General features: G+C 40.0%; 1 protein-coding gene and 1 pseudogene across 1 annotated transcript; both read left to right on the forward strand.

The window, feature by feature from the left end:
• Positions 1-7,912: 7,912 nt before the first annotated feature.
• Ervw-1 (endogenous retrovirus group W member 1, envelope) lies at positions 7,913-14,879 on the forward strand. Its single transcript, XM_085840881.1, has 3 exons — positions 7,913-8,562; positions 12,139-12,429; positions 13,115-14,879. Exons 1-3 carry the CDS (start codon positions 7,913-7,915, stop codon positions 14,877-14,879), a joined length of 2,706 nt encoding a protein of 901 aa, XP_085697007.1.
• A 16,776-nt stretch (positions 14,880-31,655) lies between these two features.
• LOC110297101 (peptidyl-prolyl cis-trans isomerase NIMA-interacting 4 pseudogene) lies at positions 31,656-32,075 on the forward strand (annotated as a pseudogene).
• Positions 32,076-72,089: the final 40,014 nt, after the last annotated feature.

Consider the following 72,089-nt stretch of genomic DNA (forward strand, 5'->3'; position numbering starts at 1 on the left):
CCCAGAAGCTGTTAGCTTCTGTAGTACACACTCTCACCTGCACAGACTAGTCTCTGAGGTGTCTAGTAACCAAGATGGCTCTCCAAGGTGCTCTGGCAAAGCCCTCGCAAGCGGGGTAGACACCTCTACTCTGGCAGGAAAGGTGCCTGGATGTATGGAGCCTGAGACAGGGTCTGCCCCAGAAGCTGTGTGGTTTCTGCCTGTCCCAGAAGCTGTTAGCTTCTGTAGTCCACTCTCTCACCTGCATAGACTAGTCTCTGAGGAGTCCAGGAACCAAGATGGCTTCCCCAGGTGCTCCAGGAAAGCCCTCCCAGGCGGGCCACTTAGATCTATTTAAAGTTTTGGTTCTTCATTTTTTTCCCCATTTTTATTAGGTATTTAGCTCATTTACATTTCCAATGCTATACCAAAAGTCCCCCATACCCCACCCACTCCCCTACCCACCCACTCCCCCTTTTTGGCCCTGGCGTTCCCCTGTGCAAGTCCAGTGGGCCTCTCTTTCAAGTGATGGCCTATTAGGCCATCTTTTGATACATATGAATCTAGAGACAAGAGCTCCGGGGTACTGGTTAGTTCATATTGTTGTTCCACCTATAGGGTTGCAGTTCCCTTTAGTTCCTTGGGTGCTTTCTCTAGCTCCTCCATTGGGGACCCTGTGATCCATTCAATAGCTGAATGTGAGCATCCACTTCTGTGTTTGCTAGGCCCTGGCATAGTCTCACAAGAGACAGCTATATCTGGGTCCTTTCAGCAAAATTTTGCTAGTGTATGCAATGGTGCCAGCGTTTGGAAGTTGATCATGGGATGGATCTCTGGATATGGCAGTCTCTAGATGGTCCATCCTTTCATCACACTTCCAAATTTTGTCTCTGTAACTCCTTCCATGGGTGTTTTGTTCCCTATTCTAAGAAGGGGCAAAGTGTCCACACTTTGGTCTTTGTTCTCTTGAGTTTAATGTGTTTAGCAAATTGTATCTTATATCTTGCGTATCCTAAGTTTCTGGGCTAATATCCACTTATCAGTGAGTACATATTGTGAGAGTTCCTTTGTGATTTGGTTACCTCACTCAGGATGATGCCCTCCAGGTCCATCCATTTGCCTAGGAATTTCATAAATTCATTCTTTTTAATAGCTGAGTAGTACTCCATTGTGTAAATGTACCACATTTTCTGTATCCATTCCTCTGTTGAGGGGCATCTGGGTTCTTTCCAGCTTCTGGCTATTATAAATAAGGCTGCTATGAACATAGTGGAGCATGTGTCCTTCTTACCGGATGGGACATCTTTGGATATATGCCCAGGAGAGGTATTGCTGGATCCTCCAGTAGTACTATGTCCAATTTTCTGAGGAACCACCAGACTGATTTCCAGAGTGGTTGTACCAGCTTGCAATCCCACCAGAAATGGAGGAGTGTTTCTCTTTCTCCACATCCTCGCTAGCATCTGCTGTCACCTGAATTTTTGATCTTAGCCATTCTGACTGGTGTGAGGTGGAATCTCAGGGTTGTTTTGATTTGCATTTCCCTGATGATTAAGGATGTTGAACTTTTTTCAGGTACTTCTCTGCCATTCGGTATTCCTTGGGTGAGAATTCTTTGTTCAGTTCTGAGCCCCATTTTTTAATGGGGTTATTTGCTTTTATGGAGTCCACCCTCTTGAGTTCTTTATATATATTGGATATTAGTCCCCTATCTGATTTGGGATAGGTAAAGATCCTTTCCCAATCTGTTGGTGGTCTTTTTGTCTTATTGACGGTGTCTTTTGCCTTGCAGAAGCTTTGCAATTTTATGAGGTCCCATTTATCGATTCTCGATCTTACAGCACAAGCCATTGATGTTCTATTCAGGAATTTTCCCCCTGTACCCATATCTTCAAGGCGATTCTACTTTCTCCTCTTTAAGTTTCAGTGTCTCTGGTTTTATGTGGAGTTTCTTAATCCACTTAAATTTGACCTTAGTACAAGGAGATAGTAGGCACAGTGGTGATAGGTCAGCTTTTATTAAAAAGAATAATGCTTAATAATGAATGAATAGTTGGTTAGTAAGTGAACCAAACCAGTATAACTTTCAAAGAAGACTAAAAGCATACGTAATGTGTTACAAGTTAAATAATGAGTTATATTATTTATGAAAAAGTCATCAAGAAAATATCTCTGTGAGCTGTGACTAATTTAATATTGAATTGGTAACTTTTCAACAAGTATGTTACTAATTTTTAGAGAATTAAAACTTATCTTGGGCATGGAGAAAACTTGATGCCTAAATCTCACTATATACAAAATTAAACCAAACACGTTAATGAAAGACTTGAAACTTTGACTCTACTAGGAATAAGTCTAGAACTCAGTGTTGGCAAGGAGCTTTGAAAAGGTGCTATAAGCTCGAGATATAATCCTAGAAACTAGCAAATATGATAGAATCAACCTAAAGGCCTTTTACATCGCACAGGAAGCAGTAATGATATAGCCTTCAGAGCAGTACAAAATCATTTCTAACTATTCATCCAACTTTGTGTTAATGTCAAAAATACACAAATAGCTTAAAAACTTTACCATCAATAGGACAAATAATCAAATCAATAAGTAGAAAACAGAAAAGACACTTTGAATGAAGAAATACAATGTCCAATGACTGCATGGAGAAAATGTTCAGTATTTTTAGGCCCTGGGGAAATGTAAATCAATATTACATTGAGACTGAATAGCATTCTGGTCAGAATGATTATAATAATGAAGGCAAACAAATGCTGACAGGGATGCAGGGGTGAGGTGAAGGAAGCAGTTACTAAGCACAGGTGGTGGGAACATAAATTTATGCAACCACTTTTGTAGTTCTTCAAAATACAAACAAACAAAAAACCAAATGTCATATGATTGTCCAGGTATAACTCTTCTGAGTATGTGCCTGAAGTAATAGAAATTACTGTAGTTATATATGCATACAAATGTTTATTACAGGGACATTTTTAGTAACCAGTTTATAAATTCAGAATACTTGTTTACTGTCACAGTTTATCCTGCTTGTCAACTTGAAGGGGCATAGCATCACCTTGGAAAGAAACACCTGAGCACATCTGTAAAGGAGATTCTAGATTAGATTTGGTGAGATAGGGATATCCACCCCTCAAAATAAATGGTGCCATTCTGTGTACTATGATACAGACTAAATGAAAGGGAAGAGAGAGATAAGCATGAGCTCTTACATCTCTGCTTCCCAACTATGGGTTCAATGTAAGTAATGCACCATATCCCTGCCACACATCCTATGCCTCTCAGTATATTCATTGCTGTGATGGGGTTGCCTTCAATGTATGTACCCTCAAACTGTGACCCAGTATAATTGTGCCTTAAGTTGTATTTAATAATTTTATTTATTTACAATTTAATGTGGATGAATGCATTGCCTCTGTGTTTGTATCTATGTGTTGAGTATGCATGTTGGTGCCTATTGGAGGCCAAAAAGGCTTCAGATCCCCTGAGAATTGGAGTTAAGACAGTTGTAAGCTGCCATGAAAGTGCTTGGAATTGAACCCAGGTCCTTTGGAAGAGTAATCAGCATTCTTAACCACCAAGTAGTTACTCCAGCTATCCTTAAGGTACTTTGTTAGGGAAAGACATACCTTTCTTAGTCATAGTGACAAGAAAAATAAGTAATACAGAAATTTCATATCAAGAAATGGGGCAATGGTTTTCATAAACCTGAGTATGTGTTTCATAGTCATTAGAATCAGTTTTGTGTGGAGAATATGAAAGACTTTAAAATTTGAGTAAGAAAATCTGCTACACACACTCCAGTGAAGTCCACTTGGCAGGCCCAAAGGCCTGGAAGCACTCACAAGGCAAAGAGTTTCAAGGAAACTCAACCTCCTGGAACCTTGGTATTCTCATAACTTGTATACTCATACCCAATCCCCATGTTAGTCTGGTGTATGGATCCATGTGCTCTCTTTTAGTATTATTTTCTTATAAGTGCCTTTTAATATTGAATTCTGACATAAGTAAGCCTCCACCAGTGTTCCAACATCCTAGAAAATCCTCGAAGCTGGAAAAACTTGGAATTCAGTAAGCTTATCTATTCAGTAACTTTCAAATTTACTTCTAGTAGAGACTGTGAAGCTAATTAGGCATTACAAAGAACGGAGCTGGGATAGCTCAGGGCTCATCTGCAGTTTACTTGTGACAATAGCTAGTCTTACCCAGACAAGGGAATTAACAATGGCCTAGTGAATAGGTGGGTTTACCATGAAAGAATTAGGGAATCCCCCTGAGACAAGTTTCTTCACTAGGCCCAAAGAAACAGTATAAACCAGGCATTTACTAAGAACCCCTGGTGGTGGTCTTAACAATAGACTAGCATTACACCTGGCTCCCTTCTTAGTGGCAGTGGTGTTGTATGCCAGCCCGGGTACACCTGGGAGGCAGGCTGGGGCTGAAAGAGACTTAGACTTCGAGAGAAATTAATGGAGACCAAAACACGTTTTCTGTTCAAGGCCCTCCAGTTTACTAAGAGACCATGCTTATAAGGGGAAAGGACCATCTCCCCCCTACCCCCCCCCCCACCCCGCCACCGCGGCCAGTCCACACTCTTGGTGCCTGGAGCCATTCTGTCAGCACTTGGTCACCAGGCTGGTTGCTTATTCAGAAATCTCTCAGGAAGACAGGTTTAGTCTCTCAGCAGGTAGCAGAATCTCAGGGCAGTCTTCACTTCAAAAAGGAGCCAGCCAAGTCAGAAAGCTGCACCGCAGGTGCCCCACCTCAGTGGCGACAAGGTTTGTACCAGCCCGCTTCAGGCTGGAGGAGGCTACAATTCCTCCCTAAATATATAATGAAAATAGCTGGACTGAGACTTAAGATTTATTTATGCTCCATAGTCCTGCCTGGGAGTTATGGTGGCTGGTGGCCACGCCTATTTTAGGATCTCAGATTTTTCCAAGGCATTCTTATCCATCAAGGAGAATATATGCAGCTTGTTTGTGTTTATTTTGCACAAACATGGCTCTGTGGTGTATTATTAACAAACCACAGCACCTCAGCATATACCTCTGTCTTAGATTGATATGACTCTGAAATCTGGTTGCCATCATTGACAAACCAGCCCTCATAGCACACCTTATTCCCAAATCAGACCAAAGCCACAATATATACTGAATATGCTTCTTCATAATGATGAATTTCTGCCACCCATGCTTGCAGTAGTTGAGGCTGCACACTTGCTGGAATCAGACTGTAAGGTGCTGACTGACCTGCTTGAAAAACAAAGCCTAGACAGTGAAAAGCAACAGGATAAAAGTTTCTTTGTGGAAGCCCAGGTACTTTATTCAGTTGCAAATTAGCAACGATCAAGCTCAGACTCTGACCTCCCAGTGTGGGAAAGCTGGCTTTGAGAATTAGCAGAAAGGCCAGAGATTCTCTGAAAGTGGAGGCTGTGCTCCAAATTAACTTTGCTAGGTAATTAAGATTTTTAGCTATCTTCAATAGGAATCTCTAATATTGGAATTATTACTAGACCAGTCCAAGATTGAGTTAGAATAACTGGTCACATTGAAGGAAAGAGAAGAATCATTATAATTCTTTCTTATGACTAATCTTTCTAAGTCAGATTCCACAGTCTCTAATGTTCTATGTTCCATAAGATTAAAAAGCTTGAAGCAAAGCACCTTAGCTTGTCCAATCTGGGACAAAGGCAAACAAAGGTGGGTCAAAAAATATATACTCAATTCAGCTTTCTTGTCACCACAGTCAGAGCACTCAGCGAACTCACAAGTCAGCTTGTCACATGAATCATTCTGACAGTTGTCATGCTTCTGCAGCATTCTGTGGAGAGAACCTAAGCTTACCACTTTCCCCAATAGGGTAGCTGTTCAGGATCAAGCCATATGCCAATAAGTAGATCCTTTTCATCTCACCTAGACATGATTATGTATAGTTTTAATATACTATAATGCATTTATTAAGTTCTTTGACATCCAAATTTCAAAATTCTTAAAATAAAAATATGATTTAAATAATGTGCATGGGGAAATGATTTCTCCCCTTCTTTGTTTTTTAAGAAGCTATAGTTTAATACCTTGTCTCTGAGAATTATCAAGTTGTTGACAAAGCATCTCAAATATTTTACTGTTACAGTCAGTTTTAATATAACATGGGCAGTGACTAATTACACTTTTAGTTGTTTCTCTTGAAGAGTGGTTGTAACTAGAAGGCTTGAAAGGTTATTAATAGTCAAATGTGCATAATTTATTTATTTATTAATCAGAAATAAGAGCATTCATTTGCAGAAATTGATTAAGTATAAGTCCTCAAGAATTAATACCATTATGTGGACACAGGTAGAATCTGAGGACACGAAGAACAAATTATTTTCAATTTGACATGCACATTCTCTAAAAATACCAAAATATTATCTTAAGCTATTATTGTTTTGATTATATAAAGAACGAGATTATTCTTATGTAAGGCCTGTAATCTGCCCGAGATATAAATCTAGCATGGCATTGCCTTAAGGGGTCTTGTCCAGGCAATCCAGGACAAATTCTTAAATGTCCAAAAACAGCCTTCTTAAAAGAACAGCATTTTTTCTTATGAGTTGTATATGCATAAACCATTGCAAATTTGAGAATTTATATTATCTAAGGAATGAACAATTTTAAGCAATTGCATATTGATAAATATAGAGATTAAAGCTTGATTAGTCAACATTTTAAAACACAATCTATAGCACACAATTTAATTATCTCTGCTGAAGCAGGAGGAAACTCAAAAGAATGTGATCCAATTCACATATACTTTTCTCCCATAGAAGGGCTATTTTTAAACCCAGTAAATGGGATGCATGCATGAATGAACTTATAGAAGATAGAAAAGCATACATAAAAACAATTTTTAACTTATCTTTAAGATAATGATTATCAATTTTATTTTAAAATGATGGTATGCAATAGGCCAAATATCAATATTCTGCAATAGCCAAATTAATTTTCATTTGGAACAAGGAACAGACACTTTGTCAGGTTCTTAAGACACAATTTTTTGTTTTAAGTTTTCTAAAATATATTGAAGAATGGAAAATTCCTGGTAACCTGCTAAGGTCATAAACACTTGAGTCATAGGCATCTGGTCCCCAGGCCTCAGCCACTCCCGGGACATACCTTACCTTTCCTGGAACAATCATAATGTTCCAACGACCTCTGTAGAATGTCTCAACGCCCCAGAGGCATTGCCTAAGGTAGCGCATGATCGATGATCTAATTGTTGAAAATATTTATGATTTCCCCTCCCTTCCCCTGGTTTGTGGTTTTTTCCTTTAAAAGCTCTGCATGAGTCTCGACCCCAGCATGCTGGCCTGAGCTCTCGTCCTGTCTTGTTCTGTCTCACTTTCAATAAACTTCCTCGTGTGATCACAAGAACCGGTCTCAGTGTCCTACTGGGTGCGCGGCGGTCCCGAGACTTGAGTGAGGGTCTCCCTACGGGGGTCTTTCATTTGGGGGCTCGTCCGGGATTTGCGCGACCACCCAGGGGTCCTAGACCCACTTAGAGGTAAGATTCTCTGTTTTTGTCACAGTGCTGTGTCTGTATTCTGTGCGATCGCGGTTTCGGTTTTTGCGGACGCTCAGTGAGACTACGCTCTGGGAGAGAGAGTGGTGTGGATAGAGGGTAGACGTACCCAGGTGTCCACCGTCCGTTCGCCCTGGGAGACGTCCCAGGAGGACAGGGGGAGGACCAGGGACGCTTGGTGGACCCCCGTGGGAAAAGTCAGGAGATAGTCCTTCTCCTTGACGATCTGTGTCAGCGTTCTGATTCTAGGCCGACTGACTCTTTTCAGTGCCTTTGGTCGACACAAGGTCGACGTCGGTTTTGGTTTCTCTTTCCTCTTGTGTTTGTGTCTGCTTTTATTGTGTGTGTTGTCGAGCTCGAAATGGGACAGACAGTGACGACCCCTTTGACTTTGACTCTTGATCACTGGACTGAAGTAAGGACTAGGGCCCACAATCTGTCAGTAGAAGTTAAGAAGGGACCTTGGCAGACTTTTTGTTCCTCCGAATGGCCGACCTTCGGAGTAGGTTGGCCACCGGAGGGAGCCTTTAACTTACCTCTTATTTTTGCTGTCAGGCGCATTGTTTTCCAGGAAGTAGGAGGACATCCTGACCAAGTCCCCTATGTCATCGTCTGGCAGGACCTGGTCCACAATCCACCACCTTGGGTTAAGCCTTGGGCCGTGGGGCCCTCCGGAATGACGGTGGCAGTCGCAGAAACTAAACCCAAGCAGGCCCGACCCTCGGCTGGTCCTCCGACACCCCCGAAGATCTACCCTGAGATCGAGGACCTTCCGTGGGCAGAATCGCAGCCGCCCCCTTACCCTCTGCCACGGCCGTCTGCACCCCCTGCCCAGGCCCCGCCACAGGCCCCTATTGAGAGAGACGGAGCGGTAGGGCCTGCGGCTGGGACACGGAGCCGGAGAGGTCGTAGTCCGGAGGGGGGACATGGACCTGATTCCACTGTCACTTTACCCCTCCGTGCCTATGTTGGTGGCCCCCCACCAGGCCCCGACGAACTTGCCCCATTGCAGTACTGGCCTTTTTCATCAGCTGATCTGTACAACTGGAAAACTAATCACCCTTCCTTTTCAGAGAATCCCTCGGGCTTGACTGGGCTTCTCGAGTCCCTCATGTTTTCCCACCAGCCCACTTGGGATGATTGCCAGCAACTTTTGCAGGTTCTCTTCACCACGGAGGAGAGAGAAAGGATCCTGCTGGAAGCCAGGAAGAATGTCCCAGGACAAGATGGGACCCCCACTAATCTCCCCAATCTTATAAATGAAGCCTTCCCCTTGACCCGTCCTAACTGGGATTACAACACTGCGGAAGGTAGGGAGCGTCTCACGGTCTACCGCCGGACTCTAGTGGCGGGGCTCAAAGGGGCCGCACGGCGACCCACCAATTTGGCCAAGGTAAGAGAGGTTCTTCAGGGTCCAGTGGAGCCGCCCTCTGTTTTCTTAGAACGACTAATGGAGGCTTACAGGAGGTATACACCGTTTGATCCCTCCTCAGAGGGACAACAAGCAGCCGTGGCTATGGCTTTCATTGGTCAATCAGCCTCTGATATCAAGAAAAAATTACAAAGATTGGAGGGGCTCCAAGATTATACTTTACAGGATTTAGTGAAGGAAGCTGAGAAGGTGTATCACAAGAGAGAGACAGAGGAAGAGAAACAAGAGAGGGAGAAGAAAGAGATAGAAGAGAGAGAGAATCGGCGTGATCGCCGCCAGGAGAGAAACTTAACTAGGATTTTGGCCGCAGTAGTAGGTGAAAGAAAGTCAGAGAAAGGACAGTCAGGGTACCTGGGCAACAGGGCAAGAAGACCTCCAGGAGAACGGAGACTTCCACTTGAAAAAGACCAGTGTGCTTACTGTAAAGAGAAAGGACATTGGGCCAGAGATTGCCCCAAAAAGAAGCCAAGAGGACCCAAGGTGTTGACTTTGGGAGAAGACTAGGGGAGTCGGGGCTCGGGTCCCCTCCCCGAGCCTAGGGTAACACTCTCTGTGGAGGGGACTCCCGTTAATTTTTTAATAGACACAGGAGCAGAACATTCAGTCTTGACTAAACCGTTAGGACAATTAGGAAATAAGAAGACTATGGTAATAGGAGCTACTGGCAGTAAATTTTACCCCTGGACCACTAAGAGAGTTTTGGAAATAGGAAAAAATCAAGTAACTCATTCTTTTCTCGTGATTCCTGAGTGCCCTGCGCCCCTTCTGGGACGGGACTTGTTAACCAAACTAAAGGCTCAGGTTCAGTTCACCTCAAAGGGGCCAGAAGTCACCTGGGGAGAGACCCCTATAGCGTGTTTAGTTTTAAATTTAGAAGAAGAGTATCGCCTCCATGAACCGGGTCCTAAGCAATTGCCAGACCCTGAATGGCTATCTGCTTTTTCTGGAGTCTGGGCTGAGCAAGCAGGAATGGGATTAGCTAAGCAAGTACCACCGGTCGTGGTAGAGTTAAAAGCCGATGCCTCCCCCGTCTCGGTCAGACAATACCCTATGAGTAGGGAAGCCAAAGAAGGCATCCGGCCGCATATTCAGAGACTGATAGAGCAAGGAATTCTAGTGCCTTGCCAATCCCCTTGGAACACTCCTCTCCTGCCAGTGCGAAAGCCTGGGACTAATGATTACCGACCAGTGCAAGATTTGAGAGAAGTTAACAAGAGGGTGCAGGACATTCACCCTACCGTCCCAAATCCTTACAACCTACTAAGTTCCCTCCCGCCAGAGCGGACTTGGTACACTGTTCTAGACTTAAAAGATGCCTTTTTCTGCCTTCGATTACACCCTAACAGTCAGCCATTGTTCGCTTTTGAGTGGAGGGACCCAGAAGGAGGACACACGGGCCAGCTAACCTGGACAAGGTTGCCCCAAGGATTCAAGAACTCCCCTACTCTTTTTGATGAAGCACTCCACCGTGATCTTGCGCCTTTTAGGGCGCAGAACCCTCAGATTTCTCTCTTACAGTATGTAGATGACTTACTGGTTGCAGCCTCAACTCAGGAACTGTGCCTTGATGGAACCAAGAAGCTCCTGAATGAATTGGGTGAGTTGGGGTACCGGGTATCGGCTAAGAAAGCTCAGCTATGTCGCACCGAGGTGACCTACCTAGGATACACCCTCCGAGAAGGAAAGCGATGGCTCACCGAGGCCCGGAAAAAGACTGTGATGCTGATCCCAACCCCCACCACCCCGCGCCAAGTACGTGAGTTTCTGGGGACGGCAGGCTTTTGCAGACTCTGGATACCGGGGTTCGCAACACTGGCAGCCCCTCTATATCCACTTACTAAAGAGAAAGTCCCATTCACCTGGACTGAGGAACACCAAAAAGCCTTTGACAGCATAAAGGCAGCCTTACTTGCAGCCCCCGCTTTGGCCTTGCCAGATCTGACTAAGCCTTTTACCCTATATGTTGATGAGCGGGCTGGAGTAGCCCGCGGGGTTTTGACTCAGACTCTGGGGCCCTGGAAGCGGCCAGTGGCCTACCTATCTAAAAAGCTCGACCCAGTTGCCAGCGGCTGGCCCTCCTGCCTGAAAGCCATCGCGGCAGTAGCCCTGCTTGTCAAAGACGCTGACAAGCTTACTCTGGGTCAGCATGTGACTGTAATCGCACCCCATACTCTGGAGAGTATTGTACGACAGCCCCCTGACCGGTGGATGACTAATGCCCGGATGACCCACTACCAGAGCTTGTTGCTAAATGATCGAGTGACTTTTGCTCCACCTGCCATCCTCAATCCTGCCACCCTCCTCCCCTTGGTGGATGACTCTGTTCCTGTACATCGGTGTGCCGATGTGTTGGCTGAAGAAGCTGGAACAAGAAAAGATCTGACTGACCAACCATGGCCGGGTGTGCCAAATTGGTACACAGATGGCAGCAGCTTCGTGGTGGAGGGAAAAAGGAGAGCAGGAGCGGCAGTGGTAGACGGAAAGAAGGTAATTTGGGCAAGTAGCCTTCCGGAAGGGACTTCAGCTCAGAAGGCTGAGCTTCTGGCGTTGACCCAGGCACTGCAGATGGCTGAAGGTAAGGCAATCAATATTTACACTGACAGCCGCTATGCATTTGCCACAGCCCACATTCATGGGGCCATCTACAAGCAAAGGGGACTGCTCACCTCAGCTGGTAAAGATATTAAAAACAAAGAGGAAATCCTAGCCTTGCTAGAGGCTATCCACCTGCCAAAAAAGGTGGCTATTATCCATTGTCCAGGCCACCAAAAAGGGCAGGACCCTGTGGCCCAAGGAAATCAGATGGCTGATATAGCAGCAAAGCAGGCAGCCCAGGGGGTGATGGCTTTGGCAGGAAAGAGTGGGCCCTCATCAGGACCCTCACCAGTGACTCACCCTAATTGTATATTCTGCCAAAAGGAAGCAGTCTTGGTGGGGGGAGGCGAGCCCCAGCCCGGACCTCATCAAGCAGCTCGCCAGGACCAAAAAGAAGAATATGATATCAGGGAGCTCATCTGGACTGCGGACCGGCTTCCTTATTTTTCTCAAGAGCATATCGAGCTGTCTGCCAAACAAGGGAGAGAGTTTGTCCAGAAACTGCATCAATTCACCCATCTAGGGGTTGACAAACTCTTGAAACTTATTAAAAATTCCAGGTATCAGATCCAAGGATTAAATGCGGTGGTACAACAGGTAGTGGAGTCCTGTCGGGCTTGTACGCTCACTAACGCTGCCCGACCTTATAAAGAACAAGGAAAAAGGCAACGAGGAAACCGTCCTGGAGCTTACTGGGAAGTTGATTTTACTGAGATCAGGCCAGGAAAATATGGTAATAAATATTTGCTAGTATTTATAGACACTTTCTCAGGATGGGTTGAAGCGTTCCCTACAAAATCTGAGACGGCGCAGGTGGTTGCCAAGAAGATTCTGGAAGAGATTCTGCCTCGGTTTGGGATTCCCAAGGTAATTGGCTCGGACAACGGGCCCGCATTTGTTGCCCAGGTAAGTCAGGGATTGGCCTCACAGTTGGGGACTGATTGGAAGTTACATTGTGCTTATAGACCCCAGAGCTCAGGACAGGTAGAAAGAATGAATAGGACTCTAAAAGAGACCCTAACTAAATTAGCCATTGAGACCGGTGGTAAAGACTGGGTGACCCTCCTTCCCTTTGCGCTCCTTAGAGTCCGAAACACACCTGGACGTTTCGGCCTCACCCCTTATGAAATCCTGCATGGGGGACCGCCCCCCTTGACCGAGTCTGGCGGGATATTGGATCCCTGTGCTGACTCTTCCTCACCCTCTGCTCTGTTTACTCATTTAAAGGCCTTAGAAGTTGTCAGGACACAGATCTGGGACCAGATCAAAGAAGCATATGCACCAGGGACTACAGCAGTACCCCACGGGTTCCAGGTTGGAGATTTGGTCCTTGTCAGACGACATCGAGCCGGTACTCTTGAGCCTCGGTGGAAAGGACCATACCTGGTGCTGTTAACAACCCCCACGGCAGTAAAAGTAGACGGAATCGCCGCCTGGATTCACGCCTCCCACGTCAAGAAGGCTCCTAGCCAGGATGAAGACAGCTGGACGGTGGCAGCTACTGACAATCCTCTTAAGCTTCGCTTGCGTCGCAAGGATCACCCTAGGCCTGAAGGACCACAACCCACACCAGTCTCTGACCTTAACTTGGCAGGTTCTCGGTCCTGATTCGGATCAGGTCTTGTATACCGCTTCCAAACCGGCACCCCCAGGGACGTGGTGGCCAGACCTAGCCTTTTGCCTCAAACAGATTATTCCAGCTGCTAGAAGCACTCCCCATAATTTAGTAAGAAGTTATGGGTTCTATTGCTGCCCAGAGCACGGTAAGCGGTCCGAGTGTGGAGGGCTAGCCTCCTCTTATTGTGGCCAATGGAGTTGTGTTACTTCCAATGACGGTGATTGGAAATGGGCTAGTAGTCATGCCCCTGATAAGGCTGAGTTCTCTTTCCAGAACACAGGGCCTGGACCGCATGCCATAATGGAACTGTATGGAAGAACTGACTGTCGCTCTGATGATCTAGATAGAATACTGATCAAATTTACAGACACAGGGAAAAATCAGGACTCCAAGGCATGGATAAGGGGCATGCGATGGGGAGTAGTTTTTTATGACTATAACGGGGAGCCTGGATCGTCAGTCATAGTTCGTTTGAGCATCAGTAGCCCCCCAGCCCAACCAGTAGGACCTAACTCTGTTCTAGCTGAAAAGCCCTCAGTACCACTTCCTAAACCTACTCCACCAGACAATTTGGCCAAGACTCACACTCCTTCCTTAGATCGGGTTACTCCCAGGCCCCCAGACACTGAGAATCGCTTGTTTAGCCTAGTACAGGGGGCATTCCTGGTCCTCAATCGCACTAATCCCAACATTACTCGGTCTTGCTGGTTGTGCTATGCCTCAAGCCCCCCTTATTATGAAGGAATTGCTCAGATCAGGACTTATAATAAAACTTCAGACCACTCTCTATGCCCTTGGGGGGAGAACAGAAAGTTGACTCTGGCAGCAGTCTCAGGAAGTGGACTTTGTTTAGGTCAGGTACCTCGTAACAGACGGCACCTCTGTAACCAGACCCAGGACGTCCAGTCTAGTGAAGGTGGTCAATATCTAGTGCCCCCCAGGGACACAGTATGGGCTTGCAACACAGGTCTCACTCCTTGTGTGTCTACTTCTGTTTTTGATGGTTCCAAAGATTTCTGCATTCTGGTTCAACTTGTTCCTAGACTCCTGTATCATGATGACCGCTCCTTTGTAGATGAGTTTGATCACCGAGTCCGCTGGAAGAGGGAACCTATCACCTTAACCTTGGCCGTACTTTTTGGACTAGGAATAGCCGCTGGAGTAGGTACAGGTACCGCTGCCTTAATTCAGACCCCCCAGTATTATGAAGAATTACGTGCGGCTATGGATATTGATCTTGGAGCTATAGAACAGTCTATAACCAAATTAGAAGAATCTTTAACTTCCCTGTCCGAAGTAGTTTTACAGAACAGGAGGGGACTGGACTTGTTATTCCTTAAAGAAGGAGGACTCTGTGCTGCCCTAAAAGAAGAATGTTGCTTTTATGTTGATCATTCAGGAGTAATCAGGGATTCTATGGCCAAGCTCAGAGAACGCTTAGATATGCGTAGAAGAGAAAGAGAAGACAGACAAGGATGGTTTGAAAGTTGGTTTAATAGGTCTCCATGGTTCGCTACCCTTCTCTCTACTATAGCTGGGCCCTTAATAATTCTTATGCTCTTACTTACTTTTGGACCGTGTATTCTCAACAGACTAGTGACCTTTGTAAAGGAAAGAGTAAGTGCTGTTCAGGTAATGGTCCTGCGGCAGCAATACCAGTTTTGGCAAGAAGATAGCATCTAGCTCTAAGATTAGAGCTTTTCACAAAAAGGAGTGGGGAATGAAGAATGGAAAATTCCTGGTAACCTGCTAAGGTCATAAACACTTGAGTCATAGGCATCTGGTCCCCAGGCCTCAGCCACTCCCGGGACATACCTTACCTTTCCTGGAACAATCATAATGTTCCAACGACCTCTGTAGAATGTCTCAACGCCCCAGAGGCATTGCCTAAGGTAGCGCATGATCGATGATCTAATTGTTGAAAATATTTATGATTTCCCCTCCCTTCCCCTGGTTTGTGGTTTTTTCCTTTAAAAGCTCTGTAAAACTTCAGGCCGGGGTCGAAACTCCTCTACTCCCGCCTGGAGCATGAGTCTCGACCCCAGCATGCTGGCCTGAGCTCTCGTCCTGTCTTGTTCTGTCTCACTTTCAATAAACTTCCTCGTGTGATCACAAGAACCGGTCTCAGTGTCCTACTGGGTGCGCGGCGGTCCCGAGACTTGAGTGAGGGTCTCCCTACGGGGGTCTTTCAATATGAATTTATCTTACAATTCTTTATTAGCACCACAGCAGCCTTAATAGGATGTCAAAACTTTGCTTTGAGGTGAACGCCACCTCGACCTCGCCTGCCTCCGGCCCGCTGCCCAGGCCGAAGAGGCTGAAGCAGCCAGCTAAGAAGCGTGGGTAATGGTGGAGCACCCCGAGCCCCAGCAGGAAAAATACGGCCACCCTCAGTGGGGACAGGTGGATGCCAATGGGGGCCACAGGTGCTTCAGGCCCAATCACAAAAGAACTCACATGATATGTACTCACTGCTAAGTGGATATTAGCCCAGAAACTTAGAATACCCAAGATACAAGATACAATTTGCAAAACACATGAAACTCAAGAAGAATGAAGACCAACGTGTGGACACTTTGCCCCTTCTTAGAATTGGGAACAAAACACCCATGGAAGGAGTTAAAGAGACAAAGTTTGGAGCTGAGACAAAAGGATGGACCATCTAGAGACTGCCATACCCAGGGATCCATCCCATAATCAGCCTCCAAACGCTGACACCATTGCATACACTAGCAAGTGTTTGCTGAAAGGACCATGATATAGCTGTCTCTTGTGAAACAATGCCGGGGCCTAGCAAACACAGAAGTGGATGCTTACAGTCAGCTATTGGATGGATCACAGGGCCCCCAATGGAGGAGCTAGAGAAAGTACTCAAGGAGCTAAAGGGATCTGCAACCCTATAGGTGGAACAACATTCTGAACTAACCAGTACCCTGGAGCTCGTGTCTCTAGCTACATATGTATCAAAAGATACATATGTCAGCCATCAGTGGAAAAAGAGGCCCATTGGTCTTGCAAACTTTATATGCCTCAGCACAGGGGAATGCCAGGGCCAAGCAGTGTGAATGGGTGGTTAGGGGAGTGGGGGGGAGGGTATGGGGGACTTTTGGGGTAGCATTGGAAATGTAAATGAAGAAAATAACTAACTAAAATAAAAAAGAATATAAAACAACAACAACAACAAAAACCATGACCTCTTCACTCCAATGTCTGTCTATCAGACACATTGACTTACTGTGGACTTCTCCAATTCTAGTTTAGGTCTCAAACTGGCCTTATATTCTTCATCTTCTTTCAGACAAATAGTTTCTCAGAAATAGTAGTAAGAACAATATGTACAGTAAAACACAAACAAGATAGAGATAAAGAGAGAGAGAGAGAGAGAGAGAGAGAGAGAGAGAGAGAGAGAGAGAGGCAGATAGATGATTGAGAGACAAACAGGCAGTTAGTAAATAGATAGGTTTTTCCTTCACAAGTATTAAAATAATTAAACCATTTAAGAAAGAAAGCACTGGGAGTTAAAAGAAAAAAATCTTACTGTGTGGGTATGAGAGAGAGGGAGGGAGAGAAAGACAGATAGACAGGCAGACAGACAAAGTTTGGAATGTAAGAACTGGGGTGGAAAGGAGGAGAAGGAGGGCAGCAAGTTTGGAATAGGAAGCTAATATCAACCCTACTGAGAAGAGCATTACACTCCCCATGAAGGACAGTTCCCCTTTCTTTAGTGAGACAGAAAATTTCTGTATGAAGCAAGATATGCACTTGTATGTCTACTTCCTGTATCAGGAAAACTAAAGCATCAAGAGGATAAACATTGTATTCTTTTGGTTTATAACTACTATTATAAGAATTTTAAATTGTACTTATAGAACCCAAAAGATAGATTTTGAAATACATTCATTCTTTAAAACAAAGGCATAACTTTAAGAATACTTGATGAATTAATTGGAAATATCTTATGGAGATCTGTATATACATATACTTTTTACATTGCAGAGCTACTTAAAGCCTAGGAGAAACAATAAATTCCTCTAACCACATTTCCTTAAACCAGAGCTGTTATGCTTACAATCATATTTGAACAAGTCTATTTTCAAATAAGGCATGACACAAAACACTGCTTTTCAAATAAGTGATTGCTTTGAATTCTGTAACCTGCCAGTACATTCTCTTCACGGTAGAAAGTGAACTACTTATATAATTAATTTAGTTGGTGTTTTTACTGACAGCCTAGTACTTGGCTCATTAAACACATATTCACTGCATATCTATTGTTCTTGTCACTAGGGAGATATAGATGGATGGGGTAGATGCCGGAGTTATGGCCTCTGTGAATTTTACAATCACAACAATGGTTACAAGAAAAAAAAAATAGCAACTGTGGGATTTGTGATGAACAAATTAGATCAGGGATTGGATATCAGAAAATAAATTACATCCACAGGGAAATGATCTTTAGGCAAAGACAAAGACTAAACAAAATTTATGTAGGCTTTGCACAAAAGGTTGGGGGACACCTGGGAAAAAGCAACAAAAAAAGAGGTTGTAAATAGAAGTAAGGAGAGCTATACAGAGAAGCCCTGTCTCGAAAAACCAAAAAGAAGAAGAAGGAGAAGGAGGAGGAAGAGGAGGAGGAGGAGGAGGAGGAATTATTGAGAATTTAGGGAATTTAAGTATGATAAGCTTTATATATCAGAAGTACAAAATATTGACTAATGCAGGAAGTTATAGAACAAGATAAATATTTAGAAATGTAGAAGAATGGCATGTGATGTTTCAGGAGGATGGTACCATGATGAACTATTAGTGTTGGTTACTTTATATTTGAGTGGTGGTGACTATGGTTTCATGCCCTATTTGCTGTATGGAGACTGTATCAGAGGAAAAGAATTCATTGATCCAGGGATGAGAGGATGGCCATTTATGTTTAAATGATGACAAGTAATTGGAAAGTGTGAACAGATTCTAAACACACTTAAGAGATAGAATTCTAATATAGTATGTAATTGGATATAGAAGAAACTGGAAAGCAAATATGTGGTCTGGATATTTAAAAAGTAGATGGGAAAAGGGAAGTTTTGAAATTGTACATATCAGTGTGGCAGTGAAACATGGGAAGGGAGGTGTGGGAGACTGCGAACACATCAGGCATTTGGCTTTCTTAAGGAGAAATAATTCCTCCAGTAGGCAAGTAGAGAGGAATAAGGCCTCAGTGGAAATAGAAGAAAGTAGACAGCTTCAGCATTGAGAAGTTTCATTTGTCCTGTATGGGATTCCCATCAGCTCTTTCTCTGCAACTTGTAAACTGAAGAAAAAGCATGCATACACAAAAAGGATGTCAAGGTTTCAGTTGGAACTAAGAATTGTGTAAATGCTTTGTGTGGGAATTGAGAGATGAGTGAGCAGAACACATTGTTTTGCCAAGTGTTCAAATATCTGTTTAAATTGGAAAACCGAAGTTCAAAATAGCATAATTTTCAAGAAACAGAAGAGCAAGAACCCTAAATGCTCAGGTTTTTGGAAATACTGCACAATTATTTTTTGAATATCAAGTACACAGGGTTGTGAAGAGAAGATTTGCATGCATTTATTTATATACATATGTGTATGCAATGCATATCTCTTAGAAATTTTGATCCAAGTAATTGTTACCAACTGGAACAGTGATGCTGGCTGGCCACTGGACATCTTATTTCACAAGAACAAGTGGTGGTTTAACTCTAGTTTACCTTGAAATCTCAAATAAGGGAAAGAGTTCTGGCCTTTTCTCAACATCATAAACAGCATTCTTAGATGTTTTGGGAGTGATCACTATGGCATAGAATTATGTTGTGATGAAAACACCTAATTCTCCTCTGGGCCACTTATTCTGAGTTGTAGGAATGACTAATAAATGAGAGTGTGGAAGAAATGACTATTTGATGAGGGTGGGTGAACTCTAGCATGCCTCTCCTTACAAGCATAGCATGAAGCCCTTGTTGTATGTGTCATTTTGTCATCTCTTGAAAATAAGAATGAGGATGGTTATCTTCCAGGAGCCACAGGATTTTCAGTTATTTACTGGGAGTTCTCGTTCCTTTGAACTTTTCAAATATATGATTTTAAACTCTGTTTAAATAAGCTGCATTGTCATTAAATTGGTTCTTTATGTGAGAGTCCTCTGTCACACTCAAAATTGGTTCTTTACTTATGAATCCTCTGGTACACTTCTATATAGAATAACAACTTCTATATATTATATTTTCAATATAAAATAGTGCCACATTTAGTAACAAAGTTTAAATGATTCATTAAACAATTGTTATTGATGATTTATTGTTCACCAAATACTGTGTTACACTGACTTCACAGAGTTGAGAAAAACAGAGAGAATGTGTAGGTTAGTGGAGGAAATGAGCATCAACAAATAGATACAGAACTGCATTAATAACTGAAAGTTTAAATGATATTCCAAGGGAAAATAGAGGGTGGTGACAGAGAGAGGAATTCATTTGATGTTAATAAAAACTTTGGGATAATAAGAAATAATCAAAGTTTCAATCCCAGGATTGTTGTTACCATTGGGTGGACAGTTCTTGACCTCAGGCAGATATCTTAGTATCGGTGAATGTTTGACCATCTCCTGATTTCTACCTTTTATATATCAGGTGCCTAATTCCTGTTTAAAACCCACTAATTTATAAAATATTTTCAAATCATCCTTGCTGAAATAACTCTAATTTAAATTGAGATAGAATGTTTCAGAAAGACCTAGACAGGAGAAAAGTAACAGCAGAAGACTATGATCTCAGAAAGATAAACTTCATCAGAGAAGTTTATGGGGAAAAATAGTGTTTGAACAAAAGAAGAGCAACATTAAACACAAGTAGTGAGGGAGCAGGCAGTGCCAGAATGTAAGGCCAGAAACAAGGTCCAAGGAACTTTAAAGACAGTGTTGTAATTATTGCCAAGAACAAAGAATGTCTCTGAAGTGGGAACGTACAAGATAGTTACCAGTGGGTATGTGGCAAGATCAAAGATGCAAATATTGCTTGAAGCTGGCGGATTACTCCGAAAACAGTGGATAGGAGAGAATATGAGCAAACAGAGAGGCAATGCTGAGGGGCTAGTGGAATTTTCCAACTACTGTCTTGAGCTAGGATGCAGGATAAAGAGAGAGTAATAACTAGAAAGAAAAAGCTTAATTTTTGGAAAAATAAAAAAATTGGAATTAGCAGAGGAATATTGTTCAATGAAAAAGATAAGAAGTAACTGGCCTACCCATACCACCAAATGGTTTTTAAATCCTTAGACTGGATTTGGGTTCACTTCATTTGTTTAATAAAATTTTTAGCTGTTCTTAATCCTATATGATATTTAAAAGAAACTAAATTTCACAACCTTTCATATGAGCATCCTAAAAATAAAACATTATACATCATTTGGACCACTATAATCTCTAGACAAAGAAGCTCGCCTAATCTCTAGACAAAATTAAAAAAAACCATTTTAAATAGTTCACTTCATGGCATAACTTGCTATTTTCCTAGACTATGCCACGTGACTTTTAAGTAGTATACAAATTAGAAAGGTTTTCACCAGGTGCTTCTGCTTAGAAGAATAGTCAAAGGTAAGTATATTTCTAATAAATACTTTACACTATTCATCTCAAATTTATTTTTAAAAAAATGGTTTATTCAAATATATTGTTAAGCTGTGTCTTTCTCAGCATACACACTTCTAATTGTAACACTTCATACTTACCATCTTTATAATATATTTTATCTGTCAGGGTTTAATTAGCTAAGACGAGATCAGTCTCTGTATCCTAAGAATAAGTCCCCGTGGTAAAGAGAATTATTGATGTATCAAAATTAGAGGGTTGAAAGGTGAGAAAAGTCACGACAAACAAGCCACTCTATAGCTTGCCCTCTAGAGGAAAAAATGGAATTGCATCACTATGCCTACCTAATTAGAGCATCCTCTGAATTAGAGGATGTCAGGGAACATGCACATTAAACTCGCTATTTCATAACCTGTTTGTCCTGAGAAGGCTGCTTACAGAATTGATAGAGAATCTAGGCACGTACCTAGATTAGCATCTCTAACATAGCCAACATTTGCCTACATTCTTGATCATGCTTCTCCCAATTTCTTCCTTGTAAGAAATGTCCTAAAAGTCAGTATAGAGTCTCATCTACAATTTCTTTACTGTTACACAATGTAATGAATGAAGGGACTTAGTCGGCCTGTTTTGTAAATGTCCTTTTGCCCAACTCCTTTAAGTCAACTGCTAGATGTTGTCATGTTGAATGTCTCAACTGCTCTGGTTGCACTACTATACATGTGAGTTTTATAGTCAAGTCTGCTTTCTTCTTTCCTTCTAACCTGTTACAAACCCACACACTGTTTTACTCTTGTTATAAATGTCACCAACCTAGATGCACATTAAAATATAAGAAAAATATAGCCTTACTTATGCACTTGTCATTTACTACAATTTCAGACCTTTTTAGAGACCCACATCTGTCTGCTCAAAACCTTGCTCTAAACTTAATCATGATGTGAGCTTGCTGCTTATGGATGGATCTAAATATGTCTTCATTTTATTGTTCTCTTTGAAAGTTGTTTGTTGGGTGTAGAGTTTGGGGAGGGCCAATTTTATTTCATTACTTTAAAGATGTTATGCTGAATTCAGAGCTTCATAGGTACAGATGTCTCATGATATGCCTGGGAAATCTCTTGACCGCATTGGCTCAACTGAGCTATAATGTTAATCAGATATACTGGCAAATGACCATTCCTTTCTCCAAACATGATTTCTCTCCTCCCTTCTTTCAGCTTGACTTTTGATATTCTGGGTCTATATGCATTAAAGCCATTTACAGTTGAACACTTGGACATTTTGAATATTCCTTCTGTGTGTTTTATTTTCCGATAAATCTTTTCACTAGTTCTTTAAATTTACCAAGCTTTCTTTTCCCACATCACATTCAACATGGGCAGCTTTCACCTTGAACATTTGAGTTTTGATCTTTGAACACTGAGTATCTGTAGTATCCCTGTGGCTATGTAATACACCTTGTGTTTTATGCAGGATTTTGGACATATGAGACATAGTTAAAGTAGTTGTGTTAATATCTTTGTGTGCTTTATCTGACCCCATGTCAATTCTTGTTTGCTTGCAGTTAATGACTATTTTTCCTCATTATGGATTGTGTTTTCCTGTTCCTTGGTATTCCTGGCAATGTTTTAGTGGGAATATGGATGGAAAGACCAATCCCTAAAGCGGTTCACATGTCAAAGCTGCACCCCGAGTAGTACTGTTAGAAGAAGCAGTAAACTTAAGAAGCTAGACTTTATAGGAAGCCCTTAGGCTTTGGGGAATTTGTCCTCAAATAGACACAGCAATTCCAACTGTCATGTTCTCCTTTCCACTTCCTGGTTTGTAATGCAACCACTTGCTTTGACTGGCATCAGCACCGCTGCAATCCACCACACACATCAGAGGTTGAATCGATGGGCTGACAAGTCCTGGGTGTGAAATTCCAAACAGTTAAATAAATTTTCTCTTTGCAGGTCACTTTACCCAGGAAATTTATTATAGTAACATGAAGTTGACTAATATAGATGTTAATGCACATTAAATATTTATTGCTTGCTGAGTATATTTCTATTCTGTAATTGACCTTTGTTCTGGAATTATAGTTATTGGAAATTTTTCAATAACAAACGCTTACGTTTGTTAGGAAGAATCTGAGCCCATCTAGGGTTTCTTGCTTTTTTTTTTTTTTTTTTTTTTTGTGAAGTTGCGTATTTTCTTTTTCTTTTTTTTTATATTTTTATTACATATTTTCCTCAATTACATTTCCAATGCTATCCCAAAAGTCCCCCATAGCGCCCCCCACTTCCCTACCCACCCATTCCCATTCTTTTGGCCCTGGCATTCCCCTATATTGGGGCATATAAAGTTTGCAAGTCCAATGGGCCTCTCTTTCCATTCATGGCCGACTAGGCCATCGTTCGATACATATGCAGCTAGAGACAAGAGCTCCGGGGTTCTGGTTAGTACATCATGTTGTTCCAACAATAGGGTTGCAGATCCCTTTAGCTCCTTGGGTACTTTCTCTAGCTTCTCCATTGGGAGCCCTGTGATACATCCAATAGCTGTCTGTGAACATCCACTCCTGTGTTTGCTAGGCCCCGGCATCATCTCACAAGAGACAGCTATATTTGGGTCCTTTCAGCAAAATCTTGCTAGTGTATGCAATGGTGTCAGCGTTTAGAAGCTGATTATGGGACGGATCCCTGGATACAGCAGTCTCTAAATGGTCCATCCTTTCATCACAGCTACGAACTTTGTCTCTGTAACTCCTTCCCTGGGTGTTTTGTTCCCAATTCTAAGAAGGTGCACAGTGTCCACACTTTGGTCTTCATTCTTCTTGAGTTTCATGCGTTTAGCAAATTGTATCTTATATCTTGGGTATCCTAAGTTTTGGGCTAATATCCACTTATCAATGAATACATATTGTGTGAGTTCTTTTGTGATTGTGTTACTTCACTCAAGATGATGCCCTCCAGGTCCATCCATTTGGCTAGGAATTTCATAAATTCATTCTTTTTAATAGCTGAGTAGTACTCCATTGTGTAAATGTACCATAATTTCTGTATCCATTCCTCTGTTGAGGGACATCTGGGTTCTTTCCAGCTTCTGGCTATTATAAATAGGGCTGCTATGAACATAGTGGAGCATGTGTCCTTTTTACCGGTTGGGACATCTTCTGGATATATGCCCAGGAGAGGTATTGCTGGATCCTCCGGTAGTACTATGTCCAATTTTCTGAGAAACCGACAGACTGATTTCCAGAGTGGTTGTACAAGCTTGCAATCCCACCAACAATGGAGGAGTGTTCCTCTTTCTCCACATCCTCGCCAGCATCTGCTGTCACCTGAATTTTTGATCTTAGCCATTCTGACTGGTGTGAGGTGGAATCTCAGGGTTGTTTTGATTTGCATTTCCCTGATGATTAAGGATGTTGAACATTTTTTCAGGTGTTTCTCTGCCATTCGGTATTCCTCAGGTGAGAATTCTTTGTTCAGTTCTGAGCCCCATTTTTTAATGGGGTTATTTGACTTTCTGGAGTCCACCTTCTTGAGTTCTTTTTATATATTGGATATTAGTCCCTTATCTGATTTAGGATAGGTGAAGATCCTTTCCCAGTCTGTTGGTAGTTTTTTTGTCTTATTGATGGTGTCTTTAGCCTTGCAGAAGCTTTGTAGTTTCATGAGGTCCCACTTGTCAATACAAGATCTTACAGCACAGGCCATTACTGTTCTATTCAGGAATTTTTCCCCTGTGCCCATATCTTCAAGGCTTTTCCCCACTTTCTCCTCTATAAGTTTCAGTGTCTCTGGTTTTATGTGAAGTTCCTTGATCCACTTAGACTTGACCTTAGTACAAGGAGATAGGAATGGATCGATTCGCATTCTTCTACATGTTAACAACCAGTTGTGCCAGCACCATTTGTTGAAAATGCTGTCTTTCTTCCACTGGATGTTTTTAGCTCCCTTGTCGAAGATCAAGTGACCACAGGTGTGTGGGTTCATTTCTGGGTCTTCAATTCTATTCCATTGGTCTATTAGTCTGTCACTATACCAGTACCATGCAGTTTTTATCACAATTGCTCTGTAGTAGAGCTTTAGGTCCGGCATGGTGATTCCACCAGAGGTTCTTTTATCCTTGAGAAGAGTTTTTGCTATCCTAGGGTTTTTGTTATTCCAGATGAATTTGCAGATTGCACTTTCTAATTCGTTGAAGAATTGATTTGGAATTTTGATGGGGATTGCATTGAATCTGTAGATTGCTTTTGGCAAGATAGCCATTTTTACAATGTTGATCCTGCCAATCCATGAGCATGGGAGATCTTTCCATCTTCTGAGATCTTCTATAATTTCTTTCTTCAGAGACTTGAAGTTTTTATTATACAGATCTTTCACTTCCTTAGTTAGAGACACGCCAAGATATTTTATATTATTTGTGACTATTGAGAAGGGTGTTGTTTCCCTAATTTCTTTCTCAGCCTGTTTATTCTTTGTGTAGAGAAAGGCCATTGATTTGTTTGAGTTAATTTTATATCCAGCTACTTCACCGAAGCTGTTTATCAGGCTTAGGAGTTCTCTGGTGGAATTTTTAGGGTCACTTATATATACTATCATATCATCTGCAAAAAGTGATATTTTGACTTCATCTTTTCCAATTTGTATCCCTTTGATCTCCTTTTGTTGTCGAATTGCTCTGGCTAGGACTTCAAGTACAATGTTGAATAGGTATGGAGAAAGAGGACAGCCTTGTCTAGTCCCTGATTTTAGAGGGATTGCTTCAAGCTTCTCACCATTTACTTTGATGTTGGCTACTGGTTTGCTGTAGATTGCTTTTATCATGTTTAGGTATGGGCCTTGAATTCCTGATCTTTCCAAGACTTTTATCATGAATGGGTGTTGGATCTTGTCAAATGCTTTTTCCGCATCTAACGAGATGACCATGTGGTTTTTGTCTTTGAGTTTGTTTATATACTGGATTACGTTGATGGATTTCCTTATATTGAACCATCCCTGCATCCCTGGGATGAAACCTACTTGGTCAGGATGGATGATTGTTTTGATGTGTTCTTGGATTTGGTTAGCAAGAACTTTATTGAGGATTTTTGCATCAATATTCATAAGGGATATTGGTCTGAAGTTTTCTATCTTTGTTGGGTCTTTTTGTGGTTTAGGTATCAGAGTAATTGTGGCTTCACAGAATGAGTTGGGTAGAGTACCTTCTGTTTCTATTTTGTGGAATAGTTTGTGAAGAACTGGGATTAGATCTTCTTTGAAGGTCTGATAGAACTCTGCACTAAACCCATCTGGTCCTGGGCTTTTTTTAGTTGGGAGACTATTAATGACTGCTTCTATTTCTTTGGGGGATATAGGGCTGTTTAGATCATTAACCTGATCTTGATTCAACTTTGGTACCTGGTATCTGTCTAGGAACTTCTCCATTTCATCCAGGTTCTACAGTTTTGTTGAGTATAGCCTTTGGTAGAAGGATCTGATGGTGTTTTGGATGTCTTCAGGATCTGTTGTTACGTCTCCTTTTTCATTTCTGATTTTGTTAATTAGGATGCTTTCCCTGTGCCCTCTAGTGAGTCTGGCTAAGGGTTTATCTATCTTGTTGATTTTCTCAAAGAACCAGCTCCTTGATTGGTTGATTCTTTGAATAGTTTTTCTTGTTTCCACTTGGTTGATTTCACCCCTGAGTTTGATTATTTCCTGCCGTCTACTCCTCTTGGGTGAATTTGCTTCCTTTTGTTCTAGTGCTTTTAGGTGTGTTGTCAAGCTGCTAATGTGTGCTCTCTCTAGTTTCCTTTTGGAGGCACTCAGAGCTATGAGTTTTCCTCTTAGAAATGCTTTCATTGCGTCCCATAAGTTTGGGTATGTTGTGGCTTCATTTTCATTGAACTCTAAAAAGTCCTTAATTTCTTTCTTTATTCCTTCCTTGACCAAGGTATCATTGAGAAGAGTGTTGTTCAGTTTCCACGTAAAGGTTGGCTTTCTATTATTTATTTTGTTATTGAAGATCAGCCTTAGTCCATGGTGATCTGATAGGATGCATGGGACAATTTCAATATTTTTGTATCTGTTGAGGCCTGCTTTGTGACCAATTATGTGGTCAATTTTGGAGAAGGTACCATGAGGTGCTGAGAAGAAGGTATATCCTTTTGCTTTAGGATAGAATGTTCTGTAGATATCTGCCAGATCCATTTGATTCATAATTTCTCTTAGTTTCACTGTGTCCCTGTTTAGTTTCTGTTTCCATGATCTGTCCATTGGTGAAAGTGGTGTGTTGAAGTCTCCCACTATTATTGTATGAGGTGCAATGTGTACTTTGAGCTTTACTAAAGTTTCTTTAATGAATGTGGCTGCCTTTGTATTTGGAGCATAGATATTCAGGATTGATAGTTCCTCTTGGAGGATTTTACCTTTGATGAGTATGGTGTCCCTCCCTGTCTTTTTTAATGACTTTGGGTTGGAAGTCAATCTTATCAGATATTAGAATGGCTACTCCAGCTTGTTTCTTCATACCATTTGCTTGGAAAATTTTTTCCAGCCTTTCATTCTGAGGTAGTGTCTATCCTTTTCTCTGAGATGAGTTTCCTGTAAGCAGCAAAATGTTGGGTCTTGTTTGTGTAGCCAGTTTGTTAGTCTATGTCTTTTTATCGGGGAGTTGAGTCCATTGATATTAAGAGATATTAAGGAAAAGTAATTGTTGTTTCCTGTTATTTTTGTTGTTAAAGTTGGCATTTTGTTCTTGTGGCTGTCTTCTTTTAGGTTTGTTGAGGGATTACCTTCTTGTTGTTTCTAGGGCGTGGTTCCTGTCCTTGTATTGGTTTTTTTCTGTTATTATCCTTTGAAGGGCTGGATTCGTGGAGAGATAATGTGTGAATTTGGTTTTATCGTGGAATACTTTGGTTTCTCCATCTATGTTAATTGAGAGTTTGGCTGGTTATAGTAGCCTGGGCTGGAATTTGTGTTCTTTTAGTGTCTGTATAACATCTGTCCAGGATCTTCTGGCTTTCATAGTCTCTGGTGAAAAATCTGGTGTAATTCTGATAGGCTTGCCTTTATATGTTACTTGGCCTTTTTCTCTTACTGCTTTTAGTATTCTATCTTTATTTAGAGCATTTGTTGTTCTGATTATTATGTGTCGGGAGGTGTTTCTTTTCTGGTCCAGTCTATTTGGAGTTCTGTAGGCTTCTTGTATGTTCATGGGCATCTCTTTCTTTAGATTTGGGAAGTTTTCTTCTATAATTTTGTTGAAGATGTTTGCTGGTCCTTTGAGTTGAAAATCTTCATTCTCATCCACTCCTATTATCCGTAGGTTTGGTCTTCTCATTGTGTCCTGTATTTCTTGGATGTTTTGAGTTAGGATCTTTTTGCATTTTACATTTTCCTTGATTGTTGTGCCGATGTTCTCTATGGAATCTTCTGCACCTGAGATTCTCTCTTCCATCTCTTGTATTCTGTTGCTGATGCTCGTATCTATGTTTCCAGATTTCTTTCCTAGGGTTTCTATCTCCAGTGTTGCCTCATTTTGGGTTTTCTTTATTGTGTCTACTTCCCTTTTTAGGTCTAGTATGGTTTTGTTCATTTCCATCATCTGTTTGGATGTGTTTTCCTGTTTTTCTGTAAGGACTTCTACCTGTTTGATTATGTTATCCTGTTTTTCTTTAAGGATTTGTAACTCTTTAGCAGTGTTCTCCTGCAATTCTTTAAGGGATTTTTGTGCTTCCTCTTTAGTGTCTTCTGCCTGTTTAGCAGTGTTCTCCTGTAGTTCTTTAAGTGTTTTATTAAAGTCCTTCTTGAAGTCCTCTACCATCATCAGGAGATATGCTTTTAAATCCGTGTCTAGCTTTTCCGGTGTGTTGGGGTGCCCTGGACTGGGCGAAGTGGGGGTGCTGGGTTCTGATGATGGTGAGTGGTCTTGGTTTCTGTTAGTAAGGTTATTACGTTTACCTTTCGCCATCTGGTAATCTCTGGGGTTAGTTGTTGTCGTTGTCACTGTTTAAAGATTGGAGCAGAAGCTGTGTTCCACTCACCAGCAGTCTCTAAATCCTGCGGCGGGGGTCGTGGATAGCTGACGGTACCCCGGTGCTGGTCCAGCCGGAAGAGGCCTGTGGTCCTACTCAGGCCGGTTTTCTGCTTCCCTAACTAATGCAGTCTCTGGTCCTGCGTGCAATTGGATTGGAGCAGAAGCTGTGTTCCACTCTCCAAAAGTCTTAAGATCCTGTGGTGGGTGTTGTGGGTAGCTGGCGAGTGTCAGCCGACCCTACGCCCCAGCTGCCCTGGTGCTTTTCTGACCGGAAGAGGGTTGTGGCCCTATGTAGGCCAGATTTCTCTCTCCCCAACCAGAGCAGTCTCAGGTCCCGCGTGATTGGACTGGAGCAGAAGCTGTGTTCCACTCACCAGCAGTCCCAAAATCCTGCGGCGGGGGTCGTGGGTAGCTGGCGGGTGTCAGGCAACCCTGCGCTCCCGCTACCCCGGCGCTGATCGGTCTGGATGAGGCCTGTGGCCCTACTCAGGCCGGTTTCTGCTTCCCTAACTAATGCAGTCTCAGGTCCCGCGCAATTGGATTGGAGCAGAAGCTGTGTTCCACTCACCAGAAGTCTTAAGATCCTGTGGCGGGTGTTGTGGGTAGCTGGCGAGTGTCAGGGTTTCTTGCTTTTAAGGCAAGGTCTCTCTGAGTGTCCCACTCAATATTTTATGAATTGTAACTTCTGGAAGACAAAGAAAGGGACAACAAATTTTCATGTGTTATTTGTAGACATTTTCTCCTTTTAACCCAACTCGTCCTTCCTTCCTTTCTTCTTTCTTTCTTTCTTTCTTTCTTTCTGTCTTTCTTTCTTTCTTTCTTTCTTTCTTTCTCTCTTCCTTTCTTCCTTTCTTTCTTCCTTCCTTCCTTCCTTCCTTCCTCCCTTTCTTTCTTTCTTTCTTTCTTTCTTTCTTTCTTTCTTCCTTCCTTCCTTCCTTCCTTCCTTCTTTCATACTTTCTTTCTTTTTGTTATTTTATTTATTTACATGTCAAATGTTATTCCCCTTCCTGGTCTCCTCTCTGCAAATCTCCTCTCCCATCTCCCCTCCCCTTTGCCTCTAAGAGGGTGCTCACCCATGTACCCACATACTCCCTCTTTTCTATTTTTGAGAAAAGAGCTTGTAAGCAACCACACCCCAGTAATCTTGAGAAATAAAAATGAAAGATGAAAAGGAAGCAAGAAAAAAAAGGGGAGAGGAGGGAGAGGAATGAATGGGAAGGGCTGGCCCCTTCTCTCCTCCTCCTCCCCTCCCCCTTCTCCTATTCTTCCTAACCTCTCTGTTTGTGCACCTTTTCCTCTACAGTACTTTGTCATAGACAGCAGTTGTATTGGTCTCTGCAGAGTATGAATGTCTTCCCCTTTATTACTGAGATTCCTGAGCTCTGCACAAGAAATTACCACCCATGCCACATGAAGGGGCATGGTTCTAATAACAGTGAAGAAAAACCAAGCAAACAAGATAGATGAACTTATCAACTGGAGGGAAGGCAAGCAGACAAACTGCAAATGCCCCCCCCCCCTTGGTGTTCAAATTCCAACTTTAAACAATCCTATCAAGAAATCCTCAGGAAAATGCATAAAGGCTTGCATCTTACTTGATATTCTATCAGTTAATTTGACAGCCAGGTAATCCTGTATTGTATTTAGTTCTTCTCAACAGACTTAATTGTTATATTAAGCTACATGTTGCACCCACTGTCTGGTTTTGAGTAAGGGATTGTGCATTGTTGCAGTCCATGTCTAAATGACCACTGCAGGGCTAACACATAACCTTCTTCCTGTGTGTAGTGCATTTAGTTTTGTTCCCTCAAGCTCCTCACCCTTTGTGTGCCTGGTCTATAAGAGGTTCCAGTTCCCAAATGGTGTTATGTGACTCCTCCCAGCATTTTAGCTGGGACTGAAAATTTTACAATTAACTTACAGGTCAAACACTACTCCCCAGCACAACACTTACCCTCTAGTATTTGAGAGTTGGACTATCAACCTAAGTCTGTGAATGTGTTAAATAAATAGATACCTTTACCACCAAAATAGGAACATGCAATGCTAATACAAAACTAGGCCATCATTGTCTTAAACCATGTGTATATACAAGGTTATGCTATTTATGAATAGATATGTATCACAAAACAATATTTTTCTCCATTTAAATTAGAACACTGAAATAAAATTAAAATTTTATTGGCGTGTTGAACATTTCCCCCCTGACATTCTGACTCTTAAGCCATTTAGTTGTGTTACATCTTTGCAAGTCTTTTCTGAGGATAATTCCCAATGTGTAGTGGTCACATACTTGTGTTAGATATATGTCTACTTTTAAAAATATTTTTTAGACACTTGGAAAAAATGAAGTAGACTCCTATGATTTAATGGAGAAAAACACTTTATAGGAATTGAATGATGAAGATTAGAGGATGCAGTACAAGATAACTTATAACCATGCATATTGTTTTGGTTTCCCTTTGCTGCATGTGGAAACTTGAACCTGGCATCTTCTGTGTGGTACACAAGCACTCTACCACCAAGCTTTATTCCCAATGTTATGGACTACTTTTAAATGTATAGAACTTTCTGAAGAACAGAAGAACATTGGTTAAATATGACTTCTTGGACAAAGGATAAATGAGGGATAATAAAAGATTTACTGCAAAAATATTTTGGTATAAGTTTTCTTTGATATACACAGTTCATTAATTCTGTGTAACTTCCCCATTTTTTCACTTCATGTGAATATGCTATATTTTCCTCCTCTAATTTCAATGTATGCATAGCACCCATCCCCTATTAATAGATAGGTCATTTCTGACCTAACAACACCTTAATAACAAATAGAGTACACTGCCGAGTTCAACTGCAAGCTTAAGAGATGCCACTGAAGGGGAAACGCAGTTCTGGAAAAAGAGAGAAAGGAGGTGCAGCTTCTGGGAGTGACAGTCCTGATGAGAAGTCTCACGGTCCTAAAGGTGCTGGCAATGCAGCACAGGTCAGACACACTCTATGTGAAAAACATGGGAAAATCATGGAAGCCATGGAAAAGTTAAAGTCTGGAATGAGATTCAGTGAAGTGGTCACACAATATAATGAAGATTAAGCCAGACAAGGGGGTGACTTGGGTTGGATGACCAGAAGACCCAACCCAATGGTGGGGCTAATTTAAGAAGCAATATTTGCTCTGCCTGTAAGTGGAATAGATAAGTCTGTGTTTACAGATCTACCAGTTAAGACCAATTTTGGGTATCATGTTATTATGTTTGAAGAGAAAAAATAAAATCACATGAAAAAACTGGAAAAAAAAAGAGTACACTGATTTTTGTATAGACATGGGGCATGATGTCTGGGTTAATGTTCTTGGCCTTTAAAAATAATACTAATTTCTCTTCCATTGTAAAAGAAAACTTTATATAGAATCATTTAAATTAGGCTTATTCCTATGTTTGTGGTTTGGATTATATTGCAGATGAAAAATAATTGATTATTTGCCTGAAAACAAGTATTTGAGTAATGAATAGGTTCTGGTGACTTTGATCTGCATTGTTATGGATATTCTAATACAAATCGAATGAAACACAATTGAAAACCATCTCTATATATACAGGATAATTTTGATTCTTTGCACGATGATTTATTAGATAAAACTGAGCTAATATTGTCATCAATTGTACGCACTTATAAAAATGAGCATTTTAATATGGTATAATTTTTTTCCAATTATTTTCACCATTTTCAAACTGAATAGTCATTAATGCAACTAATTCAATGAATGGTTCTGTGGAGTATTTGATATGTCATTACATATCATTCTGATCACTATTCTCTCTCAATGATTATCTTGTTAAATGCAAGAGGGATTTTGGAAATTGCAAATTAAGAAAGGCTAGGGCTGGCAAGATGGTTCTATAGGTCAAATGCTATCTACACAGGCCTGGTTAACTGAGTTTCATCTCCAGAACTCATACAGAGGTACAAGGGGAGGATCAATTACATAAAGATTTCCTCTGCCCTCCAGTTACATGCTGTGGCAGCTCTGTGCATATACTTGAGCATGCACTCTGAAACAGGACTGAGTGCCTCTATAGATACATATATACAACATAATAAAGATGATAATAGTTACAATTAATAAAATTTAAAAGAAAAGAGAATGAAGGCTGATTAGGTCTATTCTATATTCCCTGGGCTACAAAGAAAAGGATCTGTAGAGTTAAAGGTGGATTTAGAGTATTTTAAAACATAATATAAAGTCTTCTCATTATATTTCAGAGGTTCAAAGATGAAATGTTAATTCATAAGATAAAGTGTGGTCACAAGAATTCTCAAATAATATACTCAAATGAAAAATTAAGAGAAAAAATGAACAAACAAACAAAAAAGACCAAGGCAGCAAATAGTAAGCAGCAGGATGATGCATTGCTTGTCAAGAGCTGTGCCTTTAACTGCTGCAGAAGGAGACTGCCAGGTATTTAGAAAGAAGGAGACAGCAGGCCAGTGGGGTGGGGGTGGGGCAGGGAGACCAACATGTGAGGGAGGTCAGAGTGCATTGTATACATGCCTGGAAATGTCATAATAGAATCAATGTATTGGTAAAGTTAATACATACAAATTTTAAAATGCAAAAACGAGGGTTGGGGCTGGGTGGTAGTGTGCTTGCCTTGTATTTATAATACAATAAAGGAATTTAGGCAGGAAAAGGAAAGGAAAGAAATGGAAACAAAATGTGCTCTCCTCATTTTATCCAAAGCAAAACATAATTTGCAATTGTATTGTCTATTCCAAATTGTATTTTTATTAGAATTTCACCTAGCCAAGTGATTTTTATAAAAGATGGGCTACAGTTTATTAACAGCCTTCATTGTTTTTCTAATTGCATTTTTGGTAAATTATGTCAATGTACAAATTATAAAACTTCAATGAAGAGGGGAGGGGTAAAGTTGGATAGCACATAGCACCATGAAAAGCAGCTGTGAGATGCCAGATGGTGCACTCAGTAAAGACCACATGTCCCAACTGCTTCTTTTTTTTAATATTTTTTATTACGTATTTTCCTCAATTACATTTCCAATGCTATTCCAAAAGTCCCCCATATCCTCCCCCCCCCACTCCCCTACCCACCCATTCCCACTTTATGGCCCTGGCATTCCCCTGTACTGAGGCATATAAAGTTTGCATGTCCAATGGGCCTCTCTTTCCAGTGATGGCCAACTAGGCCATCTTCTGATGCATATGCAGCTAGAGACACGAGCTCTGGAGGTACAGGTTAGTTCATATTGTTGTTCCACCTATAGGGTTGCAGACCCCTTCAGCTCCTTGGGTGCTTTCAGCTTCGAGAGTTTTGACCTAGAAAAAACTGAGTTGAATCTGTAGGCTCCTCTTTAGTCTAGCACGAACAAAACGGAAGCTTTGCTTTCAGAGCTTTTGTATCATTGGTTGAGTTCCCTGTCTGGGAAATTGTCTGTTAAGTGGAAAGAGCTTCTAGCTCCCCAGCAGAGAGTGTACAGAAGCAGTTGGGGTCTTAACTTTGCCCCTTCTTAGAATTGGGAACAATCACCCATGGCTAACAATTAGCCTCCAAACGATGACACCATTGCATACACTAGCAAGCGTTTGCTGAAAGGACCCTGACATAGCTGTCTCTTGTGAGACTAGGCCGGGGCCTAGCAAACACATAAGTGGATGCTCACAGTCAGCTATTAGATGGATCACAGGGCCCCCAATGGAGAAGCTAGAGAAAGTATCCAAGGAGCTAAAGAGATCTGCAACCCTGTAGGTGCAACAACATTTTGAACTAGCCAGTACCCTGGAGCTCTTGACTCTAGCTGCATATGTGTCAAAAGATATCCCTGGATATGGCAGTCTCTAGATGGTCCATCCTTTTGGAGAGATGGGGAAAAAAACAAAGATACTTTTTGATAAATATAATTAAGTAAAAAAATGGCTATTCAGAGTTTTCATAAAAGGAATGCTAAAGAAAGTTATTCAGGCTGAAAGAAATGATACCAGAAGAAAGCACATGACTTTTATGGCTTAATAAAGTTTTATTATATTATGGCTCATAATCCTTGACAAAGTCTATTCACGTATGGAAAAATGCTTTATGTGAACCTTTAGTGTTTCTTAAAACTGCTGCTGTTGAGAATTCATGCATGCACATGTGTATTAGCACACATCCACACATCCACACCACACATCCACACACGCACACACACACACACACACACACACACACATTACATCTTAGAGAATGTCCATTTAGAAGAATAATACAATAGCTTCTCTCCATTGAGCCACAGCTCTTGGTTCAATGATGGTGCCTTTTTGGAGGGAGGGGCGTTATCTTGAAAAACAGAACTTAAATCCAATCAGAAAGTGATTGGAAACTCCCATAATATTCCTCAGATACATGTATTTTCAAATTACGTATCTGACAAAAAGCATGTGTCTAGATTCTTATGCAGAACTCTCAAAATGTAACGAAAATACTTTATTTTTTTTAATTTTTAATATTTTTATTACATATTTTCCTCAATTACATTTCCAATGCTATCCCAAAAGTCCCCCATAGCGCCCCCCACTTCCCTACCCACCCATTCCCATTCTTTTGGCCCTGGCATTCCCCTATATTGGGGCATATAAAGTTTGCAAGTCCAATGGGCCTCTCTTTCCATTCATGGCCGACTAGGCCATCGTTCGATACATATGCAACTAGAGACAAGAGCTCCGGGGTTCTGGTTAGTACATCATGTTGTTCCAACAATAGGGTTGCAGATCCCTTTAGCTCCTTGGGTACTTTCTCTAGCTTCTCCATTGGGAGCCCTGTGATACATCCAATAGCTGTCTGTGAACATCCACTCCTGTGTTTGCTAGGCCCCGGCATCGTCTCACAAGAGACAGCTATATTTGGGTCCTTTCAGCAAAATCTTGCTAGTGTATGCAATGGTGTCAGCGTTTAGAAGCTGATTATGGGATGGATCACTGGATACGGCAATCTCTAAATGGTCCATCCTTTCATCACAGCTACGAACTTTGTCTCTGTAACTCCTTCCCTGGGTGTTTTGTTCCCAATTCTAAGAAGGGGCACAGTGTCCACACTTTGGTCTTCATTCTTCTTGAGTTTCATGCGTTTAGCAAATTGTATCTTATATCTTGGGTATCCTAAATTTTGGGCTAATATCCACTTATCAGTGAATACATATTGTGTGAGTTCTTTTGTGATTGTGTTACTTCACTCAAGATGATGCCCTCCAGGTCCATCCATTTGGCTAGGAATTTCATAAATTCATTCTTTTTAATAGCTGAGTAGTACTTCATTGTGTAAATGTACCATAATTTCTGTATCCATTCCTCTGTTGAGGAACATCTGGGTTCTTTCCAGTTTCTGGCTATTATAAATAGGGCTGCTATGAACATAGTGGAGCATGTGTCCTTTTTACCGGTTGGGACATCTTCGGGATATATGCCCAGGAGAGGTATTGCTGGATCCTCCGGTAGTACTATGTCCAATTTTCTGAGGAACCGACAGACTGATTTCCAGAGTGGTTGTACAAGCTTGCAATCCCACCAACAATGGAGGAGTGTTCCTCTTTCTCCACATCCTCGCCAGCATCTGCTGTCACCTGAATTTTTGATCTTAGCCATTCTGACTGGTGTGAGGTGGAATCTCAGGGTTGTTTTGATTTGCATTTCCCTGATGATTGAGGATGTTGAACATTTTTTCAGGTGCTTCTCTGCCATTCGGTATTCCTCAGGTGAGAATTCTTTGTTCAGTTCTGAGCCCCATTTTTTAATGGGGTTATTTGACTTTCTGGAGTCCACCTTCTTGAGTTCTTTATATATATTGGATATTAGTCCCTTATCTGATTTAGGATAGGTGAAGATCCTTTCCCAATCTGTTGGTGGTTTTTTTGTCTTATTGATGGTGTCTTTAGCCTTGCAGAAGCTTTGTAGTTTCATGAGGTCCCACTTGTCAATTCTCGATCTTACAGCACAAGCCATTACTGTTCTATTCAGGAATTTTTCCCCTGTGCCCATATCTTCAAGGCTTTTCCCCACTTTCTCCTCTATAAGTTTCAGTGTCTCTGGTTTTATGTGAAGTTCCTTGATCCACTTAGACTTGACCTTAGTACAAGGAGATAGGAATGGATCGATTCGCATTCTTCTACATGTTAACAACCAGTTGTGCCAGCACCATTTGTTGAAAATGCTGTCTTTCTTCCACTGGATGTTTTTAGCTCCCTTGTCGAAGATCAAGTGACCATAGGTGTGTGGGTTCATTTCTGGGTCTTCAATTCTATTCCATTGGTCTATTTGTCTGTCACTATACCAGTACCATGCAGTTTTTATCACAATTGCTCTGTAGTAGAGCTTTAGGTCCGGCATGGTGATTCCACCAGAGGTTCTTTTATCCTTGAGAAGAGTTTTTGCTATCCTAGGGTTTTTGTTATTCCAGATGAATTTGCAGATTGCACTTTCTAATTCGTTGAAGAATTGAGTTGGAATTTTGATGGGGATTGCATTGAATCTGTAGATTGCTTTTGGCAAGATAGCCATTTTTACAATGTTGATCCTGCCAATCCATGAGCATGGGAGATCTTTCCATCTTCTGAGATCTTCTATAATTTCTTTCTTCAGAGACTTGAAGTTTTTATTATACAGATCTTTCACTTCCTTAGTTAGAGTCACGCCCAGATATTTTATATTATTTGTGACTATTGAGAAGGGTGTTGTTTCCCTAATTTCTTTCTCAGCCTGTTTATTCTTTGTGTAGAGAAAGGCCATTGATTTGTTTGAGTTAATTTTATATCCAGCTACTTCACCGAAGCTGTTTATCAGGCTTAGGAGTTCTCTGGTGGAATTTTTAGGGTCACTTATATATACTATCATATCATCTGCAAAAAGTGATATTTTGACTTCATCTTTTCCAATTTGTATCCCTTTGATCTCCTTTTGTTGTCGAATTGCTCTGGCTAGGACTTCAAGTACAATGTTGAATAGGTATGGAGAAAGTGGACAGCCTTGTCTAGTCCCTGATTTTAGAGGGATTGCTTCAAGCTTCTCACCATTTACTTTGATGTTGGCTACTGGTTGCTGTAGATTGCTTTTATCATGTTTAGGTATGGGCCTCGAATTCCTGATCTTTCCAAGACTTTTATCATGAATGGGTGTTGGATCTTGTCAAATACTTTTTCTGCATCTAAAGAGATGACCATGTGGTTTTTGTCTTTGAGTTTGTTTATATACTGGATTACGTTGATGGATTTCCTTATATTGAACCATCCCTGCATCCCTGGGATGAAACCTACTTGGTCAGGATGGATGATTGTTTTGATGTGTTCTTGGATTCGGTTAGCAAGAACTTTATTGAGGATTTTTGCATCAATATTCATAAGGGATATTGGTCTGAAGTTTTCTATCTTTGTTGGGTCTTTTTGTGGTTTAGGTATCAGAGTAATTGTGGCTTCATAGAATGAGTTGGGTAGAGTACCTTCTGTTTCTATTTTGTGGAATAGTTTGTGAAGAACTGGGATTAGATCTTCTTTGAAGGTCTGATAGAACTCTGCACTAAACCCATCTGGTCCTGGGCTTTTTATAGTTGGGAGACTATTAATGACTGCTTCTATTTCTTTGGGGGATATAGGGCTGTTTAGATCATTACAAAAATACTTTAAAAAGTTGACAAAGTATATAAGCAAAAATCCAACCAAAGGAAAATCTTCACTGACAAGTAGACATATGAAGTGATGCCTAAATCATATGATGAAAGAAATGTAGTTTGAAGAAGGCAGCAGGATTCTACTGTTGAGGGGAGGAACGGTACCACTGAGCTGGCAGACTCAAGCTGAAAGAAAAGGAACTAGATGGACAGGAGAAATAATGGAACTAAGTCAAACCAGATTCCAATCAAAGCTCAATTTTAATGTCAGAAAACATGCTTTATAAAGAAGAGGGGAGGCCCATCCCTAGCCATGTAAAGTTCCTTTGAAGTAGATAGGTCAGCCTTCTAGTGGGAACTCCGGAAGATAACAGTTCGGTGCTAACTCTGGAAAATCTTGAAGGAGAACCAGTTCGGCCTCAGGCAGGTTGGGCCTCAGGCAGGTAGTGGCACATCAAAGGAGAGGGATGAGAAGCAGCACAGAAGGTGGCTTCGCTTAAGAGGTGGATGTTCACAGCCAGCCTTGCTAGGTTGGAAGGAGGTAACATTTTCCTCCTTTAAATAATATTAAACAAAACTGGACTGAGGCAAAAAATTTATTTATGCTCTATAGTTCTGCCTGAATTCTTAGGGTCCAATGAAGAAACCTGTCTCAGTGGGATTCCCTAACTTTTTTCATGGTAAACCCTTATTTGGATAAGACTGTCCTTTCTGTCTTAGTAAACATTTTGCAGACTAGCCCTGAGCTGTTGGCTCCATCTTAGTAAAGCTAAATTTTCTGGCGAAGAATTAACTATATCAGGATTTGATTTTAAAAAGCACTATAATAAGATAACACTAAAGGAGAGCATGTGGATCCTCCTTCACATTCTTAGATGACAGGCAGGGAACAGGGAGGAGGGATGATGACCAGCTCTGTAGTGCAAGGCCAATTGGCTTTTTAGGGTGGGAGGCTGTGAAGGGCTTGCCCTTCTAGCTGTATGGTCTCCAACGTCTCCCCCCTATTAATAAACTCATAAGGCCACGCTTAACTGAGGTGATCAAATGATTTTTTTCATCCTTAGATGAGTGGGCTTTAACCACGGCTGGGGGGATATTGACCCAATTCCTCTCGTGGGTGCTGTCATGACCCACAATTGTGGCTCTTGGTATCTTTTAGGGAGGGGAGGCAGAGCCTTAGCAAGATATTCTTGGTTGTAACTGGAACTAGTTACCATCCTCCATCCAAACCGAGTGTATCTCACAGGGAACCCAGAAATGGTCAAGCTGGACCTTCTCCTGTAGTAAATCTCTGCACCCAAGCTGGTACTCATACCTTATTCGTATGATTACGAATCAGTATTCACAATTCTGAGTACTGTGCAGCTCCTAAAGGAAAATTGTCAACCTCAGATTTATCAAGGCCTCGACAAGAATTATGTCACTAGTAACACCACAATTTATGGCTCTAGGCTATATTAGGAGCCGGCTGTGTTATTTCCTCAGCCTGAGAAACTAAGGGGACCTTGCAATAACAGCAAGGATGGAAAACCAGAGACCAGCTAAGGGACTAAGCCTGTCTATCAGAATAAAAACCAATCTCTTTAAATATTAGAAATTTCTGCCTTTTTAGTCTTCGTAGCAAACCTAAATTTAAAGTTAGACTGAAAGCTACAATATGTGCTGGAATGAAAATAGTAGCTGCCTCTTGTATGCTCTAGGGGGCAGGGATGCATGCTCACTGTAGTCCGGCTGAAGGTGTAGATTGACCTACTTGGAAGACATATTCTTAGACTGTGAAGAGTAACATCACAAAGCTTCTTTTGGGGAAGTCTAGGTACTTTATTTAGTAGCAAATTGTAAAACTAAGACTCAGTCTACGGCCACCTGTGGGGGAGCTGGCTCTGAGAGTAGCAAGAAAACAGCTTTTCTGAGAGCCAGTGTTCCCAACTGAATTTTAGGCAAAAGAGGAATTTTAGTCCTCAGAGTGATACTTACAAGAAGATCCAGGATCTGTGTTCAGCTGACGAATTAATCTCTCAGGCAGCCATTGTGCTCCATCTTCTCGTGAAAAAACACAGACTGAGCCCCTTCCCCTAATTAGAACCAGATCTGGACCCTTTTATTTGTTAGTTAGTGGGTCCTTTTATTTTAGCAATGTATAAGAATTAGAAGTAACTGGATGTCAGTGGCGATACGCTGCAGACTGACCTTTAATATTAGTTTGCAAAAAATGTAGAACAAATAAAGCAAAGGCAAGATATGCCTTTGGTGACCTTGGGGGATATAACTGTCCCTGTTCGGGCACCAAACTGTTGTGGGCCGTCCAGCAACTCTCGAGGAACAGGTATGGCTGAGCTGGCAGACTTGAGCTAAAAAAAAACAAAAAACAAAAAACAAAAAACTAGACAGACAAGAGAAAAAACAGAGCTAAGTCAAACCAGATTCTGATCAAAGCTCAATTTTAATGTCAACAAGCATGCTTTATAAAAAAGAAGAGAGGCCCATCCCTAGCCATGTAAAGTTCCTTTAAAGTAGATAAGTCAGCCTTCTAGTGAGAACTCAAAAGATAACAGTTCAGTGCTAACTCCAAAAAATCTTAGAAGAAAACCGGTTCGGCCTCAGGCAGGTTGGGCCTCAGACAGGTAGTGGCACATCAAAGAAAAGAGTTGAAAAACAGCACAGCAGGTGGCTCTGCTTAAGCAGCAAATGGTCACAGCCAGACTTGCTAGGCTAAAAAGAGGTAACACTGTACTATCCTTTAAACAGAATAACCAAAGTACAACCAACAGTGGCAACACCTCACTAAGGCAACTACAGCAAAGCTAAATCACAAGAAGGGCTCTCTCATTCTGGATGAAAAGAAAAACACAAATTAAAATGTCTTGATAGGAGTAGAGGATACACAGGGTGGCTCCCATCAGGGATGGGCTGGAAAGACGGACAGCAAATAGGTGTAAAAAATAAATAAAATAATATTAAAAGATGTCCCAGTGGGTTCATGTAAACTGGACAATTATTGTTTGCTCATGAGTCCCACTCAAAGTCACTGGCATAGTGAAGTGACTACGCCCATAGAGAAACTTTAGACAAATGTGTTTATACACTTTTATTTGTTAGAACTTTGAAACAGTAAATGTCCTTGAGAGCAAAATAGGCAATTACACTTCTCTGGTTTTAATCTGTAACATCACACAGTATTGCTAATACTAGTAGTAATAATAAATGTACACACTGCGGGTACCACAGCAACACGGATGTATTTCAAATACAGCATGTTAAAGAAGGTAAATTCAAAAGCACTCAGATGTACGATTCCTTTTATATTTGGCATTACAGAAAACAAAATAAAATAATATAAAAAGCTGTATGGCTATAGATCAGGTCAATATAAGAAGATGATCAGACTATCAAGTGGCAACCAAGGATAATTATTTGAGTGGCAGTGAGGACTGATGAAATTATTCTATATCTTGATTGTGCTTGTGATTATGTGAGTCTACACATTTGTCAAGCCCCCTAGAATTAGGAGACATAAAGACTGATTTTTAACTGCATGTACATTAAGGATACTTTTTTTAATTTAAAATATTACTCAGGTTTTCAGAGTCTCAATGCAGATTAATATGTAATACGGTTTTTTTTTTCAAATAAAAGAGAAAGAAAATTTCACTATATTTAACCTTCATAATCCCTACATTTCATATATCCAAAGAAAAGCAATTGAATTATTATCTTTTTATTACAAGGACATGAGTGTATTTGGTAATGCTGATAAAATGTCCTGCCAAAGGATGGAAGAAAGGCATTCTCATGGATAAATCATTGCTGCTACATGTATGGATGCTCTGTAAGCAGAGCATCTCTATTATGATACTTTTCAATAGATGTCTCCCACAAGGAATCAATGAACTTACCAGTTGATTAATGAGCAAGAACACATGAAATGCCACTGTCTTTATTAGCAGTGGGAAATATAGACCCCAAGAATAATCTGAACAAAACACGTATTGTGTGACTTTCCCTCCAGCTCTTACTCATTCTTAGAGCTCTAGTTACATGCATGAAGGTTTAAAAATAGTTTGCATATTCCAATAAATAATATGTAGGGTTTGTGTTTATTTTAGTAGGCAGTGTTGTGATATGATTTGGGGATCAGATTAATCCAATTTTATAAACCACATCTAAAATTAATGTTGTTCTTTAATTTTCATATTTGTTTTCTTTGTCTCCTTTTCTTTTATCATTTTCTTTTCTCATTCTTTCCAGTAGAAGAAAATAACGTGTGTTCGCTCTAGGTCTCTAATAGATTTTGCCAATTTCTCTTAAAAGCCACCAGAGTTAGTGAAACTAGTCTTTATTATTCCAACTGTAGTCTTATCAGTTTGACAGCTATAAGTAAATTTGTTTGTTAAATAGAAATTCACCAACATAGACATATGAAAAGCATCTGTTTTCTTGTGGTTAATTTTCACTTTTCAATCCTTGTTTTTCTTCTTCCCCCCAAACCAAGTTATAGTGTTGCTGTAACCATAGAAACAATATAGAAAAGAATTGATGCAATCAATCATGGTGGCCTTTGCCAGTAATTCAAACACCAGAGAAGTGAAGGCAGGAGAATCACTACCAGTTGCAAGTTCATGGTAAGTTTGGCTGAGTGAGAAGCCATGTGAGAGAGAAAGAGAGAAAGAGAGAGAGAGAGAGAGAGAGAACAAAACAAACATACAAACAAAAATAATGATTGAACAATTAAAAGACAGGCATGATTGAATATATGAATAGTGTGTAATGACTGTAATGGTCAGAGCACTCAGTCAATTTACCCCTTCCCATTTAAATAAGCATCTAATTTTCATAAAACAATACAATCATGGAAAGTTAATAAGACATGCCATACTTTGCTCTACCTGGCCTGTCTTGGTTTGGGAATTTCCTGAATCTAACAAATCTCACATTCATATTATCGGTCAGAGACAAGGGAGAGGAGTGGAGCCCACAGTACAAGGTAAGTTGGGAGACAAGACAAAGGGATGGAAGAAAAGACTCATCCTCAAAACATACAGACACATGTAACTGAAGATTTGAGGAGCCATCCCTACAGGACCCTAAGCCTAGAAACTCTTCTGTTTTCTCTTTCTGATATTTTTTCACTGTCTTTAATTTCAGTTATGATTTACTACCCTCACTACCTTAATATTGTCCAGATCCGCTACATAGCTCAATCTCTTGTAGCAGAATGTTATCAAGGGCTTATATCTTAAGATGTATCTGCTTTCATCAAGTGCTAAGTTAATGGGCAACAGCTCTATATTTATCTGGAATAGAAAGTTTCTTAAGATACAAATTTGAGAATACATGTCCAAGGGAAATAATATATGATTATATGAATACTATACTTTGAATAATAAATTACCATCATACTTTTGAGTTAGTATTAATAAGTTGGATTTTCAAATGGACACGTCTGTTTTAATCTTATTACTAAACATATCTGAAAAATTAGAATAAAGTTTAATCTTTTCTAGATTAATAAGGAAGATGGGTTATCTACTTTGTTTCTTAAGATACACTCTAGCTGACAAGAAATTAATGATCTTTGGTGTGCTCATTATGTGTAAATTTGGCTGTGATATATTCTTGGCCATTTCAAAATGAACTAAGCACATCTAGTCTTTTCCCCTCTGGAATTGTAAAATCAAATATAGAGTATTTTAATAAACCCATAGATATTCACAAAATATATAAATGAATTAGGAACTAGTTGTCAGTCATGAAAAGCATTAAATTAAGTGAAAGCTGATATCCACAGAAAGACGGTTCTTAAGGCATTCTGAGTAACTAAACTGTCCCCTTTGCCACAGTGAGGAGTGTCACAGGAAATGCTCCCTGAGCTGCACTTGGTACCCCGAGTCAGTAATATCCCACACCCAGTTTGCTCTTCATCCTGGCTTGAGGAGTCAGACATCTGACTATGATCCCTTGGTTCTCCAGTTTTCTCAGACCTGCAGCTTTAGCGTCAACATTGACAATAAGACATCCTCTTGTCGTGATATGAAAACATGAAGGACAAAGGACAATTTAGCCTTACATGGTTGATAGTTGGAAGGGGAAGAGTATTTTAACAGTCGTCTATTGCTCGGTGCTAGACCCACATAGTCAAATAGTAGCTCCTTAAAGATAAGCTACAGTACGAAATCTAAAACTATATCAATTAAGCTTTCTATACTGAATTACATTAAACTGATGTCTTAGTCTTTTTAATGTTGAATTGTAATATTTTTAATTCTGTGTATGTTTTTGTGTCTCTGTATTTATATCATACATACAGGTGCCCTGGGAGCCACCAGTTTGGACTTCCTGGAGTTCTTACATGCTGGAAAATTTGCAGGCTCATCTTCCTGGATATAAATTTTCCTAAAGCCTAACCAGACTATCTCTACTTTCACCATTGGCAGTATCCTCAATAGCAGGTGGTAGTGAGTTTGTGACTGCTTCTGAAACCTGGTCATCTGTTCCTTGCTTTGTGTTTATTTATATGAAGTCAGAACTCTGAAGTAAGACTTGCTAAAAGTATTTCTACCATAGAAATTGGCTACATTCTACAAATCAGACTTGCTCCCCTAGCAGAGGGTAGTTGTTAAACATTTATCAGCACAGTACTGTTTGTTTTTCTGGAAGATACGGGCTTACATTGGGTGAAGAGACATTTCCTCCTTAGCATCCTAAATTTGGATCTCTGTAATTTGTTGGAAAGCTGTTCACTTTAAGAAATGTTCCACCATTGCATACACTAGCAAGATTTTGCTGAAAGGACCCAGATATAGCTGTCTCTTGTGAGACTATGACGGGGCCTAGCAAACACAGAAGTGGATGCTCACAGACAGCTATTGACCGGATCACAGGGCCCCCAATGGAGGAGCTAGAGAAAGCACCCAAGGAACTAAAGGGAACTGCAACACTATAGGTGGAACAACAATATGAACTAACCAGTACCCCGGAGCTCTTGTCTCTAGCTGCATATGTATCAAAAGATGGCCTAATAGGCCATCACTTGAAAGAGAGGCCCATTGGACTTGCAAACTTTATATGCCCCAGTACAGGGGAATGCCAGGGCCAAAAAGGGGGAGTGGGTGGGTAGGGGAGTGGGGGGGTGGGTATGGGGGACTTGTGGTATAGCATTGGAAATGTAAATGAGCTAAATACCTAATAAAAATGGAAAAAATAAAATAAAATAGGGTTATTTGGTTAAAAAAAAAGAAAGAAAGAAATGTTCCATGAGAACAGTGAATTTATTATGTAATTGAAACTATTGGGCAAGGTCTTCTGTTTGAGACAAACTATTTATATTTTAACATGTAGCATAATTTATATAAATTTCCCTTCCTTAGAACATTGATCTGTTTATTGAATTAATGTAAAATATATGCTCAAGCTTCAAAATGTAATAAAATTTGCATTTTTTTCTATTCAAGCAAAATATTCCTACAAAGATAACAAACTTGTTGGATCCCTTCTCAGTGTCAGTGTAAACATGCTCTTAAAAAATGAAAAATAAAATAAAATGGTTTTAAAGCATTTAAAGCATTTAAACCCTCCCTTTGGATCCCCTTTCCTAGCTGGGCTGTCTTGTCTAGCCTCAGTGGAAAAGAATACACTTGTCCTGATGAGACCTGATGTGCCAAGAAATGTTGATATGGGGTTGGGACGAGCTTCCCTTCTCCTCAGAGAAGAAGAAATGGGTGAAGGGAGTGGGAGGGTTAGACTGGAAGGCAAGAGGGCAGGGAGATGTGATCAGAATGTAAAGTGAATAAATAATTAATTAAAAAATAACATCCTAGTACTTTTTTCTCCCAATGTAATAAAAGTCATGTATGTTAGTTTCTTGTTATCTGCATCCTGACCCATTGTGGGTCTACTATATATAGAAGCTCATCTGAAGAGGGTTGAAGAGACTTTTCTTGACACAGAAGTGTAAATGTAACTTTTATTCACCTGATGTAATTTTCATGTCAGAGGCTTACTGCTGAATAAGCTCTCCCTTTCTAGTTCTTTCTGAACTCTGGCTGGCTAGTTCAACTCAGCTGTTCTGGCTCAAACTCCTCTCCAAGCTGACTGATTCGATCTAGCTTCTCACAGCTTCTCACTTAATTGCTCTGCTTGGCCTTAAACTGACTCTGGCAATTTGATCTGTCTCCCTCTTAGTCTCTTGCTTCACCTGCCTCTGCTGACCTGCATTGAACTGCATGATCTCAGGAACAAAGTCAACTCCACAGCACTGCACTCACTGCACTGATGCCCAGCTGACTGCTCCAAACTTAAGTCCACTTAACTGAACTGCCTAAACTGAATCTCTCCCTGAACTTCTCTTAGATTCTCCCTAGAGCTGGATGTATCCTATCTCTGACTCATTTCTTTCAAATCTTTCTCTGATTTGTCACTTTGCCTGCCCCTCAATTAGAATTCATTGCTTGGGATTAAAGGACAAGGATTCCATTCAGCAGGTTTAAACGTGTGCACTAGGTTGTGTCTGCATTCCAGCCCAGCTAGATCACATAGACCTAAATCTTTGGATATGATCAGAGCAGTGATGTTGCTGGGTTAAAATTCCTCTACACAGGAAGGCATTTGCATATATTAACTCCTCCCAGTTGTGACAGTATGTATAAGACCTGGGCAACCTTGAGACAAATTTAAAACCTTCCAGAACAGAGTAGGGAGATGGACAGAAAATCTCACCCAGTCATGAAGCTATTGCCAGATGACAGTTTCTGGGAGAGGGAGAGTCCATTTTTTAAGAGTGTGTCCCCTAGTGGTTTTGTCAGGGTTTCATTGTTGCAAGGACATACCATGACCAAAATGCAAGTTGGGGAGTAAGGGGTTTATTTGGTTTACTCTTCTAGATTGCAATGCATTATTGGAGGAAGTCAGAACAGGAATTCTAGCAGGGCTGGAACCCAGAGGCAGGAACTGATGCAGAGGCCATGGAGGGATGCTGCTTGCTGGGTTGCTTCCCCTGACTTACTAAGCGTGCCTTCTTATAGAATCCAGGACTACCAGCCCAGGGATGGCCCCACTCACAGTGGGCCCTCTTCTGCTGATCACTAATTGATAAAAATTCCTTGCAGCTTGATCTCCTGGAGGCATTCTTTCAACTGAGACTCCTTTATAGGTGATGACTCTAGCTTGTGTCAAGTTGACAGGTAACAGCAACCTGTACAGCTTGTAAAGTGACCACCGCATTCTAGGGGAAAGTCACACATCGAAGGATTTATGGACAGAATTAACTGGACTCAATTGGCTAAAAAAGACAAAAGGGGAATATAAGTTGTATGGGTAGAGAAGTGAGGGTGGATCTGGAGGACATGGGGTGGGGGGTAGTGGAAACCGATCTAATGAAATTCTCAAAGAAGAAAGAGTCATTATTTCCAATCTTTTTCATTGTCAACATTCATGACATATGCCATTACGTTTTATTTTCATTTAAGTGTGTGTTGCACACTCAGTGTAATTTACTCCATATCTTTCTTACTTCCTGTCTTTTACTCTTCCCTCTCTGCTAGTAACCTTGTTTCCTAGACAGGTCCACTTCTATGTTAAAATCATTTACACATATATCATATCTTCTAATTTATGAAGTTAACTGTTGTTAATCTTCTGAGAGTATCTCATGATTACCAGTGTTTATTGTCTATAATTTCAAAACTATTGCTTTAAGTAAAAAACAAAAACAAAAAAAAACCTAAAAAGTTTGCTAACAATATAATGTTGTTTTAAAAACTAAGAAAGCATTGCTAAAGAAGAAAGCTGCTAATAGAACCTAAGGTGTAAGGAAGAATAATGAAAAAAAAGTAGGAAAACAAATTTCTAATGAAATAATAACACAGAGACCAAAGGATGTAATACATAAAAAAAGAGTAACAAACACAAAAACTTCGAAATCAACAGAGAATACAAATGAAAATAAGATCTTTGAAATTATTATTCTAGCCAGGCATGGTGGTGTATGCCTTTAATTCCAGCACTGGGGAGGCAGAGGCCAGTGGATTTCTGAGTTCAAGGCCAGCCTGGTCTACAAAGTGAGTTCCAGGACAGCCGGTGCTATACAGAGAAACCCTGTCTCGACAAAAACAAAAACAAAAACAAAAAATGAATAAAAAAGAAATTATTATTCTAGAGGATAAATAAGATATTAACTATAAACTGTGGTTAACTCGATATGGGTGTTAATATTTTCTAAGGAACGATGAATATATTAACTAATTTTTTTGAAATATATATATATATGCTGTGTGATTCTGGTTAAAATAAACAACTAAAAGAGAGATTAAAAATAAAATAATTTTAATAATAGTGGAAAATGGGGCAAAACCATTCTAAGAATCCCAATGGTTCTCAACCTGTGGGTTGCACCCCTTTTGAGAATAGCATATCAGGTGTCCTGCATATCAGATATTTACGTTATGACTCGTAGCAGTAGCAAAACTACAATGATGAAGTAGCAGCAAAATAATTTAATGGTTGGGGGTGACCACATCATGAAGGACTGTAATAAAGGGTCACAGAACTAGGAAGATTAGGAAGCACTGAGCCAGAGAAACAGAGGCTTGATGTGAAATTTACCTCAGAGGCTACACCCATGAAGTCTCACCAGTACAGCTGCTTAAGCATCAACTGAGCAATGGGGACAGCAATAGACATGCTAACACAGAAGCCGGAAATCTCATGTGGTCTTAGCCAACGAATCCTGAGAGTGGGAGAAACTGTCTTCCTCAAGAACGATTCTCCAAACTGGCGACCTAGTCCCAAGAGATCAACACTGAATATACATACAGACAAAACTATGTGGAGGGCAAGTGTGCAGCAACAATTAAGGAATAGAGGCCATGAATGTGAAAGGGAGTAAAGAAGGAGTGTGTGGGGGAAGGAATAAAATGGAAAGAAGAAATCAACGTAATTGTACTTTAATAATTTTACAAGATCCTGAGTATATCCAAATATAACATATGTTACATGCAGTATATATAATTAAAACTAATGCAAAAATCAAAAGGCCTTTCTTCTTAAAAGGGCCAGGTGCGAGGAGGCTTTCCATCTTAGGTGAGACAAAGTTTCTAAAGACCAGCTTTTCCCCACATTCCAGACTTGAAGCAGTAGAAGTCAAGAACTTTTGCTACAGAGCAGTGGCTCCTACATGGCTGGCAGCAGCCCACAAGCCACAGAAACAGCATTCCTGATAGTCATGTGCAACAGTGCTAGGGTAAAGCATTTCAGGAGACCAAAAGAGCAAGAGCAGGGGAAATGAAGATTCACAGAGATGCACTAGATAAGAACGAGATCTGGGGTGCTGGAAAGTCCAGTCTAGAGTCAATTGCCACCATCACGTCTCTCTTCCGAAAGCTTATCACTTTTTTTTTTAAGTTTAAAAATGTCTTCTGTTTGTTAAGTCTCACCACTTTCTCTGTTGACCACTTTTGTGTGTTGATCTGGTTTAGGTCCTTCTCAATGGCAGATTTCCTGTAATTCTCTAGTACTGGAAACTGTGGGTATTAATGCTGTGACTGCTCAGATCCAATTTCCTCCTAAGGTGACTTGATTCTCTCCCATCCGGACATTAGCAAGGGGTCACACCAATGTGTGGTATACATTATTTTCTATTGCTGATTGTTTATTTGTATCTTATACATGTTTATAATGTGAATAAGATAGGACTCTCACTTCCTCCCTCTGCCCTAACCCTCCATAGCCTCATCCTACTTGTTTAACCCAGCTCCATATATTCTTTATTTAAATCCACCGAGTCCTTGAGTGGTACCAGTGTGCACTATGCTGCAGGGGTGGCAGCCTATGAGAAAACCAACTCTCCTTCTGCCAGCAGCCATCAATTTGTCAGTAACTCCTCAAACATGGGACTTTGTGCCATATTTTGCATGACTTGATCTTGTGCACATTTTGTACATATATTCTGAAATTTTTAAGCTTTATTAATGTATAATAATTATGTATTTATATATGCTCCAAATCATAATTTTAAAGAATACCAAATGAAAACATCCCAAAAACAAGCAAAAAAAGAAAAAAATTCTTCTATTTGACACATATCATTTAGCAAGTTATAACTTGTTGAAAATAATTGTTATTTCAATAAATAATCTGTAGGTATTTCAGAGGAACCTAGAACACTTACTATACCTGGTCAGTGTCAGATCACTAAGGAAGTATGGATGCATATCAATCTAACACAATGTTCTTTTCTGGCCAAAATATAATTAAAATAAAAATCAATATGAAAACACATCTTTAGAGCCACATATAGTTGAATATTTAAGTCTTAAGTAGGAATAATCTACAGGCAGAAATTCTAAGATTAGAAAACATTCACAGCTAAATAATGAAAAAATAACTAAAATTGAATGTAATACATCCAAAGAAATATGAGGAGGGAATTTTACATGATTTAAATGTTTGTGATAACATAAAAAGTCTAAATGGGAATTACTATTGTGAAAAAATCAAGCAATGAGCTTAAGAAAATAAAAAGGGGAAATAATTATAAATTATCTAAGTAACCACTATGTACCTGTTAGTGTGGTCAAACTGAAAAGATCCAAATGTTGACAAGGATGTAAATTAACACGGACTCACAATTATGGCCATAATGTATTAGAGCTATTGGAGGGATCAAACGTGCATTTAAAGGGGTGGGGGGGTGGTATGAAAAAGTAACAAAACCAAACATGCAGCTGAGATGCTTTAGGTAATGCCAGGCATCTGCATGGAAAATTCAAGAACACTTACAGGGTTCTTTATTAATAAAGACTCCAAATGAATACTGGATGTGTGAACAGCATGCAGAAATCAACTGTTTCCAGTCCTGGTCAAGCTGTTGGCCTATCTACTATGGCCTATCATTGTCTCAGATCTGGCCCCACAATTTATCCCAGTAAATTAATCTTTGGTTTTCCTCTTAAGAATAATTGCCCTCTTCTATGGATATATCTATCCTGTGAGACTTATTCTTTCTAGACTCCAGGGTGACTCAACAGGGAAGATTTAGAACAATGATTTACCTCTGAGCCTTCTCATCAAAGCAGAGGAGACAGATAGACAGACACAAAATAAAAGCAATTTCAGGTATTTTGTGGACCCAAATGAGGAGTCAATGGATTTCAGCAAAAGTAGTTAGTTTCAATGCATATACTTTAAAATAGAAAATGCAAAGAAAATCTGTTAAGATGTTTATTACGGAAAAGACAATAGCTAAAATGTGTGGAGAGAATGCCAACATACAGAAACCTTACATACTCTTAATGGGAATGTGAATTAATACAGCCACCATGGAAATAACATGATCACACCTCAGATAATTTAAAATAGAACATCTCTAGAAACTATCTGTCCACTATATTCAAAGGAAATGAAGTCAGTACCCCCAAAGACTTCTGCATTTTTATAACTATCACCTTTGTGGTAATAATGCATGTGTATCAACTAGAATCACTGTTCAAGTCCTTAATATATACATATTTCTTTAATATCTCTTAATTAAAAGCAAATAAGAGGGTACTTTGAAAATGTACATATTTTATTATAGCTGTAAGTTATAATCTTCAGTGGTTCCTATGGAATCCATGATTATTTGAAGATGGAAGAATCACAGACTTCCTATTTATCATAGTGGAAAGGGGTACCTCTGGCAATATCATACTGATTGCTTTACTTGAATGCTTCAAATAGTGATTAAACAAACCATCAATTAATCACTCTGAATTATATAAAAATAATGCCTTGGCACATAAATGAACAGTTTTCTGACAAGGTAATGCCTTGGCTGTCCTTTTAAGACTGAAAAATTTTGTCTTTCAATAATACAAGCAAAATATCAATGCACTTGCCCTTTATTAAGCATCGCTTGTCTCATTTGCAGATGCAGTTTTATATACCTGAAGACATCCTACAAAGTTCCTATAAGAACTTTTTGGTAGTGTATACTAAAAGCATGTATGTGGACAATAATGTAAGTTAGAATAGAGTGCTTGCCTGCCATGCACAAAGACCTGAATTCAAACTTCAAATGACAAAGGAACATTTATTCCACGTGAGAAAGCTAAGTTAATGCTTTAGCATAGCCACTGCATTTTGTTCTGTAAATTACTTAATCTATTTTGAAGGTAGTTTTTCATCAAGAAAATTTAGTAAATGACAATGCTTACAGGCTTATTTAAAGACTAATTGAATTAAGACATAAAAAGTATAATCCAATGCCAGGCATATGGTTAGTGCTCAGATAATTCTTGTTATTATTAAACTCTGTCACTCAGGAAGCGCACTGAGTTTTACCACATACACAAGCTCCTTGGTAGAGTCAGTAATCTTTCTCCGAATTATAGGGTTTGTTTTTTGTGTACAGTATTAGAGTTTGACTTGTTATTTTTAATCAATATGTTCTTAATTTATATGTTTTGAATTAATATGCTTTAGCTGATATTTCCAGCTGATTGAAATTTGGACCATAATTACATGGCAAGACTTTTAGTAAGCATGGCAAACCTAAAGCACACATAATATCATTTCACTCTCTTGGAAAAAGAAAATCCTAATTGCCACAGGCAGCAGTTCTAATCCAACTGAGTTCTAATGTGAGATCCAGCATCCTTTCCAACATGTCACCAGGGAAAGCAAGAGTAGGAAGTCAGAACAGTGGGTGGACTAAAACTTTACGGGCACAAACAGATGAAACACAAAGTTAACAGTATTTTTGCTCTAAGAGCCAATGACTAAGAACTTAAGGAATGACCATTTCCAATGATCAATGGTGTGAGGCAGCAGGTAAATTGAAGACATTTATGATTCATCTTTGTTTCCCAGGTAATAAGAAAACAGTGACATGAAGTGGGAAAAGGACTATCTCAGACAACACACTAAGTCTCTTCCAGTTCTTTTTTTTTTTCCCACTGTTTTTTTTTATTACATATTTTCCTCAATTACATTTCCAATGCTATCCCAAAAGTCCCCCATACCGCCCCCCACTTCCCTACCCTCCCATTCCCATTCTTTTGGCCCTGGCATTCCCCTATATTGGGGCATATAAAGTTTGCAAGTCCAATGGGCCTCTCTTTCCAGTGATGGCCGACTAGGCCATCTTTCGATACATATGCAGCTAGAGACAAGAGCTCCGGGGTACTGGTTAGTTCATCATGTTGTTCCAACTATAGGGTTGCAGATCCCTTTAGCTCCTTGGGTACTTTCTCTAGCTTCTCCATTGGGAGCCCTGTGATCCATCCAATAGCTGACTGTGAGCATCCACTCCTGTGTTTGCTAGGCCCCTGCATAGTCTCACAAGAGACAGCTATCTTTGGGTCCTTTCAGCAAAATCTTGCTAGTGTATGCAATGGTGTCAGCGTTTAGAAGCTGATTATGGGATGGATCCCTGGATACTGCAGTCTCTAGATGGTCCATCCTTTCATCACAGCTCCGAACTTTGTCTCTGTAACTCCTTCCCTGGGTGTTTTGTTCCCAATTCTAAGAAGGGGCACAGTGTCCACATTTTGGTCTTCATTCTTCTTGAGTTTCATGCGTTTAGCAAATTGTATCTTATATCTTGGGTATCCTAAGTTTTGGGCTAATATCCACTTATCAGTGAATACATATTGTGTGAGTTCCTTTGTGATTGTGTTACCTCACTCAAGATGATGCCCTCCAGGTCCATCCATTTGGCTATGAATTTCATAAATTCATTATTTTTAATAGCTGAGTAATACTCCATTGTGTAAATGTACCATAATTTCTGTATCCATTCCTCTGTTGAGGGACATCTGGGTTCTTTCCAGCTTCTGGCTATTATAAATAGGGCTGCTATGAACATAGTGGAGCATGTGTCCTTCTTACCGGTTGGGACATCTTCTGGATATATGCCCAGAAGAGGTATTGCTGGATCCTCCAGTAGTACTATGTCCAATTTTCTGAGGAACCGCCAGACTGATTTCCAGAGTGGTTGTACAAGCTTGCAATCCCACCAACAATGGAGGAGTGTTCCTCTTTCTCCACATCCTCGCCAGCATCTGCTGTCACCTGAATTTTTGATCTTAGCCATTCTGACTGGTGTGAGGTGGAATCTCAGGGTTGTTTTGATTTGCATTTCCCTGATGATTAAGGATGTTGAACATTTTTTCAGGTGCTTCTCTGCCATTCGGTATTCCTCAGGTGAGAATTCTTTGTTCAGTTCTGAGCCCCATTTTTTAATGGGGTTATTTGACTTTCTGGAGTCCACCTTCTTGAGTTCTTTATATATATTGGATATTAGTCCCTTGTCTGATTTAGGATAGGTGAAGATCCTTTCCCAATCTGTTGGTGGTTTTTTTGTCTTATTGATGGTGTCTTTAGCCTTGCAGAAGCTTTGTAGTTTCATGAGGTCCCACTTGTCAATTCTCGATCTTACAGCACAAGCCATTACTGTTCTATTCAGGAATTTTTCCCCTGTGCCCATATCTTCAAGGCTTTTCCCCACTTTCTCCTCTATAAGTTTCAGTGTCTCTGGTTTTATGTGAAGTTCCTTGATCCACTTAGACTTGACCTTAGTACAAGGAGATAGGAATGGATCGATTCGCATTCTTCTACATGTTAACAACCAGTTGTGCCAGCACCATTTGTTGAAAATGCTGTCTTTCTTCCACTGGATGTTTTTAGCTCCCTTGTCCTCTTCCAGTTCTTGCATTTACATTTACTATAGTTCTCCTGGATGGATTACCTGTGCTGTCTTGTATCAGTTCATCTTGTTAAACTGAGGTTTTAAAGGCCCTTGAAATTGCCTTTTAAATTCTACAGTTGCTATATTCAGGACAGTTTTAAGAACTCTTATTGAAATCCTTTTTCTTCAGTGAAGAGATCTTTTTTTTTTTTTTTAAAGATTTATTTATTTATTATATGTAAGTACACTGTAGCTGTCTTCAGACGCACCAGAAGAGGGTATCAGATCTCATTACAGGTGGTTGTAAGCCACCATGTGGTTGCTGGGATTTGAACTTCGGACCTTTGGAAGAGCAGTCGGGTGCTCTTACCCACTGAGCCATCTCACCAGCCCCGTGAAGAGATCTTTTAAATCTCTGGAATTCGGTGAAGTCAATCAGAACTTTAAACCACCTTCCAAGTAGGAAATGGCATACATGCATGCTGAGTATGTCTATGACCTTTGAACTAGCTGTCCCATGCTGGCTGCAAAGCAATATCATGGCACAGTACTGTCAAGGTCTTGAAATAAGACAGCCAAGCTAAGTGACAATGGATAAAAGCCAAAGAGAAGAGTGGCAATGAACACGATTCTGTCACATTCTATGAAGTATATCAAGTCATAGTCTCGGTAGTTCCGAACATCTTACTGCTAGTTGCATAGACAGAGGAAATCCAAAGTAGATTCAGAGCAAATAAAAGTTTTTCTTCTAGAATCCAAATAGCTCCCGTGTTGTCAGGGAGACCTCTATGAATTAACAGAAAAAAAAAAGGACTGCAAAATGCAGAATAGGAAAGGAAACTAGTATTAGGTTCATGTGTGACAGACATGCCAACTTCTGTTTTAGAAGTGGGAACTTCGGCAAAGTAGGTTCTCTTCAGTCCCTCAGGGCTAGTCCTACAGTTTGTTTTCTCCTGACTAATGTTCAATGTATGTATTAGGCTGCCAGTGGTTTATAATTTTAGAAGGCTTAATGTATTATGTTGAGGGGTGTCAAGATACATACAAAGAAATGAGGGTCAGAGGACAAGAAATACAGTAACAAGGAATACTAGATTAAAATTGAGAAAATAAGAGAACAGAAAATTCTGTGAATAAAGTTTGGTGCTAGGAGGCCGATACTGTGATAAAACTTAAGATACCATTAGCCTGTGTGTACAGAGTTCTGGGGTTCAAGGAAGGTAGAAAAACAAACCTGAGCACATCTCCTCACTGAACTTGTACAATCGAGAAGTAGTAATCATGGAACAGTCACTTCTATTAACAACTGGCTAGGTTTAACTGTGTTGCTGATGTTGAGTTATCAATACTGGGATCATGAATTAGACAAATTCAGGCATGTAGTTTCAAGCAGTGATGACCCTAGAAAGGACTATACATTGTGGAGTGTATCCTGGCAGGGTTCACAATGCAAAGACAACTTGCCATGTAAAAAAAAAAATGTACTCCTGGCAAGAGGAAAGTGGCCCCGAGTTGAGGCTGCCTAATTTTATTATTCAACTTAGTTTACCTCTTTCCTAGAACTAAGCAAACAAAGCGGAGGAGAAAGGATCAGTGTGACTTATTCAGTTTCTTTAATACAGAAAAAAATGCATCTAGGGAAAGAGGAGACACCTTGCCCAATAATGGAAAGAAGCCTACCATGGCTACACAGGCTAGGGAAGGATGTAAGGAGGTTAAAGGTGAACGAAAGATTCATCCAGAAAGGCTAGAATTTACAGGGCTATACTTCAGGACTTAAGAATGAAGCATGGACAGCAGATGCTGGCGAGGATGTGGAGAAAGAGGAGCACTCCTTCATTGTTAGTGGGATTGCAAGCTTGTACAACCATTCTGGAAATCAGTTTGGCAGTTCCTCAGGAAATTTGGACATAATACTACCAGAGGATCCAGCAATACCTCTCCTGGGCATATATCCAAAGATGTCCCAACTGGTAAGAAGGACACATGCTCCACTATGTTCATAGCAGCCTTATTTATAATAGCCAAAAGCTGGAAAGAACCCAGATGCCCCTCAACAGAGGAATGGATACAGAAAATGTGGTACATTTACACAATGGAGTACTACTCAGCTATTAAAAGGAATGAATTTATGAAATTCCTAGGCAAATGGAATTTGGAGGGACTTGGAGGGCATCATCCTGAGTAAGGAACCCAATCACAAAGGAACTCACACAATATGTACTCACTGATAAGTGGATATTAGCCCAAAAACTTAGGATACCCAAGATATAATATACAATTTGTCAAACGCATGAAACTCAAGAAGAACGAAGACCAAAGTGTGGACACTGTGCCCCTTCTTAGAATTGGGAACAAAACACCCGTGGAAAGAGTTACAGAGATAAAGTTTGGAGCTGTGACGAAAGGATGGACAATCTAAAGACTGCCATATCCAGGGATCCATCCCATAATCAGCTTCCAAACGATGACACCATTGCATATACTAGCAAGATTTTGCTGAAAGGACCCAGATATAGCTGTCTCTTGTGAGACAAGGCCAGGGCCTAGCAAACACAGAAGTGGATGCTCACAGTCAGCTATTGGATGGATCACAGGGCCCCCAATGGAGGAGCTAGAGAAAGTACCCAAGGAGCTAAAGGGGTCTGCAACCCTATAGGTGGAACAACAATATGAACTAACCAGTACCCCCCTGGAGCTCGTGTCTCTAGCTGCATATGTATCAAAAGATGGCCTAGTCGGCCATCACTCGAAAGAGAGGCCCATTGGACTTGCAAACTTTATATGCCCCAGTACAGGGGAACGCCAGGGCCAAAAAGGGGGAGTGGGTGGGTAGGGGAGTGGGGGGGGGAGTGTATTGGGGACTTTTTGGATAGTATTGGAAATGTAAATGAGGAAAATACCTAATAAAAAATGAAAAAAAAAAAAAAGAATGAAGCATGGTCATCCCAATCCAACATCCATGTGTTTGTTTTAGAGAGCATTTCATACTGAATGAAGGAGAAAGGCAGTTAACCAAGCCCACATCTTGTTTCTGCATATTCTTCTATTTGAGCCAATCCTTTTATTTTCTGGCAATTTGTGTTTTCTAAAATGCTTCTACATAGTATGTTATTTATGCCTACAATTAATTCCTTTGGATAAAAAGAATCATGGTTATTTCTACCCCATTTAGCATGTAGTGTAGACATGTATGAGTGGACTTATGTCTATGGGGTTTCAAGTGTGGAGGACAGAGTGGATGCTCGGTGTCTCTCTCATCACTCATCATTGTATGTTTGAGACAAAGTCTCTCATATAACTGGAAATTCACAGATGATGGTAAGCTGACAGGCTAGTAGCCCATGCATTCTCCTGTCTCTACCTCCCAGTACAAAGATCAAATAAGTCTAGCTTTTGATTGTGGTGCTGAGAGTTAAAACTCATCTTTCACACTCACACAGCAAGTACTGTACCCACTGAGCCAACACCACAGCCCCCCTAGCTCTATCTTAAGGAACAATATTGGAATTTGAAGTTCTATTTTCTTAAAAGGATGTATTAGAACCAGAGCATGGTTTTCCTAAATTTTTTATGACTGGAATATGAAACTTTTGATTTATTTTGTGGTACAAGTAAAATCCAGTAAAGAAATATCAGGTATACTTTTCACTTTATTAGTCTTATTCACCACTGTACTTTTGAAGACACGGAATACAAATTTCAAATAACTGGAACTTCAGGCTTAGGCAAAGATAACAATAGCTACCTTTTTAAGAAGTCTTGGAACATTCAGTTGTGAAGCTAAATTTTTTATACTATAATCATTTATAGAAAATTCAATTTTATCATGTTAAAGGTATCTATTAAAGATAGACGTACAGAAACACTATCTCATATTTATTTTTGCTAAATTCACCATAATATACTGAAGATATTTGGAGAATCTTCTTGCCTGCTTTATGTTGCTATGATAAATATTATGACCAAAGCAACTTGTGGAGGAAAGGGTTATTTGGATTACAGTTTATTGTCCATCACTAAGTGGAACCAAAGCAGAAACTTGTAGCAAGAACTGATGTAAGATAACAAGAAACAAAGTTGCTTCCTGACCCATTATCCATAGGTTGCTCAAATGTCTGGAGTGGCACTGCATACAGTGGTGTGCACCCTTTCAGATCTTCACTAAACGTCCACACAAACTTCCATAGCATGGAGGCTGTTTCTTGGAGATGGTTTTTCAACTGAGTTTCCTCTTCCCATATGACTCTAGGTTGTGTCAACTTGCCAACAACAACAGCAGCTACAAACAACCAATGAAAACAAACAAACACTAAGCAGGGGAATAAAAACATTTATGGATAAGCTATTAACGTCTTTGGTTATATCATCTGTCTAAGTACTGGGCTTTATGCTTGGTACTTTTTTATGCCAACATGGTTCTTGTCTTTACATAGATATATTAAAATCTGAGAAATGCACACAGTGATGATCATGATAAAATACTGCCGCAGAATTGATGGAATGAATAAAAACACAAAGAGATAGAAAGTGAATTTCTTTAAACTATAAACTTTAATTTTTTCATTCTGGAGATGCTTTACTATATATAAGTTTTTCTACCCAGTTAACTTTATTTATAGGTACTTCATTCATCATATAACTAAAAGTGATTTCTATTTACTGTCCCTAAAATTTCAGGCAAGTGTATATGTGACTGGTACTAATTATCACCTCACATATAATGGCTTCAGAATTTCCCTAATTGTTGTTCAAGATACAGAAGAGGAATGGGAAATGTTTGGATGACGCATCTCTGGATGGCAAAATGTTCCATTATCTTCCTCCTATCTCAGAACAGAGTGACAACTCCTGATAGGATCTCTGGAGTGACCAAGCAATAAGCCAGTAATTTAATGAATCCCCAGAAAGGAGCTGCTTCAAGATTTGTTCTGCACTTATTGGGATATTTACAATGACACTCAGTACCTTCACATTATCTAGGATTCCATGGAGCTGATTGAGACTGAGAATAAAATGTGATTATTTTTCAAAAAGGAAGGAGATATTTCTTAGTCTTCTTCTATAAACAAGATCTTTAAAGAAGCTTACTGTGTGTGTGTGTTTTTTTAACGTTCTTGTGTTATTTTTTCTGATGAAGCATCTCCAATCCTCACTGAGATTGTGCCATTCGTTCTACTGAGCTGGAAAAGATTCTGTGAGGTTGTGATTGTTCTTTTGATGGGAACATAAGACATAATTGACACAAATGGCCTGTTAGGGAACACTCAGTTCTAAAAATACTCACCTTCTTAATATGAGATCCACCTTAGTAGACACAACTGGGACGAGTATCCAATTCTTGTAGGAGTCCTTCTCTGTGATTTATTTGTTATGTCTCAAATATCTACACACCATTATTTTTCTTCCTTGAAATGAGTAACCTATCCAATTATATGCTCCTCATAGACACTTGAGATGTAACCAACAAATAACAGATGTGCTTGATGTCACAAGCTTGCTTAAATTATTGAGAAAGTCCCTGGTTTTAGTGCTAACACATATATAACAATTCAAAGCATTCAAGTGCAACAAAGCCCAATGAGGTCATGGGTCATCCCACAAAGACTAATGGAGAGCTATCTATAGTGTAAACACTTTAGGCAGCAATCCTAGAAATGGCAGATCATTTGTCATGCAGTAGGGACAAACACCATTAGTCTTTAGATGCGAAATAGCTGGTAGGAAGGTAGAAATCTCAGGAAGGACAGATGGAGAGGTAGGAAGAAGTAAAGCTGTGGGCTTCTTTATAAGCGTTTGCTGATCATCAGTGTGATGGGATAGACTGCACAGTGCCAAGATATGGGGATGGAGAATAAGTCAACATATAAACAGCATGAGCTCACAATAATGACAAGCTTTAACGCCACAACCATGGAGGAGACTGGCCTATGTGGCCTGCAGGTATCATTAAGGATAATATAGCAGGTTTCAGCAATAGGATCTCTGAGTCAAGAGGAAGTGAGGAAAGAAATGAAGTCAGAAAGTTTGATGGACTAGATTTTTATGTCTGGACCCCTCCCCAAAATGTACAAGTGGAGGCCTTAACTCCAAGTGTGTAATTGATATAAGGAAGTAATTAGGGTTAAATGAGATAATAAAATTGGAGCCCTAATCTGATGACATTGATTTGTTTATTTGAGTTCTTGTTTTGCTTTGTTTTAGTTTGTCATTTGTGTTTTGTCTTGTTGCTGCTATTGTATTTATTTGTATTTATTTTTGAGACAGTTCATTGTGTAGTCCTACCTGGCCTGGAGCTTGTTATGTGCAAGATGCTTGCCTGAAACATTTAAGAACAGTGTTGCCTTGTGATGCTGAGTGCTGGAATTACAGGCATGCACTGCTACAATTGTTAGGATTAATGTCTTTTGTTTTTTAAATTGCATTAATATTAGTGCGGGTGTGATACGTACAGATGTGTGTCAAGGTCAGAAGACAACTTTGTACAGTGAGTATTCTTTTCACCTTCTTATGGGTGCTGGCAATCAAACCATATTCCAGTCCTTTCTGGAAAGCACTTTTACCTATCTCGCTAGGTCCCATGGTGTGTAAGAGAAAAAAGAAATCTTCCCACAGTGCAAAGGCCACAGGGCACACAGTGAGAAAGTAACAGTCTGCAACGCTCACTGGATACCAGCCCTTTTGGAAACTTAGTGATGAATTCAAAGTCTCCAGATCTATGAAAAAATAAATTTCACTTGCTTAACTCACCACAGTCCTGGGTGCTTTGTTATGGCAGCCTGAGAAGACTAAAACACCAAAAGTTTTGCCACACATAGAAATTAGAAAGGGAGTTATGTAGTTTCACGTTTCTAGTCAACAGAGGTGTTTAAAGCCAGCACATTAGACTTTATATTTCTCAGTGGGATGTAAGATGCAGGAGACTTGGGAGCTATTCTAGTACTGCTATATCTTCAATTCCTAGAACACGGTAGGAGTTCAATAAACATTGGGTGAGTCAATTTCACTTTATAGAGACTGCCCAGAAACCTGCACATGGGACATTTGTGGGGAAAATCAGAAGATATAATACATCATGTGATGGCATTTGGCATGAAGAAGACACAGTACTAATATAATACCCAACACAAAGAATCTTGCAGAAGCCATTGTGATGCAGCCTCTAAAGTTTCAGAGCAAAGGTCATTTCCCAGACTCCCTGTTTAAAGCACAGTGCGAGACTTTGGTTGTCATTCAAAAGCAAGACATATAAAAGGTTCTGATGAATTCTTTACTTTCCAAGAAAACAACAATTATTTTAAAATGTATAAACAAAATAGATCATGACCCAGTGATAGCTCTTCACAGTTTTCAGCTTTATATGGAAACACAAAAATATCAGGATTCCTAAATCAATTGTTAATAACAAAAAAACTGCTGGACGTATCACTATCCAAAACCTCGAATTTTACAGATTTGGATGTAGCACCTGAAAAAGTATTTGAGAGCTACATCCTAATCTGCAGAGAGAGAGAGAGAGAGAGAGAGAGAGAGAGAGAGAGAGAGAGAGAGAGAGAGAGAGAGAGAAGCCTCAAAGCCCATCCAGTGACATACTTCTCCAACGAAGTCACGTTTCTTTTGTTTGTTTGTTTGTTTACTTTTATTAGATATTTTCTTCATTTACATTTCAAATGCTACCCCAAAAGTCCCCTATACTCTCCCCCTGCCCTGCTCCCCAACCCACCCACTCCCACTTCCTGACCCGGCATTCCCCTGTACTGGAGCATATGATCTTCACAAGACCAAGGGCCTCTCTTCCCATTTATGGTTGACTAGGCCATCTTCTGCTACATATGCAACTAGAGAAACAGTGAAGCCACACTTCTTAATTATTTTCTTTTCTTTTGTATTTTCTTTTCTTTTATTTTTTAATTAGATATTTTCTTTAGTTTCATTTCAAATGTCATTTCCTAGTTTTCTCTCCAAAAATCTCCTATCCCCCACCCCCACCCCCACCCACTTCCTGGCCCTGGCATTCCCCTATAATAGAGAATAGAGCCTTCACAGGACCAAGGGCCTCTCCTCCCACTAATGACTAACTAGGCCATCCTCTGCTATATATGCAGCTAGAGCCATGAGTCCCACCATGTGTTTTCTTTGATTGGTGGTTTAGTCCCAGGGAGCTCTTGGGGGTTCAAAGAGTTCTACTCTCTGTTGACAAAGCTTTGACATATATGAGCCCATGCGGCCATTCTTATTCAAACCACCACAGTGGTAGATGAGAAAGTAGGGAATAGTCTTGAACTCATTGGCACAGAAAAAGGCTTTTCTGAAGTAGGAAAAAAACCATCAGTGCAGGCACTAAGAAAAACAGGTAGTAAATGAGACCTCATGAAACTGAAAAGCTTCAGTACAGCAAGGGACACTGTCATCCAGGCAAAATGAGAGGCTACAGATGGGGAAGACTTTTACCAACTACATATCCAGTAGAGGACTGATTTCTCAAATATGTAGAGAACTCAAGACTAGAAACATCTGGGCATCAAGAAAACAAATAACACAGCTAAAAAAAAAAATAGGGTGCTGATTTAAATAGAAAGAGATGAAGTTCATACCCAGTGCTGCTTGGGTGTCCAAGAACCTGAGAATAGATAACCCAGGGACACAGGGGAAAGACATACACTGCTTTCTACTAAAGAAATATAGTCATAAAAAGACTTCTAATAGCATTCTGCTATACTCACAGATCAATGTTTTGCTCAGCCATCATTAGGGAAGATTCCTCTGGCAGCCATTGGGAACAAGTACAGAGATACATAGCCTGACAATGTGTGTGTGGGGGGGGAGAGAGAGAGAGAGAGAGAGAGAGAGAGAGAGAGAGAGAGAGAGAGAGAGAGAGAGAGAGAGAGAGAGAGAGAGAGAGAGAGCTTGGGATACACAACCAAAAAGGGATGTTTTCACCACTTCCTCCACCACCCATGACTTCATAGTATAAGGAAATCTTCAGATGATGATGAGGAAAGAGTGTGAGAGCCATAGGGGAGTGGGATACCAAGGAATCAAAGCTTCATAGATATAACAAAGCCGGAACATACAAAAGCACAGAGACTGTGGCAGCATGCCCAGAACCTGCATGGACCTGGTCCAGATGAGATCCTAGAACTGAAAGGAGAAGTGGACATATAACCTATCCTTAAGCCAGACACCACCTCTGATAGTGTCTTGATAGCTGCTAACTGATAGGCACTAACGAACAAAAAACTAATTTTCTCCAAGGGTGCCTCTCCTGGGAAAAAGCCAAATAGCAGATAGCAGATAGCAGATAGCAGATAGCCAAAACAAAACAAACTCAAAGGCATCTTTGGAGTTCTTTGTCTTTTAAGGCTAGGTCAGAATGAAATTCTAGTTGGTTGATTGGTTTTTGTTTGGCTTTTTCTATATTGTGAGTCCTTTTCTGGTTTTGAGATTGTGTGGGATGTGGAATCTCTCTCTCTCTCTCTCTCTCTCTCTCTCTCTCTCTCTCTCTCTCTCTCTCTCTCTCTTCTCTCTGTCTGTCTCTGTCTGTCTGTCTGTCTGTCTGTCTGTCTGTCTGTCTGTCTCTCTCTCTGTGTGTGTGTGTATGTTTGTGTGTGAATAAGTGGGTCTCTGCATCACTATGCATTTTTTCTGTTTTTTTATTCAGCCATTTTTCTCTTGTTTAGGTATTTTGTCAAACTAATTTATTTTTATCATTTTTATTTTATTTTATTATTACTTATTTGGCCCTTTGTTTTCTAAAAAGAGAGAAAATGGAGGAGAGCAAAGAGACAAAAAGAGGAGAACAAAGTGAGGAATAGGAGAAAGGAAACTGTAAACAGAATATATTGTATGAAAAAGTCTATTTTCAATAAAAGAAAAAACAAATTATTAATATTATAAATACTATGTGTTTCATGTATAAGTATAGAAATCAGCACTTGATATAAGCCTAAGGCTTCACACACATGCTAAACAAATGTTCTTTACCAGAATCGTATACAACAGCTTGCACATTCAGGGATTTTATAGTTAATTTCATACAGGTACTTAGGAACAAACACTGCAGCACAAGAACAGTTTACAGTATGGTTTGTGCCATTTGTTAATTTAATAATTAATTAGTCATAGCAAATCCTTAGCAATGAAAACAAGGTCAAAGAGACAAGACATTTGTTGTATAGCACAAGAGGCTATGGTATGGATGCACATATTTAACTTGTTACAAAGCAATAATAAATCAGGATCAATATTCTGTGTCACATAATTGATAGTTTCTTGATTTTAAACACTTTGAAAATCCTTATTATTAATAATGTTGAATTATTGCATTACTATTATATGTACCCTAGAATATTAAATACCTACCTAGAGTGAATAGAACAAAATAATTGTGTATCATAAACATTACTTAAAAATAGAGACATGTCAGGGAAAACTAGGTTTTGATGAGATGAGAGCTGGAACCTTCAGACCTCCTGACAGTCATCAACAACTTAGCCCCCAAGTGTTCAGCACAGATAAAAGTGAAAACTATGCCTGCATTTAGCATAATCAAACTCCCAAAAATCTAAATAAAGAAAATATGTAAAAGTAGCTAAAGAATAAAAGACCTATTACTTACAGGAGGATATTGGTAGAAAGTATCCCTTGCATTTTATATTGAATAATGATGAAAGTTAATTTAATAATTTTTTCTTTTTTTCTTTTTTCTTTTTTAAATTTTATTAGATATTTTTTATATATATTTCAAAGTTCCCTATACCCTCCCTCCACCCTGCTCCCCTACCCACCCACTCCCGCTTCTTGGCCATGGAATTCTCCTGTACTGGGGCATATAAAGTTTGCAATACCAAGGGGCCTCTCTTCCCAGTGATGGCCAACGAGGCCATCTTCTGCTACATATGCAGCTAAAGATGTGAGCTCTGAGGGTACAGGTTAGTTCATATTATTGTTCCACCTATAGGGTTGCAGATCCCTTCAGCTCCTTAGGTGCTTTCTCTAGCTTCTCCATTGGGGGACCTGTGATCCATCTTATAGATGACTGTGAGCATCCACTTCTGTATTTGCCAGGAACTGGCAGAGCCTCATATGAGACAGCTATACTAGGGTCTCCTCAGTAAAATCTTGCTGGCATATGCAATAGTGTCTGGGTTTGGAGGCTGATTATGGGGTGGATCCCCGGGTAGGGTAGTCTCTGGATAGTCCATCCTTTTGACTTGGCTCCAAACTTTGTCTCTGTAACTGCTTTCATTAGTATTTTGTTCCCTATTCTAAGGAGGAATGAAGTATCAACCCATTGGTCTTCCCTCTTCTTGATTTTCTTGTGTTTTGCAAATTGTATCTTGGGTGTTCTATGTTTCTGGGCTAATATCCTCTTATCAGTGAGTGCATATCGAATGACTTCTTTTGTGATTGGGTTACCTCAATAAGTATGATATCCTCCAACTACATCCATTTGTACAAGAAATTCATAAATCCATTGTTTTTAATAGCTGAGTAGTACTCCATTGTGTAAATGTACCACATTTTCTGTATCCATTCCTCTGTTGAGGAACACCTGGGTTCTTTCCAGCTTCTGGCTATTATAAATAGGGCTGACATGAACATAGTGGAGCTTGTGTTTTTATTATCAGTTGGAACTTCTTCTGGGTATATGCCTAGGAGAGGTAGTGCTGGATCTTACGGTAGTACTATGTCTAATTTTCTGAGGAAACTCCAGACTTATTTCCAGAGTCAACACTCAATCCCACCAGCAATGGTGAAGTGTTTCTCTTTCTCCACATCCTCGCCAACATCTGCTGTCACCTGAATTTTTGATCCTACCCATCCTGACTGGTGTGAGGTGGAATCTCAGGGTTGTTTTGATTTGCATTGCCTGATGATTAAGGATGTTGAACATTTTTTTCAGGTGCTTCTCAGCCATTCGGTATTCCTCAGCTGAGAATTCTTCATTTGGCTCTGAACCCCATTTTTAATGGGGTTATTGGAATTTCTGGAGTCCAGCTTCTTAAGCTCTTTGTATAAATTGGATTAGTCCACTATCAGATTTAGGATGGGTAAAATCCTTTCCCAATCTGTTGGTGGCCTTTTTGTCTTATTGACAGTGTCTTTTGCCTTATAGAAGCTTTGTAATTTTATGAAGTCTCATTTATCAATTCTTGAGCTTACAGCACAAGCCATTGCTGTTCTGTTTAGGAATTTTCCCCCTGTGCTCGTATCTATGAGAGATTTCCCCACTTTCTCCTCTATTAATTTCAGTGTCTCTGATTTTGTGTGGTTGTGTGTGGTTTTGATCCACTTAGACTTCTGCTTTGAACAAGGAGATAAGGAGATAAGAATGGATCAATTCACATTCTTCTACAAGAAGTTGTACCAGCACCATTTGTTGAAAATGCTGTCTTTTTTCCACTGGATGGTTTTAGCTCCCTTGTCAAAGATCAAGTGACTATAGGTGTGTAGATTCATTTCTGGGTCTTCCATTCTGTTCCATTGATCTACCTGTCTGTCACTGTACCAGTACCATGCAGTTTTTATCACAATTGCTCTGTAGTACAGCTTTAGGTCAGGCATGGTGATTCCACCAGAGGTTCTTTTATTGTTGAGAATAGTTTTTGATATCCTAGGTTTCTTATTATTCCAGATGAATTTGCAAATTGCCCTTTCTATCTCAGTGAAGAATAGATTTGGAATTTGATGGGGATTACATTAATCTGTAGATTGCTTTAGTCAGGATAGCCATTTTTACTGTACATGGGAGATCTTTCAATCTTCTGAGATCTTCAATTTCTTTCCTCAGAGACTTGAAGTTCTTATCATACAGATCTTTCACTTCCTTAGTTAGAGTCACACCAAGGTATTTTATATTATTTGTGACTATTGTCGAGGGTGTTTCCCTAATTTCTTTCTCAGTCCGTTTATCATTTGTGTAGACAAAGGCCATTGATTTACTTGAGTTAATTTTATATCCAGCTACTGTACTGAAGCTGTTTACCAGGTTTAGGAGTTCTCTGGTAGAATTTTTGGGGTCACTTATATATAATATCATATCATCTGCAAATAGTGATATCTAGATTTCTTCCTTGTATCCCCTTGATGTCCTTTAGTTGTGGAATTGCTCTGGCTAGAACTTCAAGTACTATATTGAATAGGTATGGAGAAAGTGGTCAGCCTTGTCTAGTCCCTGATTTTAATGAGATTGCTTCCAACTTCTCTCAATTTACATTGATGTTGGCTACTGGTTTGCTCTAGATTGCTTTTATTATGTTTAGGTATGAGATTTGAATTCCTGGTCTTTCCAAAACTTTATCATGAAGGGGTGTTGAATTTTGTCAAATGCTTTCTCTGCATCTAACGAGATGATCATGTGGTTTTTGTCTTTTAGTTTGTTTATATAGTGGATTAAGTTGATGGATTTCCATATATTAAACCATCCGTGCATCCCTGGGATGAAGCCTACTTGGTCATGATGGATGATCATTTTAATGTGTTCTTGGATTCGGTATGCAAGGATTTTATTGAATATTTTTCCATCAATATTCACAAGGGAAATTTGTCTGAAGTTCTCTTTCTTTGTTGGATCTTTGTGGTGTTTAGGTATCAGAGTAATTGTGGCTTCATACAATGAATTGGATAGAGTACCTTCTATTTCTATTTTGTGGAATAGTTTGAGGAGAGTTGGAATTAGGTCTTCTTTGAAGGTATGATAGAACTCTGAACTAAACCCATCTGTTCCTGGGCTTTTTTTGGTTGGAAGACTATTGATGACTGCTTCTATTTCTTTAGGAGAAATGGGACTCTTTGGATCGTTAATCTGATCCTGATTTAACTTTGGTACCTGGAATATATCTAGGAAGTTGTCCATTTCATCCAGGTTTTCCAGTTTTGGTGAGGATAGCCTTTTGTAGTAGGATCTGATGATGTTTTGAATTTCCTCAGGTTCTGTTGTTATGTCTCCTTTTTCATTACTGATTTTGTTAATTAGGATACTGTCCCTGTGCCCTCTAGTTAGTCTGGCTAACAGTTTATCTATCTTGTTGATTTTCTCAAAGAACTGGCTCCTGGTTTGTTTGATTCTTTAAATAGTTCTTTTTGTTTCCACTTGGTTGATTTCAGCCCTGAGTTTGATTATTTCCTGCCATCTACTCCTCTTGGGTGAATTTGCTTCCTTTAGTTCTAGAGCTTCTAGGTGTGCTGTCACGCTGCTAGTGAGTGTATGCTCTCTCTAGTTTATTTTTGGAGGCACTCAGGGTATGAGTTTTCCTCTTAGAACTGACTTCATTGTGTCCCATAAGTTTGGGTATGTTGTGGCTTCATTTTCATTCAACTCTTAAAAAGTCTTTAATTTCTTTCTTTATTTCATCCTTGACCAAGGAATCATTGAGGAGAGTGTTGTTCAGTTTTCACATGAATGTTGGCTTTCTATTATTTGTGTTGTTATTGAAGATCAGCCTTAGTCCATGGTGATCAGATAGAATGCATGTGATAATTTCAATATTTTTGCATCTGTGGAGGCCTGTTTTCTGACCAATTATATGGTCAATTTTGGAGGAGGTACAATGTGGCACTGAGTAGAAGGTATATCCTTTTGTTTTAGGATCAAATGTTCTGTAGATATCAATTAAACCTATTTGTTTCATAACTTAGGTTAGTGTCCATGTGTCTCAGCTTAGTTTCTGTTTCCAGGATCTGTCCATTGATGAGAGTGGGGTGTTGAAGTCTCCCACTATTACAGTGTGAGGTGCAATGTGTGCTTTGAGCTTTACTAAAGTGACTTTAATGAATGTGGCTGCCCTTGCATTTGGAGCATAGATATTCAGAATTGAGAGTTCATCTTGGTAGATTTTACCTTTGATGTGTATGAAGTGCCCCTCCTTGTCTTTTTTGATAACTTTGGGTTGAAGTCAATTTTATTCCATATTAGAATGGCTACTCCAGCTTGTTTCTTCAGACCATTTGCTTAGAAAATTGTTTTCCAGCCTTTCACTCTGAGGTAGTGTCTGTCCTTTTCCCTGAGGTGGGTTTCCTGTAAGCAACAAAATGTTGAGTCCTGTTAGTGTAGCCAGTCCATTAGTCTATGTCTTTTTATTGGAGAATTGAGTCCATTGATGTTAAGAGAAATTAAAGAAAAGTTATTATTGCTTCCTATTATTTTTGTTGTTAAAGTTGGGATTCTGGTCTTGCGGCTGTCTTCTTTTAGGTTTTTTGAAGGATTACTTTCTTGCTTTTTCTAGGGTGTAGTTTCCATCCTTGTGTTGGTGTTTTCCCTTTATTATCCTTTGAAGGGCTGGATTCATGGAAAGATATTGTGTGAATTTGGTTTTGTCATGGAATACTTTGGTTTCTCCATCTATGGTAATTGAGAGTTTTGTAGGGCATAGTAACCTGGGCTGGCATTTGTGTTCTCTTAGTGTCTGTATAACATCTGTCCAGAATCTTCTGGCTTTCATAGTCTTTGGTGAGAATTCTGGAGTAATTCTAATAGGCCTGCCTTAATATGTTACTTGACCTTTTTCCCTTACTGCTTGTAATATTCTGTATTTAGTGCATTTGTTGTTCTGATTATTATGTGTTGGGAGGAATTTCTTTTCTGGTCCAGTCTATTTGAAGTTCTGTAGGCTTCTTGTATGTTTATGGGCATCTCTTTTTAGGTTGGGGAAGTTTTCTTCTATAATTTTGTTAAAGATATTTGCTGGCCCTTTAAGTTGAAAATCTTCATTCTCATCTCCTCCTATTTTCTGTAGGTTTGGTCTTCTCATTGTGTCCTGGATTTCTTGGATATTTTGAGTTAGGATCTTTTTGCATTTTGCATTTTTCTTGATTGTTGTGCCGATGTTCTCTATGGAATCTTCTGCACCTGAGATTCTCTCTTCCATCTCTTGCATTCTGTTGCTGATGCAACAATGGTTTCAGATTTCTTTCCTAGCGCTCCTATCTCCAATTTTGTCTCACTTTGGGTTTTTTTTTTTTTATTGTTTCTACTTCCCTTTTTAGGTCTTGGATGGTTTTGTTCAATTCCATCGTCTGTTTGGTTGTGTTTTCCTGTAATTCTTTAAGGGCTTTTTGTGTTTCTTCTACCTGTTTAGCAGTGTTTGCCTGTAGTTCTTTAAGGGCTTCTATCTGTCTAGTAGTGTTCTACTGTAATTCCTTGAGGGATTTTTTGCTTCCACTTTAAGGGTTTCTATTTGTTTACCAGTGTTCTCCTGTATTTCTTTAAGTGAGTTATTAATGTCCTTCTTAAAATCTTCTACCACCATCATGAGATATTGTGAGGAGCGGGTGTGGCAGCAGTCCCAAGGACTGCAGCCAAGTCTTATGACTTGCACCTGACTTCCTCATACACCTGAAAATAAGCTGCGTCCATCGTGAGAACTTCGCAGGTGCACCATGATGCAAGATCGGACCATATGACGAGTGATGATTCTGGCCAATGGACTGCTGTTACATGGACTGGGCTGATGTGGTGTGGCTGAGGGGTTATATAAGGGATTGCGATTGGGCAAGAAGGAGAGAGATTTTTTTCCTGCATGTATGTTGAAAGGTTCCTGAATAAATTGCTTTGAGAAGAATGCTGTGTAGTCACTCTTTTCTGCTGGTTGGAGACAGAAGCGACAAATGGTGGTCCATACAGGCACATTCCGAACTCATCACAGTCAGGGGCAGCTAGCTGGTAAGTACCCAGGGAAGTGGGACAAGTTAAGTTCTCCAATTGAGATGATAAGGTTCTCGGTTTTGGGACAAGTTGCACCAAGCACCATGGGGAATTCAACCTCAGGTCAAACAGTGTGCCAAGCCCTTAAGGACTTGCTGAAAGTGAAAGGAATCGGGCTGAAAAAGGAGACCCTGGAGAACTCTTTAAAAGCAGTGGATCAGGTCACTCCTTGGTTCCCTGTATCAGGACATCTTACAGGGCCCAGTTGGGAGAAGTTAGGGAAGGACTTGAAGTTTGCAGAAGAACAGCGAGTTCTCGCTAAAGGGGT

This window comes from Mus caroli, unplaced genomic scaffold (assembly GCF_978045245.1).
Source record: "Mus caroli unplaced genomic scaffold, Mus_caroli_1 scaffold_7, whole genome shotgun sequence".
Classification (NCBI taxonomy): domain Eukaryota; kingdom Metazoa; phylum Chordata; class Mammalia; order Rodentia; family Muridae; genus Mus; species Mus caroli.

What these genes read in the sequence shown, in the direction of transcription:
- Ervw-1 (XM_085840881.1), top strand. Translation starts at nt 7,913, where the DNA reads ATGGGACAGACAGTGACGACCCCTTTGACTTTGACTCTTGATCACTGG. An exon ending in GACGAACTTGCCCCATTGCA is followed by an intron (nt 8,563 to 12,138) that starts GTACTGGCCTTT and finishes TAAAAATTCCAG; the next exon opens with GTATCAGATCCAAGGATTAA. An exon ending in CTGGAAGAGATTCTGCCTCG is followed by an intron (nt 12,430 to 13,114) that starts GTTTGGGATTCC and finishes TTGCGTCGCAAG; the next exon opens with GATCACCCTAGGCCTGAAGG.